Source organism: Oncorhynchus nerka, linkage group LG8 (genome assembly GCF_034236695.1).
Source record: "Oncorhynchus nerka isolate Pitt River linkage group LG8, Oner_Uvic_2.0, whole genome shotgun sequence".
Classification (NCBI taxonomy): Eukaryota; Metazoa; Chordata; class Actinopteri; order Salmoniformes; family Salmonidae; genus Oncorhynchus; species Oncorhynchus nerka.
This window is the reverse complement of record NC_088403.1, coordinates 53786333-53857238: the sequence shown is the minus strand read 5'-3', so window position 1 is coordinate 53857238 and position 70906 is coordinate 53786333. Positions and strand designations below refer to the sequence as shown.

Below are 70906 nucleotides of genomic sequence, written 5' to 3'. Positions count from 1 at the left end.
TGATGAAGTTATTAATTACACTTTGGATGGTGTATCAATACACCCAGTCACTACAAAGATACAGGTGTCCTTCCTAACTCAGTTGCCGGAGATGAAGGAAACCGCTCAGGGATTTCACCAAGAAATGATTATGGGAGAAAAATGGGAGAAAAATGAGATCAACAACATTGTAGTTACGTCACAATATTAACCTAATTGACAGAGTGAAAAGAAGGAAGCCCGTACAGAATAAAACATTCCAAAACATGCATCATGTTTTAACAAGGCACTAAAGTAACAGTGCAAAACATTTGGCAAAGCAATTCACTTTTTGTCCTGAATACAAAGTGTTATTGGATTTGCCCCAAACATACAACGCATTACTGAGAACCAGTATCCATATGTTCAAGCATAAAGGTGACTGCATCATGTTATGGGTATGCTTGTAATGGTTAAGGACTGGGGAGTTTTAAATATAAAAAATAAATGGGATGGAGCTAAGCACAGGCAAAATCCTAGAGGAAAACCTGGTTCAGTCTGCTTTCCACCAGACACTGGGAGATGAATTCACCTTTTTGCAGGACAATAATCTAAAACACAAGCCCAAATCTACTCTGGAGTTGCTTACCAAGAAAACAGTGAATGTTCCCGAGTGGCTGAGTTACAGTTTTGACTTAAATCTGCATGAAAATCTATGGCAAGAACTGAAAATGGTTGTCAAGCAATGATCAATAACTAATTTGACAGAGCTTAAAGAATTCAGAAAATAATCAAATGGGCAAATGTTGCAGAATCAAGGTGTGGAAAGCTCTAAGAGACTTACTCAGAAAGACTCACAAGCTGTAACCACTGCCAAAGGTGATTCTAACATGTATTGACTCAGGGGGTTGAATACTTATCTAAGCAAAATATTACGGTTTTATTATTATTTTCTATTTTATATATATTTTTATTTTTAACAAATGGTATAATTTCTCCCCCACTTTGACAGAGTATTTTGTGTAGATCGTTGACAAAAAAAAGACAATTAAATACATTTTAATCCTACAACAAAATGTGGAAAAAGTCGAGGGGTGTGATACTTTCTGAAGGCACTGTACATGGTGAACAGCAGGGGACTCGGCACTGAGCCCTGAGGGACATAGTGAGGATACAGATCATCACAAAAGGTCCTTGTTAGACGCCAAAGTAGGTTGGTGATTCTGTAAGCAATGGTTGATGTAGTGTTAACAAATTTTTTTTTTAAATACATCTATGGTTCAAGACAGTTGTTGGTAGAACTCCTACTGGTGATGTGCGATGCATTGACGGATACTTCAAGTGTAAACAAAAAACATGTACTTTGCATTAATGCAACATTAACATTCCCCTTATACTATATATGATGCATCCTATATGATGAAGAAAGTATGAAGTATACAAATCATACAAATCAACATACAAATCAACACAATACCAACCAGGAAATTAAACTTAAAGACAATATTGTTATAAAAATAAAGTATTCAGTGTCCACTACCATTTACGAACAATCAAGGAAATTACAAATATGATAGACAATTGACAGCAGCTGTACTCACAATTAACATGAAAACAATAAGATACTAACATAAACAGTGTTCTGAGACTCCGTTAACCTAATGAGTCCCACCATAACGCTGGGGCGTTTCGGACTTCTAGACCCTTTTAAACATAGTGTGTTTGAGCTACAGACTTCTGGGGTTCACCATTGGTTTAATCCATTTCTTCTGCATCCGTAGATCCCATTAGTCTGTGTGATTAACAGGGGCTGACTAGAGCTGTGTTGTGAGACAAGGGCGGATCCCGAGGGGGCTCGGACCGGTTCTTTATGCAAAAATGAGTCCAAATGGTTTGAGCTATAAAAACTATTGAAAGCTGCCTATGAAAAGCCAAAACGTTTACGAACACGCATGTGTAAATTATTTTGCTCCGAGTTGCCCACATGCTACACAAGTCGTTAGAAGCTAAGGGGTTCTTCTACATAGAAGATCATAGGAAATACCAGGACATAGTGTCTATACTACTGTAACAAGCTCATAGTTGCTATCAAACTCCAAAGAGTTGTCACTGACGAGTTGGATATTAATTTCCCAGTGGGTAAACAATTTCTGCACTTAACAGCGTTCATATGAATTCATTTTTATCAGCTTTTTGCTTTGGCTGACTTTTTTTGTTGGTTTTTGACAATTGTCAATAAAACTCATGAATGCAACTATTTATGTCAAATTGTTTTGTGTTCTACTTGTAGCCCTGATAACATAAGGGCTGTACATGCAGATACATTTAAATCACATTTTTGCTGGGTTCTCGAGACTGGGTTAATTAAGTCACACTAGGTACAGAAAACTCAAAGTTAGTATCATACATTCAAATGATCAAAAGTAATCGACTCAACAGTCATTAAAACATGTACATAAAAACAAAATAAAACTTGAGTAAAAAAATGAAGTGGAATGTGTACAAAGAAATACACAGAGGTACAGTATATCAGTGCATATTTAGTAGTAGGAGGAGGATTTAAGAACAATGTTACAACAAAGTGTACAACAGCAAATAAACAGAAATACAACTATTTGCTATACCCTGAAATTAATGTCGATACGGTTCATTGTGACATTTTTAGTCTTAGTCTGTGGTCATTGGTAAGGTTAAATCATTTGGCTTTAGGCAGTGTGGAGGTTTGAAAAAGCAACAAGCAAAAATGTTTTTAAAATGGATGAACAAAGACTGTGATGTTTGTCTAATTGATGGTAATGAAAGTGGGAGATAAAGACACGGTTACCACTGTTGATGCAAAATACGTCATGGTTGGTTGTTAAAGCCCTGTAGCTCGATACGTAATTAGCTATCTATCAATCGATTTTGTAAGTTACAGTATGTGAATAGTGCACACATTTGTACTTTTCTATTTATTTGTACAATATAATAAATAAAATATACACCATTTAGCAGACACCTAATCCAAAGCGACTATGTGTGCATACATTTTACGTAAGGGTGTCCCGGGAATTGTACCCACTATCCTGGCATTGCAAGTGCCATGCTCTACCAACTGAACTACAGAAACAAACAGTGCAACTGAGTTGCGACGGCTAAGAAAGTCAACTACCAACTTTGACAGTAAGATATTTGGGTAACGCTTTACTTGAACCCTGTCATAAGGCCTGCATAATACTATCATAAGGCCTGCGTAACAGTCATAAGGCCAGCGTTACACGGTCATAAGGCTGACATTATAGATATTATCAGGCTAGTTTATGGCAAAATGATACATGACAGACAGTCATGTTGCAAGCAAAGGTCTCCTTCATTGCCGGTCTCTACCATATATCTGTGGCATGGGCACAACGTTGGGTTTTAGAAGTGGGGGGGACATTATTATTATTATTATATATATATTTTTTAATCAAGTCTGATAAACACTCCAAACAACCAACCCGACCGCTCGGAGGCATCGCACGGTCCTAAAACCCACCTTTCCCTCGTTTTGTATCACATTCCAATTATAAAATGGGGGGGGGGGGGCAAAAATGCAACTTCAGAATGTGTCGGGGGGGTGATATGTCCCCCCCGTCCCCGTCCCCAGTGGAAGTTGCAACCCTGATCTGTGGTACACTAAAACTTGTGTTTCAGTGCATAATATATTAATAGTAGAACCATATTATAACTTTATTTAGCCAGGTGAGTAAATTCTCCTTCAAACCCTTCATAAAAAGGGTTATGGAGCAATTATCAAAGATGCGACACATAATGAGTTTCATGGCAACTTTAAGTTTGCCTTCTGTACTAGGCATTATAACATTGTTCAAATCAGGTGTTACTAGTGGCATTTGTTTTTGGTAGGAGCATCATAACACATTCTTTAAAAAATATGGGTAAAAAAGTCAAACAAAGGAACTCTTTTACAATATCATTATGGAATGCAGCTCAATCATGGAAATACTCTTTCTTATAGCAATCCACAAACCAATATGTCCACCACTTGATATCAACTTCTAACCTAAATAATTACTTGTATAGCCTTCTGTAAAAAGGCAAGTATACAAACCACTTGGGAGACGGACTAAAAATTTCATTTTGTTATCTTGAAAACAACAGGCCACAGCCCACCAGACAACAGCAGAAACACTGTTGATTTATGACACATGAATGGACCATGAGTCCCAAGAAGGCGACACAAATTATAAATATTTTTCAATTGGCTGTCTATTGGCTATTGAGTTAGAGTTAGCATTTAGTGTCGTTTGAAGGTCTACATGGCCCTACAATCAACTTGTAGTTCTTATTGATTTCCCTTCTGTCAAAGTTCCCTTTAAAAAGAAATGTCCCCTTAAAGTGGTTCCCTCAATGTGACAACAGAGCACAATGGAGCCCCTAGTAAGTATATAAGGGAGGGCATTAGGTTGCATTTGGTCAAATGTCTTTCGACTGTCGAGGAGCTTGTGACTCAGTTCAAGCACTTTCAATGTGATTCCTATAGGAAAAGACGAAAAGGTATGCACTGGCCAACCAATACTACTAATCAGTTTAGGTGGCACAAAACAGGGAGGTGAAGGCAGGTGGGGGGCGCTGAGTGTGCATAGTGTATTCTCTGTCGGAGATGGCAGCCTGCCGTCTGGACTGAAGTGGGACAGAGCTCCACTTATCTACACGTGACTGCGGAAGTGGTGGGGAAAGGTCAGTGGTTGCCTGCTCCTCAACGGGACGAACCACAGGATTTTCCAGGTAGTGCCAAACACCTCGGCCAGAGTCCGCTGCCAGGATTTCTTTGACCCACCACCAGACCGGACTCTGTGAAAGAGAAAATAATGTGCACAAGCGTGCGCACAGATCTCAAGTCTGAATGGGCCCAAAATGGAAAAACAGAGGTACCAACACTGAATCTTGTGGAACACCAAATTCAACTTAATGGTACTGCAATGACTTGTCAACTAGCTGGACAAATTGTGTCCAATCAGATAAGTAAAATCGGAACCTGAAGAGGCTGTCCACAGAGCCCGGCAAATTATTTTCTTGTCCCTTGTATCAAAGGCAGCACAAAGGAACAAACCTATGCTACTTACATTTCATTTGAGAAGTGAGACATTTTCTCAATGGTGGTGGTGTCCTGTTAGGCGGTAACACAAGAGGAACATAGTTTAAACATTGATAGATTTCACATCCTTGAGTAGGGTGGCTAAGAGCGTTGGGCCAGTGACCAAAAGGTTGCTGATTCAAATCCCAGAGCCGACTAGGTGAAAAATCTGCCGATGTGCCCTTGAACAAGGAACTTAACACTAATTGCTCCTGTAAGTTGCTCTGGATAAGAGTGTCCGCTAAATTACTAAAATGTAGTTTGCATGATCACAGACTGTCCTGGAATATATATTTGCATGTGTACTAATTAGCCAGGTAAATCTCCTCAAATGGACTCCTTACACACAAAGCGCGACACCAAACGGATAACACACCACATGCTAATTAGGAGACATTAATGCACCCGCCCACCCGTGCTGTGAGGCCCAGGTTTCCAAATTAAGTTGTTTTCTGAAAAGGATATTTCTACGTGTTTAATCAACAAGAAAATAGCCTAACTAGCACATGACTATCCATAGTTATTGTCAATTGTTAACATGCTGTTATCATCTTAACATATTCCTGAAAGGTTGTTTTTCTATGTGAACAACAAACAACTGATCAACATCCTGCAATTCCCTTCCTTACCCTAGGATTTGTTGTCTGAAAATAACCTATGGCTTCTGGTGGCATGCACCCATACATTGAGACCTGGACGTGTAGGGATTTGGCCAATCACCAAATCTGTTACTAAGCTTGTTCATGGGTCTGTGCAACAAGACAAGTACGAAACTAACTAGGCCTTCCAGGCCCCAATCCCTTAATGTCATCAAGTAGAAAAAGTCTGTGTGGCTACGAGAAGGACCCACGTTTACCCAGAGGGACAGTAATAGAAATAAAGACTTAGCAATCCAGATAAGACGGTTTTACGCAGCTGGGCTCACATGTAAGCTGTTTAAGTCTATTACACCTTGGTGCTGGTGCATTACATCCTGTCAATCCACTCACAGAGGTTAAAGGTGAGGGCTCATCTGGTAAAGAGTCATGACAGTCAAGGACACGGTAAAGTTCACAAACACATCCTAATATTCCCACTACTCCAGTAACAATAGCTAAGAATCTGGATTGAGTAGCATACCCAGGGAATGGAATTGAGGCAGATTGGCATACATCGGAATTAGAAAAGAACTAGGTTGCATGAAATTGGCAGTGTAAACAGTGCATAACATGCTACTTTGATACATAACAAATACGTTGATAATTACTTGACTACAATTTTCTGACCACAATCTCTAACAAGAGACAGTAGGAAGAGTAGCTGCTGCTTCTGCAAAAGCTAATGGAGATCCAAATAAACAGGAGAGAGATTTGACTCACTGTCAGGATGCCAGCCATCTGAGTATAGAAGAGGCTGCTCATGCCTCCGATCATCACCAGACCCATGATCGCAGACACTCGTATCAGGGCGAGCTCATGACGTGCCATGAATGCCTCCTGTGAGAGTACAACCAGAAGAAGCCAAAGTCAACTTCACAGCACCATGTACATACTCCAATATTCCTTTCACACATTCAGCATACTGCCTATCTACACCTCCTACTCTGCATGTAAAGACATGGGCTTACAAACCTTGGAGTCTCATCTCTGCACATTCTTTGCTCAGAAGCTTGCAAAAGGCCATTTCTGTTGCATATCTACCCGATCCAGTCAAACGGGACCTTCCCTACTCTCACTGACACATATTACTACAGCCCTGCCTGTCCTACTTTGTGAGACTGCTCAATGCTGCTTAACTGTGAAAAAGGTTTTATGAAATCTGAAATACCAGTAAATATGTTTTATTTATTTGCCTACATATTATTTATTTGCCTACGTAGGCCTGTGTATGCTGCAATTCAGCTTTTAGCTGCAAATGTGTACATGTACATCTCTATTAAAATGTTCATCATCAAGGCATAGAAGGGAGAGTGGTTTTAGGGGTCTGGCAGGCAGTTATCTGTAAGAGCTTGATTACACACTTTCCAAGGAAATATGGAAAATCTTGAATTGAATTAGAAAGTCATCCAAATCGTTGATGATGAAATTCTTCCTTGTGATTGCTATTACAAAAAAAATAATAATCATGAAACCAAGCTGTCACGTAATGTTCTTTCTAGTTTAGCGTTAAAGCGCTCACTTTTCATTCTTGACTTTACCTGGTCCAATGTGGTCAAAGGCTGGAAGTAATAGTACTGGCAGAAGTCTAGAGCCAGGGTGAACAAACTGAGGACCTGTGTGTAAAAACAGAGCTGCAAGAAGAGCCAGTGGTTGTCCTCCCCTACACAATTATTGATCCTGCCAGGAGACAAGAGGGAGAAAAATACATTTTACAGGACTGCTCAAATGCCTAGGTTACAAGCTAGGCAAATATCAAACACATTTTCCCAAGAAGATAAACAGATATGTAGGCCTAAACCATTCAATTAACTGTCTATCAATTTTTAAAATATGTGGCAATCCTGGGGGTGCTGCTAGAGAAGAGGTGTAGCGCTAACTACTGTGCAGTTGTCCCCCTCTCTTGGCCGGTTCAGTGAAAGACACCCTGACAATATCCCCGCCATCTCTTTAAATGCAACAGAAAATTCTAAATGTCCCACCCAGAACGAGCTGTCTTGTTTAGCTGAATGTCCTATGGGAGTGATAGAAGTTTCTGAAGCCTTACCATGGACAGTGGTGGTCCATTCTACGTACACAATGGCCACAACGACTGCAGTGGTGGGACCTTTTTGGTCTCCTCGTGTTGCACTTGGTACACATTTCCCACTGCTCTCGCTCTGAAACAAAGTAACCATGTCAAAATCTATAATTTTGCCATGACCCAGGCAACAAACCTCATATCAGTGGACCTTTTCCCGAGTATACAAAACAGTAAGGACGCCTTCCTAATATTGAGTTACACCCCCCGTCCCCAGATGTCCTTTGGGTGGTGGGCCATTCTTGATACACACAGGAAACCCAGCAGCTTTGCAGTCCTAAAACATAAAGTTATTGCACCTACTACCATACCCCATTCAAAGACACAATCATTTGCCTTGCCAATTCACCCTTTCAATGGCACACACACAATCCATGTCTCAATTGCCTCAAGCCTTTAAAATCCTTCTTTAACCTGTCTTCTCCCCTTCATCTACACTGATTGAGGAGGACATCAATGAGGGATCATCACTTTCACCTGGCCATGTGTCATGGACAGAGAAGGTGTCCCCAATGTTTTGTACACTCAGTTTATATTATATATCAGTATTTGTGACAGAGGCTGTGGAATGTCAAATTACCTGAGTGAGGGATTTGGGGGTCGGGTGGGAGTCGGCCAGGATCGGCTGTAGAAGCTCTAAAAAGTGCACCCATACAGAGGGCTGATGCAAAGTAGTAACCTAGGAGGAGAGGTACAGGATGACTACAGCAGACAAAGTCATTGATGAAGCAGACCTAACTAAACACCTGGTCTGTGGGATTAATACTCACTGACAACCAAGGCCCAAGGGATATTCCCCTCATAGAAATGGGGCAGTAGCACCAACTTGGGGACGAAGAAGGAGTTGTAGAGCCAGATGGCGAAAACCATACTGGTGCAGAACCAGCCCATGGGGTCCATCACAAAGTGCAGCCGAAGCTTCATGGCTCCTGTCACTTTGGGACACAGATGGACAATGTGTCATAACCTCCCTGGAAGAAAAGATAGCTAAATTAGAGCTTATGATCAGAGTTAATCAATAGGTTAGGTTGCACCTGTTAAGGCTGTTCTCAATAACCATTGAGTTTACAGGCAATTCTCTCACTTTCTCATACACTTTTTCTGACTTTTATCTGAGGTGTGTACAGGAGTTATTATGGTAGGGTACACCCCCCCACAACACGTCTCATTAGATACAAACACCCACAACTACACAAGTTAAACATTCTGATTGTACCTTACATACTGACACTTTAGTAACTAGCTACATATTTTCTAAAAGTATATCATGTCAAGCAGACAGGTAGATACTAGAATGTAGAAACATTAAACATGTTGGCCTATCTACTGTACCTTAGCTAGCTACTCAGACAGGTAGCTAACGCGTTAGCTAGCTAACTAGCTGGGCTTGGTTTTCTAGAAATTTAACTTGATTTGTAAATAACTAACGTCAGACCTGGTGATAACTAGTTAGCATAGCATAAACCGCTCAAAATATAGATATCACATTACTTTAGTTACTCCACCTACCTATCAAACTGGGGATGTGTATTTCTAAACTTCAGAGGGATACCCACTTACAGTCGCTCTTTTTCCATGAGCACAACAGTTCAGTTCTTTAGTGGCTACTTCCGTGGAGGTGCAGCAACACTGTGATGAATGATATGCCGTCAAAAATAGGAGTTCTGCTGCCACCTATTGGATTTGCGTTCGAACTTTTTGGGTGATTTCTTTTTTGCCAGCCCACAAAACATTATTCTGGCAGTGTTATTTCTATTCGTAAAAATTATATTCAAACGTCAAAAGCAGAAAAAATATATAATTTCATAATCAAAATGTAATTGACCCATCATGCAATCTGAGGTCAAGGTTCGTTTTGCATTGCTACTTCCGCCTTACTTGCCGGCCGCTTCTTGTTGTCAAGAAACGTCACTTCTCAGCTCAGAAATTACATTGTGATATCGGGGATAAAATGGCATCACCTAACTCATATAAACTAAGCTGCTCTATACCTGGTCATGAAATGGATGTGAGAGGTCTTTCAGCTGCTTTTTTCCCTGACGGAGCCTTTGTGTCTGTTTCCCGAGACCGAACCGGACGAGTCTGGGTACCAAACTCAAGGTAACGCGAGCTAGCTTAGCTCAACAGACAATAATGTGGTTCTCACCATTTTAATGTCGTAAAGATAATCAGTTAGGAACCCTAGCCACACACATCGATGCCCCTCTCAATTCAACATAAGCATTATGTAAAGGCAAACCAATAAGTCGCTGCTATTGTATCGACGCTAGCTAGCAAAATTAGCGTTGTCATTCTCTTAGCAAGTATTATGCAGTGTTTTTTCCACATCGGATAGTCCCCCATTCATTACACGCCAACTGTAGGTGACACAAGGTTTCTTACACTTGAAGGACGAGATTTATCGCTAGACCTTATGGCTATTCTTAGCTAGCTAGTTAGCTAACGTTATTAACGTTTCCTTTATAGCTAGCAACGCTTTTCTATAGCTAGTTAATAATTAGAAATAGCCAGAGCCTGTTCAGAATTTGACACCGCCCTGTTCTGCGTTGTAAATGTAATACAATTTAATTTCATATAACATGTTTTTTCTCTCTTCAGCCCAGACAGGGGGTTCACAGAAATGCATTGCATGACAGGTCATCAAAATTTTGTATCCTGTGTATGCATCATCGCTCCAAGTGACACATATCCTCGGGGACTCATAGCCACTGGTGGAAATGACCACAACATATGTGTTTTCACACTGGACCAACCACAACCATTATTCACCCTCAAGGGACACAAAAACACAGGTAGAGTTGATAAACAGTTAATGCATTATTGTGCAACACCTAATTGAACGTGATTACTTTACTTCAAATACCAACTTGGTCTGATGACACTTTTGTTGTGAATAGCTAGAAATGATCCATGATATGTATGTCCACAGTGTGCACTCTGTCCTCTGGAAAGTTTGGAACCCTACTGAGTGGCTCATGGGACACCACAGCAAAAGTCTGGCTCAACGAGAAGTGCATGATGACCTTACAGGTAAAGTGTATGAGACATGTTCAGTAGGGCTCAATTTAGCGAAAACATTTTGCGACATAAAATGAAAATCTGTGTTCTTAATGAATAAGTTTCGCAACATTTTCTCTGTACTGAACACAACCTAGGTGAGTGAATATGGCTAGATGTGCTCTTTTGTATTCCAGGGGCACACAGCAGCAGTGTGGGCAGTGGTCATATTACCTGAACAAGGCCTCATGCTGTCAGGATCAGCTGACAAGACCATCAAGCTGTGGAAGGCTGGGCATTGTGAGAAGACATTTACAGGTGAGAGATTAATGCACCCACAAACCACCGTTCCCTCCATAAATGTGGTGGCAGTACTGAGGCCAGACATCACTGAATGCGTTCGTCTGTCCCAGGTCACGAGGACTGTGTCAGAGGGCTAGCGGTGGTCAGCGACCTGGAGTTCTTTTCCTGCAGCAATGACACCAGTATCAGGAGATGGCTGGTGACTGGGGAATGTGTGCAGGTATACTACAGCCATACCAACTACATCTATAGCCTGGCCGTCTTCCCCAATGGACAAGGTACAGTATGGACGACTGATCCCAGACAATCTACCTGTGCCCTGTTTTTAGAACCACTATGCCCTAGGAATGTGTGACAGTCTGTTTTTAGAACCACTATGCCCTAGGAATGTGTGACAGTCTGTTTGTAGAACCACTATGCCCTAGGAAAGTGTGAGTCTGTTTGTAGAACCACTATGCCCTAGGAAAGTGTGACAGTCTGTTTGTGCTTCAAATCAAATTTTATTTGTCACATGCGGTGAATACAACCTTACAGTGAAATGCTTGCTTACAAGCCTTTACCCAACAATGCAGTTTTAAGAAAAATAAGTGTGAAAAATAAGTTAAAAAAATAGATAAGTTGACAATTGTTAGGGCCTTCCTCTGACACCGCCGGGTATAGAGGTCTGGGATGGCAGGAAGCTTGGCCCCAGTGATGTACTGGGCCGTACGCACTACCCTCTGTAGTGCCTTGCTGTCAGAGGCTAAGCAGTTGACATACAAGGCAGTGATGAAGTCAATCAGAATGCTCTCGGTGCAGCTGTAGAACTTTTTTGAGGATCTGAGGATCCATTCCAAATCTTTTCAGTCTCCTGAGGGGGGAATAGGCTTTGTCATGCCCTCTTCACGACTGTCTTGGTGTGTTTGGACCATGATAGTTTGTTGGTGATGTGGACAACAAGGAACTTGAAGCTCTCAACCTGCTCCACTACAGCCTGTTGATGAGAATGGGGGCATGCTCGGTCCTTCTTTTCCTGTAGTCCACAATCATTTCCATTGTCTTGATCACGTTGATGGAGAGGTTGTTATCCTGGCACTACACGGCCAGGTCTCTGACCTCCTCCCTATAGACTGTCTCATCGTTGTCAGTGATCAGGCCTACCACTGTTGTGTCGTCGGCAATCTTGATGATGGTGTTGGAGTCGTGCCTGGCCATGTGGTCATGGGTGAACAGGGAGTACAGGAGGGCACTGAGGACGCACCCTTGAGGGGCCCCCGTATTGAGGATCAGCATGGCAGATATTAAAAACTTTTTTTTTTTTTATCCGTAAGGGGTGTGTTGTTACCTACCCTTACCACCTAGGGACGGCCCTTCAGAAATTCCAGGATCCAGTTTCAGAGGGAGGTGTTGAGTCCCAGGGTCCTTAGCTTAGTGATGAGTTTTGAGGGCACTATGGTGTTGAACACTGAGCTGTAGTCAATGAACAGCATTTTCACGTAGGTGTTCTTTTTGTCCAGGTGGGAAAGGGCAGTGTGGAGTGCAATAAAGATGGCATTATCTGTGGATCTGTTGTGGCGGTTTGGGATAATGGGATAATGGTGTTGTTGTGAGCCATGACCAGCTTTTCAAAGCACTTCATGGCTGCAGACGTGAGTGCTACGGGTTGGTAGTCATTCAGGCCGGTTATCTTAGTGTTCTTGGGCACAGGGACTATGGTGGTCTGCTTGAAACATGTTGGCAATACAGACTCAGTCAGGGACAGGTTGAAAATGTCAGTGAAGACACTTGCCAGTTGTTCAGCAGATGCTCGGAGTACACATCCTGGTAATCTGTCTGGTCCTGCAGCCTGGTGAATGTTGACCTGTTTTTAAAGGTCTTACTCACATCGGCTACGGAGAGCATGATCACACAGTCGTCCGGAACAGCTGATGCTCTCATGCATGCTTCAGTGTTGCTTGCCTCGAAGCGAGCATAGAAGTAATTTAGCTCGTCTGGTAGGCTCGTGTCACTGGGCAGCTCGCGGCTGTGCTTCCCTTTGTAGTCTGATAGTTTGCAAGCCCTGCCACATCCGACGAGCATCTGAGCCGGTGTAGTACAATTCAATCTTAGTCCTGTATAGATGCTTTGCCTGTTTGATGGTTAGTCTGAGGGCATAGTGGGATTTCTTAAAAGCGTCCGGGTTAGAGTTCTGCTCCTTGAAAGCTGCAGCTCTGCCCTTTAGCTCAGTGTGGATGTTGCCTGTAATCCATGGCTTCTGGTTGGGGTATGTACTTAAGGTCCCTGTGGGGACGACGTCATCGATGCACCTATTGATGAAGCCAGTGACTTATGTGGTGTACTGCCATCGGAAGAATCCCGGAACATATTCCAGTCTGTGCCAGCAAAACAGTCCTGTAGCTTAGCATCTGTGCCATCTGACCACTTCTTTATTGACCGGGTCACTGGTCCGCCCTGTTTTAGTTTTTGCTTGTAAGCAGGAATCAGGAGGATATAATTATGGTCAAATTTGCCAAATGGAGGGCTTAGGGTGAGCTTTGTATGCATCTCTGTGTATGGAGTGAAGGTGGTCTAGAGTTTTTTTTTCCCCCTTCTGGTTGCACATTTTAATATGCTGGTAAAAATTTGGTCAAATGGATTTAAGTTTCCCTGCATTAAAGTCCCCGGTTACTAGGAGCGCCGCCTCTGGATGAGCGTTTTCCTGTTTGCTTATAGCCTTATACAGCTCATTGAGTGCATATTTAGTGCCAGCACTCTTTTGGTAAATGGTGTGGTCTACAGCTTATCATGAGATACTCTACCTCAGGCGAGCAAAACCTTGAGACTTCCTTCATTTTAGATTTCGTGCACCAGCTGTTGTTTACAAATATACACAGACCGCCACCCCTTGTCTTACCAGAGGCAGCTGTTCTATCTTGCCGATTTAGCATAATTTAGCTGTATTTTATCCATGTTATCGTTCAGCCACGACTTGGTGAGACATAAGATATTACAGTTTTTAATGTCCCGTTGGCAGGATATTCGTGATCGTAGTTCAACTATTTTGTTATCCAATGATTGTACGTTGGCTAATAGGACTGATGGTCTCTTTGTCATGTGAATGACAGGGATGTCATAAGAGACAGTGGCAGAAACATGTACAAAATAAGTTACAAATAATGGGAAAAAACACGCACAATTGGTCAGCCATCTCCACCGGCACCATTATGTTTTCATAGTAGAAAAGATAACTCCTGCACACACGATATTGCCTCTGCACATTTACTTTGTTGAAGTTTCCGTCAGACATTTTTCAAGACAATCTGTTGGTGCTCTCCTCCCCTCTCAGATTTTGTGAGCACAGGAGAGGACCGGACCTTGAGGATATGGAAGCAGGGCGAGTGCCAACAGACCATCCGTCTCCCAGCCCAGTCAGTGTGGTGCTGCTGTATCCTGCCCAACGGGGATATAGCTGTGGGAGCCAGGTAAACCCCACTGTTAATCCACTGTCCAACCATTTCTATCTCACTGTCAAAGGACATGAGATATAGCAGTATAATACATGAAAACAACTGCATCACCTCTATTAGAGATAGATATACAGTACCAGTCAAAAGTCTGGACACACCTACTCATTCCAGGGTTTTTGTTTATTTTTACTATTTTCTACTTTGTAGAACAGTAGTGAAGACATCAAAACTATGAAATAACACATGTGGAATCATGTAGCAACCAAAAAAATGTTAAACAAATATTTATATTTGAGTTTCTTCAAAGTAGGCGCCTTGATGACAGCTTTGCACACTGTCGTGGTATTATACAAAAATAACATTCTGATGAGAAGTAACTTACAAACATAGGATGAATATAAAACATCTTACCTATGTTACCAACTAATTCTGATTATTCCCCAACAACACGCTTGGCATTCTCTCAACCAGCTTCATGAGGTAGTCACCTGGAATGCATTTCAATTAACAGGTGTGCCTTGTTAAAAGTTAATTTGTGGAATTTGTTTCCTTAATGCAGTTGAGCCAATCAGTTGTGTTGTGACAAGGTAGTGGTGGTATACAGAAGATGGCCCTATTTGCTAAAAGACCAAGTCTATATTATGGCAAGAACAGCTCATATAAGCAAAGAGAAATGACAGTCCATCATTACTTTAAGACATGAAGGTCAGTCAATATGGAAAATTCAAGTGCAGTTGCAAAAACCATCAAGCACTATGATGAAACTGGCTCATGAGGACCGCCACAGGAAAGGAAGACCCAGTTACCTCTGCGGCAGAGGATAAGTTCATTAGAGTTACCAGCTTCAGAAATTGCAGCAGGGTATAACTGCTTCACAGAATTAAAGTAACAGACACATCTCAACATCAACTGTTCAGAGGAGACTGCGTGAATCAGGCCTTCATGGTAGTATTGCTGCAAAGAAACCACTACTAAAGGACACCAATAATAAGAAGAGACTTGCTTGGGCCAAGAAACATGAGCAATGGACATTAGACCAGTGGAAAACTGTCCTTTGGTCCAAATTTTTTGTGTCTTTGTGAGATGCAGTGTAGGTCAACGAATTATCACAGCATGTGTAGTTCCCACTGTGAAGCATGGAGGAGGACGTGTGGAGGTGCTTGGCTGGTGACACTGATTTATTTAGAATTCAAGGCACACTTAGCCAGCATGGCTACCACAGCATTCTGCAGCAATACGCCATCCCATCTGGTTTGCGCTTAGTGGGACTATAATTTGTTTTTCAACAGGACAATGACCCAACACACCTCCAGGCTGTGTAAGGGCTATTTGACCAAGAAGGAGAGTGATGGAGTGCTGCATCAGATTACCTGGCCTCCGCAATCACCCGACCTCAACCCAACCCGTTACAGCCTTATTCTAAAATTGATTAAATAAAACATTTTCCTCATCAATCTACACACAATACCCCATAATGACATGGCAAAAACAGGTTTATAGAAATACCTTATTTACATAAGTATTCAGACCCTTTGCTATGAGACTCAGAATTGAGCTCTGGTGCATCCTGTTTTCATTGATCATCCTTGAGATGTTTCGATATCTTGGTTGGAGTCCACCTGTGGTAAATTAAATTGATTCGACATGATTTGTAAAGGCACACACCTGTCTATATAAGGTCCCACAGTTGACAATGCATGTAAGATGCATAAACCGAGCCATGAGGTCGAAGGAATTGTCAGTAGAGCTCTGAGACAGGATTGTGTAGAGGCATAGCCCTGGGGAAGGGTACCAAAATATTTCTGCAGCATTTAAGGTCACCACAAACAGTGGCCTCATCCTTCTTAAATGGAAGAAGTTTGGAACCACCAAGACTCTTCCTAGAGCTGGCCGCCCGGCCAAACTGAGAAATCGGGGAGAAGTGCCTTGGTCAGGGAGGTGATAAAGAACCCGATGGTCACTCTGACAGAGCTCCAGAGTTCCTCTGTGGAGATGGGAGAACCTTCCAGAAGGACAACCATCTCTGCAGTACTCCACCAATCAGGCCTTTATGGTAGAGTGGCCAGACGGAAGCTACTCCTCAGCGAAAGGCACATGACAGCCCGCTTGGAGCCCGCTAAAGGACTCTGACCATGAGAAACTAGATTCTCTTGTCTGATGAAACCAAGATTGAACTCTTTGGCCTGGCACCATCCCTACGGTGAAGCATGGTGATGGCAGCATCATGCTGTGTGGATGTTTTCCAGCGGCAGGGACTGGAAGAGACTCGTCAGAATCGAACTAAAGATGAACTGAGCAAAGTACAGAGATCCTTTATGAAAACCTGCTCCAGGTTCACATCCCAGCAGGACAACAATCCTAAGCACACAGCCAAGATGACGCATGAGTGGCTTCGGGACAAGTGTCCTTGAGGTCCCCAGCCAGAACACCGACTTGAACCCAATCTAAAATCTCTGAAGAGACCTGAAAATAGCTGTGCAGCAACGCACCACAACCAACCTGACAGAGCTTGAGAGGATCTGCAGCAGAGAGGAATGGTAGAAACTCTCCAAATACAGGTGTGCCAAGCTTGTAGCGTCATACCCAAGAAGACTCTAGGCTGTAATCGCTGCTAAAGGTGTTTCAACAAAGTACTGAGTAAAGGATCTGAATACTTATGTCAATGTGATATTTCCGTTTTTTTATATATATATAAATTACCCAACATTTCTAAAAACGTGCTTTTGCTTTGTCATTATGGGGTATTGTGTGTAGATTGATGGGGGGGGGGGACTGTTGAATCCATTTTAGAATAAGGCTGTAATGTTACAAAATGTGGAAAAAGTCAAGGGGTCTGAATACTTTCTGAATTCACTGTATATTATTATTAATTAGTCAGTGAGTAGTTCAAAGTAAATTAAGAGAAACAGTTAGATGGAAAGAGTGAGGAGAGAGCAATGTTGCTGCTGTTACCTTGCTTTTGTGTCACCGATTTGTGTTATTCGCCACAGTGACGGTCTCATCAGAGTGTTCACTGAGGTGGAAGACCGCATGGCCAGCCCTCAGGACCTCCAAGCTTTCGAGGATGAGCTCTCCAAGACCACCATCGACCCCAAGACCGGGGACCTGGGGGACATCAAGATGGAGGATCTTCCAGGCAGGGATCACCTTGATGAGCCTGGTAATTATATTACGTACATATTCCATTATATTAATCCATTTCATTACACTATATATGTATTGATATCTATATATTCAATTAACAGAAAACTATTAGGACATTACATGCCCAACATCACTGTTTGGCTGTTATTATTTTTTTGCATCTACAGCCCCTGATCACTGACATCTTTCATGAATGATAAACGTATTTTACCAATCACCAATCTTTAGTAGAACTGAAACTATAAACCACAGAAGCACATGAAAAGTGGAGTAATTCAGAAACCCCCCTTGTTGTATTGGAGTGTGTAAAGTATGCACACTCATTAAGATGTGTGTCTGTCTCCCAGGGAATCGGGAAGGACAGACGCGGCTGATCAAAGAGGGACAGAAGGTGGAGGCGTACCAGTGGAGCGTGGCCGACAGCCGCTGGATGAAGATAGGAGATGTGGTGGGAGGGTCCAACCAGCAGACCTCCAAGAAAGTCAACTATGAGGGGAAGGTGCGGTCACGAAATTCTGTCAGCCGGGGATTGTCAAGCAAATAACTGTCGGTCTCACGGTAATTGACCGTTAAATTAACATGAACACATATCCTGGCTTCCCCACTGATGCAGACCTTTGGAACATCTACATTTTAAAAAAGTGTAATAAATCCATTTAATATAGCGAACACCTTTACAATAAATTAATTCTTTATTTTAGACAGGCCTAAAGAAGTATGATATGAAGAAATTGTAGTCTTTCAGAAGAACAGAATAGCATACTGTGAGTTGTTCTTATGTTAGGTCATGATCTGACAATGCCAAAGTTCATTTAGGAGACGATATTTGCATTCAATTCCATGGCATTTGTTTATATTATTTTATAGTATGAAGAATACAATTGAACCAAGTTGAATAAAATAGAAAGGATATTTTCTCCAAACGATTTGAGGGAGTGCAAACATGCAGCTATTCTGTGTTGAGTGGTTAACAAAGAAATAGGTACTCCTATATGCTTCATTTAGAGTTGTTCTACAAATGTTGGTTATGATGCGACACTGATGATTTGAAAAAAGTTGTTTGAAAGGTATGGGTTCTTTGTTTTTTGTGCAGGCTGTACACACTTCATCAGTCTCTCATTCAGCATTTGACAAGCACTTGATAATGACTCAAATTTCACGGCGGCATCCCCTTTTGTGTGGCCGTAAAGCACCCTAAAAAAATCTGGAGTGCTGTGTTGTGCCCTTCTCCCTGAGTGCTGGGCGCTCCGAAGCACCTCACACTCATATTGCTTTCCATCACATGATCAGGTCTTTCTCACAGGCTACAAGTGAAGACGGACACATCGGGGACGCAACTGTGCACGTCCTTCCGAGGTGCATATTGAAGATATTGGAAGAACTGTCCACTTTTACATTTCGTCAGCCAACAAGATGAGTAGGGTTAGGCCTAACAAACAGCAAAAGCACTAGCCTATGTAAATGTACTGTCCCCCATAGTACAGTCGTGGCCAAAAGTTTTGAGAATGACATAAATATGAATTTTCACAGTCTGCTACCTCAGTTTTTACGATGGCAATTTGCATATACTCCAGAATGTTATGAAGAGTGATCAGATGAATTGCAATTAATTGCCTTCTTTACCATGCAAATTAACTGAATCCCCCAAAAAACATTTCCACTGCATTTCAGCCCTGCCACAAAAGGAACAGCTGACATCATGATTCTCTCGTTAACACAGGTGTGAGTGTTGACGAGGACAAGGCTGGAGATCACTCTGTCATGCTGATTGAGTTTGAATAACAGACTGGAAGCTTCAAAAGGAGGGTGGTGCTTGGAATCATTGTTCTTCCTATGTCAACCATGGTTACCTGCAAGGAAACACGTGCCGTCATCATTGCTTTGCACAAAAAGGGCTTCACAGGCAAGGATATTGCTGCCACTAAGATTGTACCTAAATTAACCATTTTATCGGATCATCAAAAACTTCAAGGAGAGCGGTTCAATTGTTGTGAAGAAGGCTTCAGGGCACCTAAGAAAGTCCAGCAAGCGCCAGGACCGTCTCCTAAAGTTGATTCAGCTGCGGGATCAGGGCACCACCAGTAAAGAGCTTGCTCAGGAATGGCAGCAGGCAGGTGTGAGTGCATCTCCACGCACAGTGAGACGAAGACTTTTGGAGGATGGCCTGGTGTCACGAAGGGCAGCAAATAAGCCACTTCTCTCCAGGAAAAACAACAGGTACAGGGATTGGACTGCTGAGGACTGGGGTAAAGTCATTTTCTCTAATGAATCCCCTTTCCGATTGTTTAGGGCATCCGGAAAAAAGCTTGTCTGGGGAAGATAAGGTGAGCAGCCATGAATAAAGAATGGTACCAACACATCCGCCGAGAGCAACTTCTCCCAACCATCCAGGAACAGTTTGGTGACAAACAATGCATTTTCCAGCATGTTGGAGCACCTTGCCATAAGGCAAAAGTAATAACTAAGTGGCTCGGGGAACAAAACATCTATATTTTGGGTCCATGGTCAGGAAACTCCCCAGACCTTAATACCATTGAGAACATGAGGTCAATCCTCAAGAGGCGGGTGGACAAACAAAAACCCACACATTCTGACAAACTTCAAGCATTGATTATGCAAAAATGGGCTGCCAGCAGTCAGGATGTGGCCCAGAAGTTAATTGACAGCATGCCAGGGCGGATTGCAGAGGTCTTGAAAAAGAAGGGTCAACACTGCAAATATTGACTCTATGCATCAACTTCATGTAATTGTCAATAAAAGCCTTTGACACTTGTGAAATGCTTGTAATTATACTTCAGTATTCCATAGTAACATCTGACAAAAATATCTAAGAACACTGAAGCAGTAAACTTTGGAAATTAATATTTGTGTCATTCTCAAAACTTTTGGCCACGACTGTACATAAATTGACATTCTATTCTGCGCAATAAATAAATATTCAGAACATAGTCTGAGACAGTTGTGCAATGTGATGGATCCCAAATTAATACAGGACTAGCATCCCCAATTTTTTTTACGCAGTGTGTCAAACGCAACAGATCAGAACGTTTAGCTTTAAATTTTGATAAACTATTAGGCTATTTGTTCACATTATAAGTACAGCAATGCGCACATGGCAGTAGGCTAAAAGTGTGAATGTTACATTCGCGAGAGAACACCATTATGAAAAGTTACCACAAATGTGATTATGCATGTAATGCTTTTATTATAAAGGTGCATTTTTATGGTGAAAATTATCTTCCTCAAACTTGAAACTCACGAGCTGCGAATGTATGCCAGTTAGGCTCTACAACCGTTATAAAGCAGATGAATGTGCTTAATTTTAAAAAGTTATTTGGCCACTTTAGGTGTGATACTAACCTTATCCAAACAAAAAGGTCAGAGGGGCTACGCTACATGAGGTGTGCGACTATGATTAGAAAAAGTCGCAAAAAAAAGGCATTGTTTCTTGCCTTAAGCTGGGCTTCATAAGTGATAATATATCATTCACAAGTGATAGGCTAATATTGTCACCCATCAGAGTATTCTTGATTTAATCTTGTCATTACATATACTAAATAAAATATTTGTTTTGATTTAGAATGTACCTTGATCATGCACCTGTCTCGAAACGGGCAGCGGGAAAAACTACGTCACCTATGCACTTAAATAGTGAATGGAGGACGCTTGTCCCATGGTTCATTTTCATGCCAGCCAGGTAGGCTATACTCCTGTTGTTAAGAGAAGCAATGTACTTAATATTAGGAAAGTTGAGAAATAAATATAGTAGGCCTAGTCTATAGAAAGCTGATGGGATCCTCCTCTTTTTAAGAGGCCATCACTATGTTTTCTCACTCAATTGCGTGGCCTATGGAAATGTTGCATTACATGAGCTTCTCATGAAGTGTTTGATTAGATTTTCAATTACATTTGCATTGATGTCAGTGTTATTAGAGGGACAATAGAGTGCTGAGTACCAGGCAGTTAGCAAGTTTGATAGGCTACTAATGACCATCAGCAGCGTTAGAGCTTGGAGAAGCCTAATTACTGTGACTTCCTTCATGACTTGTGAACGTCATAATGGCGGTAATAAGGTCGCCGCAACAGCCATAGGTGCACCCCAACGTTAGGTCAATGATGATAACAATAGATAGACCGATAGAGAGAGACTTTGTCCTCAGAGGAAAATTGTGTGCTGACTACAAGACAACTCTGGTGAACAGGGTACAGACGCAAGGCAAATTATTCACAAGTGCATTTGATCTTCACTGAGGCGAGCTGTCAGACAGTGAATCACTCAACCCATCTTCTGAATGATTTTCCAGGAGTACGACTTTGTCTTCACCATCGACATCAACGAGGGTGGCCCGTCCATGAAGCTGCCCTACAACGTGACGGACGACCCCTGGCTGACGGCTCACAACTTCCTGCAGAAGAACGAACTCAGCCCCATGTTCCTGGACCAGGTGGCCAACTTCATCATTGAGAACACCAAAGGACACACCTTGGGAGCCGCCCCACCCAGCGCTGCCGACCCATTCACTGGTAAAGCCACTGGATCAACGAGCGCCATAGGCTACACTTAGGGCAATGTTTTCTTCTAAAGAAAACTTGCAGTGGACCAAGTTCACATAATGTTTAAAATAGACCAGCCTAGCCCAGTAATATCAATCCATTCACTGGTGAAGCCATTGAGCCATCTTCACTCTATAGGCCATGCCTGGGGCAGCATATTTGTCTTTGATGGGCAATTCCACTGTAACAGAGTGACTCAGAATTTTCACTTTAAAATGTATGTCAAACAAAAACCAGTGATTGCAAAGTTAAACGAACCACAAAAGTCTTTGCACAAGGATGACTTTCTATAAAGGTTCACTGAAAATGTCACAAACGCATTGACTTGAAGAACAGTGCAGACGCAAAGTCCGGTAACAGAATGACGGCACCAGCAGCACAAACCGTCATTCCGTCAACTGCACTCTTCCTCAAGTAAATGTGTTTTTGTAAAATGTTCTTTGGAAATTGCTAAGTCATCCTTGTGCAAAGAGTTGTATTGTTTGTTTAAATTTGCAATCATTGTTTTTTGTTTTTTTGACATTTGAATGTGAAAAATCTCAGCATCACTCTGTTACAGTGGAATTGCCTCTAACAAACATTGTGCAACGTTACTGTAAACAATTGGAATAGACGAGATCACAGCAAGTAAATACAAAATGTGTTTGGAATACCAGACTCACTGTATATTTACCCTGCTTTTGACATGTTCACCATCAGGCTCAGGCCGATACATCCCTGTAGCTGCTGACAATAGAGCAGGTTTTGGGGCTGACCCCTTCACAGGTAAATAAAAACAAATGTCCTTTTCTTGTAGATTTCAGTTTGTAGAGCACATGTTGTTCTAATGTATTATATGGCATTTTCATTCTATGGCTATGCTAATACATTATTACGGCGCTTTCCCCAGGCACTGGGCGATACATCCCAGGATCGGGGACTCCCACAGGGGCGCCGGTGGGCGCGGCAGACCCCTTCACAGGTAAGTCACTATAGCAATGCCTCGGGTTCAATCAAAGGTTGCATTGACACACGATCCTGTTTTTTTTAATTTTCAATCATATAATTAAAAGACAACCCAATAACACTGCTAAAGCAGATGAAATCTAGTCTCTAGTATTTTGTTTGTTTGAGGTGTAACATTTGCCTGTCTTCTTCTCTTCCCAGGTGGGGGTGCCTACTCCTCAGCTGCCTCGAGGCAGACCTCCACCAACATCTACTTCCCCAAAACGGACGGGGTGACCTTCGAGCAGGCCAACGCCACACAGATAATGGGTAAGTAAACACTGACCAAAACATGATCCGTTTGTATTTTATTCCATATTTTCCTACCAGCAGAAATAATCTCTATTTATTCAGCGTACAAAACTGATCAACCAGCACTGTGGCTGAACTGAAACAATGTGCATAGCTATATGAAAACCTCACTACAGAAAATACATCCCGGATGTTAGTGTCCTAACATACTCAATTGCCTCTCTCTATGTTAATGTTGCCCTTTGCCCTTCCACCACCAGCCAAGCTGAGGGAGCTGAACGGTGGGGCCCCTGGTGAATACAGGCTGTCTGAGGAGGTGCTGGGGAGCCTGGAGAAGCTGCTGGTATCTGTATGTGACCCCTGTGCCTCAGAGCAGCCCACCACCGAGCAGATCAGCCTTCTCTGGAAGACCTCTCACTGGCCAGAAGGTAGGCTAACAAACATTATGGGTTTTGTATTTATTAAGGATCCCCATTTAGTTACTGCTAAGGCAGCAGCTACTCTTCAAATCAAAGTTTATTTGTCACGTGTGCCGAATACAAGTGTAGACCTTACAGTGAAATGCTTACTTACAGGCTCTAACCAATAGTGCAAAAAAGGTATTAGGTGAACAATGGGTAAGTAAAGAAATAAAACAACAGTAAAAAGACAGGCTATATACAGTAGCGAGTCTACATACAGACACCGGTTAGTCAGGCTGTTGAGGTAGTATGTACATGCAGATATGGTTAAAGTGACTATGCATACAGTGGGGCAAAAAAGTATTTAGTCAGCCACCAATTGTGCAAGTTCTCCCACTTAAAAAGATGAGAGGCTTGTAATTTTCATCATAGGTACACTTCAACTATGACAGACAAAATGAGGGGAAAAAATCCAGAAAATCACATTGTAGGATTATTAATGAATTTATTTGCAAATTATGGTGAAAAATAAGTATTTGGTCACCTACAAACAAGCAATATTTCTGGCTCTCACAGACCTGTAACTTCTTCTTTAAGAGGTTCCTCTGTCCTCCACTCGTTACCTGTATTAATGGCAACTGTTTGAACTTGTTATCAGTATAAAAGACACCTGTCCACAACCTCAAACAGTCACACTCCAAACTCCACTATGGCCAAGACCAAAGAGCTGTCAAAGGACACCAGAAACAAAATTGTAGACCTGCACCAGGCTGGGAAGACTGAATCTGCAATAGGTAAGCAGCTTGGTTTGAAGAAATCAACTGTGGGAGCAATTATTAGGAAATAGAAGACATACAAGACCACTGATAATCTCCCTCGATCTGGGGCTCCATGCAAGATCTCACCTCGTGGGGTCAAAATTATCACAAGAACGGTGAGCAAAAATCCCAGAACCACACGGGGGGACCTAGTGAATGACCTGCAGAGAGCTGAGACCAATTTTTTTTTTTTAATTTTGTCTGTCATAGTTGAAGTGTACCTATGATGAATATTACAGGCTTCTCTCATCTTTTTAAGTGGGAGAACTTGCACAATTGGTGGCTGACTAAATACTTTTTTGCCCCACTGTATGATAAACAGAGAGTAGCATGAGTGTAAAAGAGGGGTTGGGGGGGCCACACAATGCAAATAGTCCTGGTAGCCATTCGATTACCTGTTCAGGAGTCTTATGGCTTGGGGCTAAAAACTGTTGGGAAGCCTTTTTGTCCTAGACTTGGCACTCCGGTATCGCTTGCCATGTGGTAGTAGAGAGAACAGTCTATGGACTGGGGTGGCTGGGGTCTTTGATAATTTTTAGGGCCTTCCTCTGACACCGCCTGGTGTAGAGGTCCTGGATGGCAGGCAGCTTGGTCCCAGTGATGTACTGGCCGTACGCACTACCCTCTGTAGTGCCTTGCGGTCGGAGGCCGAGCAATTGCCGTACCAGGCAGGCTCTCGATGTTGCAGCTGTAGAACCTTTTGAGGATCTCCGGACCCATGCCAAATCTTTTTGTTTCCTGAGGGGGAATAGGCTTTGCCGTGCCCTCTTCACAACTGTCTTGGTGTGTTTGGACCATTCTAGTTTGTTGTTGATGTGGACACCAAGGAACTTGAAGCTCTCAACCTGCTCCACTACAGCTCCGTCTATGACAAAGGGGGCGTGCTCGGTCCTCCTTTTCCTGTAGTCCACAATCATCTCCTTAGTCTTTGTTACGTTGAGGGATAGGTTGTTATTCTGGCACCACCCGGCCAGGTCTCTGACTTCCTCCCTATAGGCTGTCTCGTCGGTGATCAGGCCTACCACTGTAGTGTCGTCTGCAAACTTAATGATGGTGTTGGAGTCATGCCTGGCTGTGTAATGTAATGCCTGGGGTCCAGCAACATTAAGGCAGTTATATACAATTTAAAATATTACATGATATTACATTTCATAACACTTTTCACAACACGTTGTGTTCTCTCAGGCCACTACTCTACTATCACATATCTACAATACAAAATCCACGTGTGTGTAGAGTGCCTGTTCTACCTACATGTACATATTACCTCAATTACCTCGACTAACTGGTGCCCCTGCACATTGACTCTGTACCGGTACCCCCTGTATATAGCCTCCACATTGACTCTGTACTAGTACCCCCTGTATATAGCCTCCACATTGACTCTGTACCGGTACCCCCTGTATATAGCCTCCACATTGACTCTGTACCGGTACCCCCTGTATATAGCCTCCACATTGACTCTGTACCGGTACCCCCTGTATATAGCCTCCACATTGACTCTGTACCGGTACCCCCTGTATATAGCCTCCCATTGACTCTGTTACCCCCTGTATATAGCCTCCACATTAACTCTGTACCGGTACCCCCTGTATATAGCCTCCACATTGACTCTGTACTAGTACCCCTGTATATAGCCTCCACATTGACTCTGTACCGGTACCCCCTGTATATAGCCTCCACATTAACTCTGTACCTAGTACCCCTGTATATAGCCTCCACATTGACTCTGTACCGGTACCCCCTGTATATAGCCTCCACATTGACTCTGTACCGGTACCCCCTGTATATAGCCTCCACATTGACTCTGTACGGTACCCCCTGTATATAGCCTCCACATTGACTCTGTACCGGTACCCCCTGTATATAGCCTCCACATTGACTCTGTACCAGTATATAGCCTCCACATTGACCCCTGTATATAGCCTCCACATTGACTCTGTACCGGTACCCCCTGTATATAGCCTCCACATTGACTTGACTCTGGTACCCCCTGTATATAGCCTCCACATTGACTACCCCCTGTATATAGCCTCCACATTGACTCTGTACCGGTACCCCCTGTATATAGCCTCCACATTGACTCTGTACCGGTACCCCCTGTATATAGCCTCCACATTGACTCTGTACCGGTACCCCCTGTATATAGCCTCCACATTGACTCTGTACCGGTACCCCCTGTATATAGCCTCCACATTGACTCTGTACCGGTACCCCCTGTATATAGCCTCCACATTGACTCTGTACCGGTACCCCCTGTATATAGCCTCCACATTGACTCTGTACCGGTACCCCCTGTATATAGCCTCCACATTGACTCTGTACCGTACCCCCTGTATATAGCCTCCCATTGACTCTGTGTATATAGCCTCCACATTGACTCTGTACCGGTACCCCCTGTATATAGCCTCCACATTGACTCTGTACCGGTACCCCCTGTATATAGCCTCCACATTGACTCTGTACCGGTACCCCCTGTATATAGCCTCCACATTGACTCTGTACCGGTACCCCCTGTATATAGCCTCCACATTGACTCTGTACCGGTACCCCCTGTATATAGCCTCCACATTGACTCTGTACCGGTACCCCCTGTATATAGCCTCCACATTGACTCTGTACCGGTACCCCCTGTATATAGCCTCCACATTGACTCTGTACCGGTACCCCTGTATATAGCCTCCACATTGACTCTGTACCGGTACCCCCTGTATATAGCCTCCACATTGACTCTGTACCGGTACCCCCTGTATATAGCCTCCACATTGACTCTGTATATAGCCTCCACATTGACTCTGTACCGGTACCCCCTGTATATAGCCTCCACATTGACTCTGTACCCCCTGTATATAGCCTCCACATTGACTCTGTACCGGTACCCCCTGTATATAGCCTCCACATTGACTCTGTACCGGTACCCCCTGTATATAGCCTCCACATTGACTCTGTACCGGTACCCCCTGTATATAGCCTCCACATTGACTCTGTACCGGTACCCCCTGTATATAGCCTCCACATTGACTCTGTACCCCCTGTATATAGCCTCCACATTGACCCGGTACCCCCTGTATATAGCCTCCACATTGACTCTGTACCGGTACCCCCTGTATATAGCCTCCACATTGACTCTGTACCGGTACCCCCTGTATATAGCCTCCACATTGACTCTGTACCGGTACCCCCTGTATATAGCCTCCACATTGACTCTGTACCGGTACCCCCTGTATATAGCCTCCACATTGACTCTGTACTGGTACCCCCTGTATATAGCCTCCACATTGACTCCCGGTACCCCCTGTATATAGCCTCCACATTGACTCTGTACCGGTACCCCCTGTATATAGCCTCCACATTGACTCTGTACCGGTACCCCCTGTATATAGCCTCCACATTGACTCTGACTCTGTACCGGTACCCCCTGTATATAGCCTCCACATTGACTCTGTACCGGTACCCCCTGTATATAGCCTCCACATTGACTCTGTACCGGTACCCCCTGTATATAGCCTCCACATTGACTCTGTACCGGTACCCCCTGTATATAGTCTCCACATTGACTCTGTACCGGTACCCCCTGTATATAGCCTCCACATTGGCTCTGTATATAGCCTCCACATTGGTACCCCCCTGTATATAGCCTCCACATTGACTCTGTACTGGTATCCCCTGTATATAGCCTCCACATTGACTCTGTACTGGTATCCCCTGTATATAGCCTCCACATTGACTCTGTACTGGTACCCCCTGTATATAGCCTCCACATTGACTCTGTACTGGTATCCCCTGTATATAGCCTCCACATTGACTCTGTACCGGTACTACCTGTATATAGCCTCCACATTGACTCTGTACTGGTACCCCCTGTATATAGCCTCCACATTGACTCTGTACCGGTACCCCCTGTATATAGCCTCCACATTGACTCTGTACTGGTACCCCCTGTATATAGCCTCCACATTGACTCTGTACTGGTACCCCCTGTATATAGCCTCCACATTGACTCTGTACTGGTATCCCCTGTATATAGCCTCTACATTGTTATTTTACTGCTGCTGTTTAATTATTTGTTACTTTTATTTTAAATTTTTACTTTTCAATTTTTCTTAACTTCTTAAGGCATTGTTGGTTAAGTAAGCATTTCACTGTATTTGGCGCATGTGACAAATAACATTAGATTTGTTTTATCGTGTGTGTGTTTGTGTGTTTGTCTCTTCACAGTCCCCGCTGTTCCATAAGATGTATTTTTATATTTTATTTAAATCTGATTCTACTGCTTGCATCAGTTACCTGGTGTGGGATAGAGTTCCATGTAGTCATGGCTCCATGTAGTACTGTGCACCTCCCATAGTCTGTTCTGGACTTGGGATGGTGGCATGTCTTGTGGGGTATGCATGGGTGTCTGAGCTGTTTGCTAGTAGTTTAAACTGGCACCTCGGTGCATTCATGTCAAAACTTCTTTAAAAAAACAAGAAGTGATGAAGTCAAATCTCTCCTTCACTTTGAGCCATGAGAGAGTTCCATTCATGTTATTAATGTTAGCTCTCCGTGTACAATTAAGGGCCAGGCGTGCTGCCCTGTTCTGAGCCAATTGTAATTTTCAGAGGTGCCTCTTTGTGACACCTGACCACACAACTGAACAGTAGTCCAGGTGTGACAAACCTATGGCCTGGAAGACCAGCGCTTTATTATAGACAGACTTCTCCCCATCTTAGCTGCTGTTGTTTCAACATGTTTTGACCATGACAGTTTACAATCCAGGGTTACTTCAAGCAGTTTAGTCATCTCAACTTGCTCAATTTCCACATAATTTATAATAAGATTTAGTTGAGGTTCAGGGTTTAGTGAATGATTGTGCCCCAAATACAATGCTTTTAGTTGTTGTAATATTTAGGAATAACTTATTCCTTGTCACCCAATCGGAAACTAACTACAGATCTTTGTTAACTGATGCAGTGACATCACTCTCTGTAGGAGCTGACGTGTATCGTGTTGAGTCATCCGCATACATAGACACTCTGTCTTTAGTCAGCCAGTGGCATGTCATTAGTAAAGTTTGAAAAAATTAAGGGGCCTAGACAGCTGCCCTGGGAAATTCCTGATTGTACCTGGATTATGTTGTAGAAGCTTCCATTAAAGAACACCCTTTGTGTTCTGTTAGACAGGTAACTCTTTATCCACAATAAAGCAGGGGGTGTAAAGCCGCAACACATACGTTTTTTTTTTCATCAGCAGACTATGATCGATAAGGTCAAAAGCCGCACTGAAGTCTAATAAAACAGCTCCCACAATCTTTTTATCATCAATTTCTCTCAGCCAATCATCAGTAATTTGTGTAAGTGCCGTGCTTGTTGAATGTCCTTCCCTATAAGCGTGCTGAAAGTCTGTTGTCAATTTGTTTATAGTAAAATAGCATTGTATCTGGTCAAACACCATATTTTTCAAACGTTTCCAAAGGGTTGGTAACAGGCTGATCAGCTATTTGAGCCTATAAAGGGGGCTCTACTATTGTTAGGGTAGCGGAATTACTTCTGCTTCTCCAAGCCTGAGGGCACAAATTGTTTTACTATAGCCTTGGGCAGGACTAAGGTTTATCTCACTAGACTGGAGTTCTGATAAGCATTTTATTGTTTGGCTTCAGTTTCAGTGTTTTCAAGAATAAAAAGCCCTATCAGCCTTTTCAGGCATGTGAAACTATTGCACATTCCAGTATTTAAACATATGGTGATATGTCCCTTGTGAGCCTACTATCACTTCATTGACCTGTAATCATCTCTTCTCTCTCCTGTCCTCCAGACATCGTCTTCCCCGTCCTGGACATCCTGAGGCTGGCGGTGCGCCACCCACAGGTCAACGAGAGCCTGTGCGGCGGCGACGCGGACAATGGCGTTGCGCTCTGCAACCACCTGCTGAGCCTGATGAAGCCGCAGGCCCGGCCAGCCAATCAAATGCTGGCGCTGCGGACGCTCTGCAACTGCTTTAGTGGCTGGCGTGGCCGAGCCCTCCTATTGGCCCAACGGGAGGCTGTCCTGTCGCATGCTGCCGACCTGTGCTCCGTGTGCAACAAAAACATTCACATCGCCCTGGCCACTCTCGTCCTCAACTACGCCGGCTCCCTCCACGGCCAGCCTGACCTGGAAGCCAAGGCCCAGTGTCTGTCGGTGGCCAGTGCGGCGCTGGAGTCGGTGCAGGACAAGGAGGCGGTGTTTAGGCTCCTAGTGGCCCTGGGGACCACAGTGGCCTCCGACCAGACGGCCCAGGATCTGGCCAAGTCCCTGGGGGTCACGTCACAGATCGCCAAGTACACCTCCGTCACCGACCCGGCCAAGGTTGGCGAGTGCTGCCAGCTGGTTTTAAAAGAACTGCAGTGATCTGATCTCATTTTCTGTGTTTTAATCCGCACCAGTATCCCCTTTCCCCTTACATTATTACTAGTCTCTGTTCAAGTGTTTTATTGATTTCTGACTGGTGGACTGTTGGATTGCATGTGCTGCAATAAAAAGATGTACAAATTGAATATTTCATTCAGCCTTTATTAATGATGGAGTTGGTGAGAAAGTAGGATTGAAATAGAAATGCCTGCGTTTACACATGCAGCCCAATCCTGATCTTTTGATCAATCAGATCAGCTCTCAAAAAGATCTGACTTGATTGGTCAATAGACCAATTAGTGGGAAAAATCCGAATTGGGCTGGGATCAGGCTAGTTTATCACCCATCTGCTACATTACCTGAGTTAGACACAGTTGAATCATTAGATGAATACTAAAAGGTCATTGATCTTAAAGGAATAGTTCACTCAAATTACAAAATGACATTTGGTTTCTTACCCTGTCTGTAGACTGCTTACGGGGAACGGAAAGCAATATGGAATTTGGGTGAACTATCCCTTTAAGTTTAGAAAGTCATGTAACATCAAGCAAAAGCAAGTTTTCACCTGGCATCGTGATCCGAGACTCAAATGCATCAATCGCAGATCAGATCACAGGTGAAAGCATGCAATGAATGTCCACTCTGCAACAATGAAGTAAGTGGCATGTTGTCCCCAGTGCTACCCTCTTGGTAAACTATTTACCCAGCTAAATACTGTAACTGTAAACAGTGGAATCTCAACTATGAGCTGCATGGGATAGCAGCTGTCTTATGGGCTCCTAAACAATTCTGCTATGTTTTTTTTTTGAGCTGGTCTTAACTTTTTCTTTTGTGCATAATGTTTCCTCCATCATTTCCTATGACTGGAAACCGCTTCTGGACATCAGAACAGCGATCACTACCCTCTATTTGGAAGAAAATGTGTACTAAAATGAGTTGGCAGCTCTGGACGTTCTGCTTACTCTGGACCATGCCCTAATCCCGGGAATCGAAAGAGGAAGTGGCGGAGAAACAGGCAGGTGAGCCGGCCCCATGACAAGACTTCGTCGGTGAGTAAATAGACTGCCATTGCCGTCTGTCCTACTAGCAAACGTGCAGTCACTGGAGAACAAACCGTGACTATCCTATCAATGGGACCTAATATCCTATGTTTTTCAGAGTTGTGGCTAAACGAGGACATGGATATAAAGTACCAGTCAAAAGTTTGGACACTTACTCATTCAAGGGTTTTTCTTTATTTTTACTATTCTACATTGTAGAATAATAGTGAAGACATCCAGACTATGAAATAATGTACTAACCAAAGTGTTAAACAAATCAAAATATATTTTATATTTTTCAAAGTAGCCACTCTTTGCCTTTGACAGTTTTGCACACTCTTGGCATTCTCTCAACCAGCTTCACCTGGAATCCTTTTCCAACAGTCTTGAAGTTCCCACATATACTGATCCTTTGTTGGCTGCTTTTCCTTCACTCTGCGGTACAACTCTTCCCAAACCATCTCAATTGGGTTGAGGTCGGGTGAATTGTGGAGGCAAGGTCATCTGGTGCAGCACTCTCCTTTGTCAAATAGCCCTTACACAGCCTGGAGGTGTGTTGGGTCATCGTCCTGTTGAAAATCAAATGATAGTTCCACTAAGCGCTAATCAGATGGGATGGAGTATCGCTGCAGAATGCTGTGGTAGCCATGCTGGTTAAGTGTGACTTGATTTCTAAATAAATCATAGACAGCACCCCCACACCATGCTTCACGGTGGGAACAACACATGCAGAGATCATCCGTTCACCTACACTGCGTCTCACAAAGACAGAACGTTGTCCATTGCTCGTTTCTTAGCACAAACAAGTCTCTTCTGGTGTTCTTTAGTAGAAGTTTCTTTGCAGCAATTCCACCATTAAAAGGCCTGATTCACGAAGTCTACTCTGATCAGTTGATGTTGAGATATGTTTGTTACTTGAACTCTGTGAAGCATTTATTTGGGCTGAAATTTCTGAGGATGGTAACTAATGAACCGCAGAGGTAACTGGGTCTTCCTTTCCTGTGACGATCCTCATGAGAGACAGTTTCATCATAGCGTTTGATGGTTTTTGCGCCTGCACTTGAAGAAACCTTCATGTCTTAAAGTAATTATGGACTGTCGTTTCCTTTTGCTTATTTGAGTTGTTCTTGTCATAATATGGACTTGGTCTTTTACCAAATTGGGCTATCTTCTGTATACCACCCCTACCTTATCACTTAACAACTGATTGGCTCAAACGTATTAAGAAGGAAAGTATTCTACAAATGAACTTTTAACAAAGTACACATGTTAATTGAAATGCATTCCAGGTGACTACCTCATGAAGCTGGTTGAGAGAATGCCAAGAGTGTGTAAAGCTGTCATCGAGGCAAAGGAAGGCTACTTTGAAGAATCTCAAATATATTTTAATTTGTTTAACAATTGTTTGGTTAGTACATGATTCCAAATGTCATTTCATAGTTTTGATGTCTTCACTATTATTCTACCATGTAGAAAATAGTAAAAATAAAGAAAAACCCTTGAATGAGTTGTTGTGTCCAAACATTTGACTGATACTGAACATCTCACTGGTTTTTCTATGCATCGTGTGGTGTGTGCTTTGTCCTCTACTGTAATCCCTATTCACCCACGACAGGAATGATCACCGACAATTGTGAGACAGCCTACAGTGCATTCGGAAAGAGTTCAGATCCCTTGACATTTTCCACATTTTGTTGCATTACAGCCTTATTCTAAAATTGATTAAATAGTTGTGTCCCTCCAATCTACATACATTACCCCATAATGACAAAGCAAAAACAGGTTTTTAGAATTTTGGGGTAAAATACAGAAATATTACATTTACATAATTATTCAGACCCTTTACTCAGTGCTTTGTTGAAGCACCTTTCTTTGGCAGCGATTACAGCCTCGAGTCTTCTTGGATATGACGCTACAAGCTTGGCACACCTGTATTTGGGGAGTTTCTCACTTTCTTCTCTGCAGATCCTCTCAAGCTCTGTCAGGTTGGATGGGAAGCGTCTCTGCATTGCTATTTTCAGGTCTCTCCTGAGATGTTTATTGGGTTCAAATCCGGGCTCTGGCTGGGCCACTAAAGGACATTCAGAGACTTGTCCCGAAGCCACTCCTGTGTTGTCTTGACTGTATGCTTAGGGTCGTTGTTCTGTTGGAAGGTGAACCTGCTCTGGAGCAGACATTGGACATTGCTGCCAACCTGGTGGGCTACGTCCACAACAACAGAGCCACTGCACTGCTGGAGACACCACAGTAATGGCAACACCTCTTCCAATCTATACAATTACTCTCTTTGGGGTCAATTCTAAGTTGATTTATGCACACCTAAATATCCTGTGCAATCACTTTTTGTATTACATTTACAGTGTTCATTCAGTGCCAAAAAATGGATATACCTGCTTTTCAAAATATACAACCAAAAAAATTATCAAATGCATTAAACAATGCAAGCTAGGTGCAATAATACCCTAGGTTCACACCCACAACCTTACCTAATATACAGGTATATTTAGTATCTATTGTTTATGAATGATAAGGTCTATTGCCTTACCCAGGTCTTTAACGGGTTTGTAGTCAGCAGCGGCAAGGCCACCCGTAACGGCACCCTGGAGATCTCTGTGGAGACCACCGGCCGCATCCTGCCCTTTCTGGCGTGCAACGGCGGCCTAAGTGTCCCCCAGGATTCCTCCATGGCAGTGACCCCCGACGCCCTCGCCCTATGGGATTCCCAATCACAGCGGATTGTGATACAGACCGGGATCGAACCAGGGTCTGTAGTGACGCCTCTAGCATGGTGATGCAGTGCCTTAGATCGCTGCACCACTCGGGAGCCCAGAGGTCAGGCCGGCTCCTATGCTGCAACGTGGTCTCCTGGAAGCCTTGGGCTTCCACTAATGAGGTAATCAACCTAAGATGGATAGTGGAGGCTGGTGGGAGGAGCGGGCTCACTGTAATGGCTGGAATGGAATCAATGGAACAATATGAAACATATGGAAACCACGTCTGACTACATTCCATTTACTGTACTCTATTTCAGCCGTTACAATGAGCCTATCCTCCTATAGCCACTCCCACCAGCCTCCATTGACCCATATAATTTACCCAATTGTGTTGTGAATATCATACGTAGACTACTAACCCTGTCCAATTTTTTAGAGTACCAGACACACGTGCGGAATTGGGATTTTCTTCCCCAGCATGATTGTGCGCATGCTGTTTGTGTCTGGTCGCTAATCAACACAAAAAGCAAAATAATTTTGAAAACATAGACTTAAAAACAAATGATCGCATCGACACAGTCCGCAAACTGGCTACACAAAGCTTGAGTAGGCTACCGCAAAGGGAATCTGAACTCTGTTCGCTAGAGGAGGCGGGTGTTTCAGCCTATGTAAAGGTGCCTATTGGATTTCTTTGCAGCGCATACATCATTTCAGATTTTCGAAATTGATAACATCTACAGAAGCATTGCCTCTATAGCTAATTCCGGACACTAATTTATTCTTCATCGCACGTCTTCTAAACTCCCGACTCCATTTAATGCCAAGATGTTTATTTTTGATTATACTTTTATAAAGCTTTTTGTGACGTGGATCATAATTACAGTTTCAGGTTGCGTGGAAAATACAACTATAATGGGACGCAGAATTAAACGTATATCAAACTCGCACAAATGCGACCAGTTATTTTTCGTATTTGTATTTCATTTCTTTCACTAGCAAATGCGAGTGAACTGTTGGCACTTTATTGTCCATCCTGTTAACGTTACTTTGAAACAATTAGTGTTTACCTTTCCACAAGACACCGAGTCGAAAAGGGATTTGTCAATGTGTTTACGTACAGCTGACAGTCGGCAAACTCAGCATCACAACAAACAGGAGGGGCAGACACGTCGAATAATGACGTATTAATCTCCATGTGTGTTGCAGCCCGAAAATAGGGTTGTTAGATTCACTCTGTGGATTTTTTTTTACATATATAAAAATCGGGCTCTTAATTTCTGCGTACGTGGACAGATAACTGAGTGGTTGGTACACAAAATACCAACAAAATGTTGGCAGGTCTGCTGCTTTATTTAGCAAGATAGGCCACATGACTCACGGTCTGTAGGAGCGAACCTTTTCGTGAACGGGGTGTTGTACCTAATGTCAACCTGCTCATAACCACTATTCCAGTGCTTTAAAGGGATAGTACTCTCAAATTACATGAGTTTATTTACCCTTCAATGTTCAGTAGCTTTAGAGATGTATAGTGCCGTTCACCTGTGTACCATTATACTAATTATTATTATAGAGAGCTGTAACCGCTGCAATGGATGGATACCTCGTGTACATTCGACCTCACTGTCTCAGTGGTAGCATGGCTGTATTAAAATGTACGTCCATGATGGTAGCAAGGCATAACTGGGTTTGAGGAATACAGAAGTTCCGTATAAAAATACAAGTTATATTTTATGAATAACAAAACAATATGGTGCTAACTTTAATACAGCCTTGTGTGGGTTAGGGTTACTAAAATTACATTGTGATATTTGCACAATTTTAGCCAGTTATTGTACCTTCAAATTCCAGTTAAATGTAATTGTGTGTGCAATTCTTAATGTTATATTCCAAATCCAGTGGTCTTCATTGCATTTCTTTAAATACATTTTCAAGAATAGGCTACAGTATGCTAGTAATGCACAATTATTGACAACAGTGCTGCATTTGAGTTATGTAGAAGTTAAAGTTTATTAGAGGCAAAAGAACCGCACACCTGTTTAGGCGAGGTGCTGGCTAACGGAGAATATACTTTGATGAAGACAGCTTGTCTGTCGAAACCGTGGTTATTCAATTCTTGCATCTGAGGTCCTAATGTGCAGCTCTCTTTTTTCCAAAACATTCCTGTCTAAAGTCATAAATGAATGTGTATTAAATTTGACAAATGTAGTCTTACTCTGCCCCTGAGCCATTTCATAACATGATGGTGGATATGTCCAGTTATTTGCGGAAAGAAAAACAGGAAGGACGAAGACTACCACTAGCCCGGGTGTGGCCTTGTAGCAGACTCCTTCTGCTAACCTTGGGGAAAAAATATACATTTTATCCATACCACAAACAAGTACCTTCTGAAAAGAATCTCAAAGTAGGACTTCATTCTTATTGATAGAAACTATTTGGTCCATTAAACCCCAAGTGCTTAGAGAAAATATGAATTCTTGCTTCAGCTAAGAAACTTCATGATTATATTCATTTGATTTACTAGTTTCAGTCACACCGGCAACTGGGAATTAAGTCCAGCCACACTCACCAATAGGTTGCACAATTCTGGTTGGTGGATTCTAACAGATTTCTGGAAACGTACTAAAATGTTGCAACCCTACTCACCAACAGTAGTAAGTACCCACTGTGACAATCATATAAGTCCTATTGCCAACATCAACAGGTTAAGAAAGAAAAGTGGATTTGTGAAACAAACTAGACTGAAATTATTGATCTAGTAAAAACAGGCTGGATTTAAGAGACGAGGCATAAACACAATATACTGTTCCTCTCATAAAAGGCGAGGGTTAATGTCAACTTCACCATTTAAGGCAATTCAACTTAGGTACTCTAATTGCATTCTAATAAACTATGCTGGTCTCTTTCATAATACAAAGACAACACCCTCGTTGTCAGGAGTCGAAGCCAACCTATTACAGTGTCTGGGGTTAACACCTTATTCCCTATACAGTGCACACATTTTGGTCACAAGTAGTGAACTATGAAGGGAATAGGGCTCCATTTCATAAGCAGCTTATGTCTGCTTCACCACAGCAGCAGTTTATAATAAGACATGAAATCAACAAATACAACCCTGGTCGGAACAGATGACCATGACTGGCAGCTTTGAACCAATGATGGTAACAACTGGACAAGACAGCCAACTAGGTTTGTGTGCATGGCTAGCTAATGTTAGCATGGACGGTGGGAGGGATGAGGGTGGGTGAACCACTGGTTTGGCAACAAAGAGGTAGGGTGGTTACATCATACGAGACCTGGGTTAAAAAAGTATTTGTTTTCTTTCAAACACTTTAGCTGGGCTTGATTAAGAAAGCACAGACTATTTGAACCCAGGTGTACATCATACCAGTGTTAAATGTGTTGTGGGGTACTTTGACTCATTCCATCATTCCGACCTGCAATGGATCAAGTATGGAACCAATTAATGCACTAAAAACACATAAGATTATGTAAACCAAATGTTAAAATCGAACAGAAACAGAGAGGGAGACTCAGCACGTTCTGTATCGCCATCTACACGGAGGATTTTACGTGTTCAGTGTGACTTGGTCCCAAGGCGTGCTCTCTAGTTCTCAGACATCTTGCGGATCATGTAGTTCAGGATGCCTCCGTTGTGGAAGTACGTCAGCTCCACGTCCGTGTCAAACCTCATCCTCACCTGGAATGTTTTGCCCGTGTCGAGCTGTGACGAAAGGGAAAAAGAGCGGTAGGATATTAGGATTAACTGCTGTTGATGCCGTATGTTCCAGGAGTAAGCTACCCAGCTAAGTATACGTTTATTTAACACTACAAAATAATAGTAAAATATGACCACATTACTATATACAAAGTATTGCCACAGAATCACAGTACAGAAAGTGAACAGAAACTACTAAGTTCCATTTGTTAGCTGTGTCATGAAAGGATCTAGAAACTCCTGCAAAATTGACCATATGAATGATTGGTAACCTTTCCTCAGTCCAGTATTTCCCATCCCATTTTATCATCAGCAGGCAGACCAACCTTAATGTCAACAATCATCCTGGGTGTGAGTGGCTCAGGGATGACCACGGTGTAGCGCTCGCGTCCTGTCAGCCCCAGGCTGTCTGCTGTGTCCCCAGCCAGGTACTCCAGAGGAATCACCCCCATTCCCACCAGGTTACTGCGGTGGATTCTCTCATAGCTCTCTGCCAGCACCGCCTTGATTCCCTGGGAGAGGGGCACAGAAGAGGGGTATCATGGGGTTATCCCTGCAGCCCGCCCTCCGAGAAACTCTTAATTATACATGACTGCCATGGCATCATCCAAGTGGGGGCTTCATTTTGGTAGTAGTGAAGGAGTAGCTAGCTACCTACTTACTACAGAGTCCATGGACTGCAATGGCTTAGCGAAAACTTCATCTGACTAAGTTATACTATGGAGAAGCCAGAAACAGTGAGACACCTTGATGAGACCGCGCTTCCTGCCTGCCTCTGACTTTCTCTCCCAGCTTGACCACCTCCCTCAGATGACCACTCAAGCCATGAACTTTCTAATGACTGTCCATCTCATGTTTTGCTAAATGACTTGTGCTTTGAAGTTCTTTGAAAAGCACTATACAAGTTGAATAAATTATTATCTAATTGTGTCTTTCTCATGGTGCCACCTGGTGTTTATGGCTTCTGTGTACATTGTCCCATAATGTGAAATAACAAATCCACACAGCTCACCAGAATCTTATCTTGGCTAATGGAAAGTATCATACAGGCAATGGCATTCAAATCTGTTTTTTCCATACATTCTTCTAATCTACAACATCATACATTATCAAAAGGTAATGTAAAAAAAAGATAACATATCAAAACACAGTTATGATAAGAGGAGAGACAGACCAGGAGGAAGGGACCTTTAGCGGCCCAGTCTCTCGAGCTGCCCGATCCGTACTCCTTCCCAGCCAGGATCATAAGGGGGAGGCCAGCCTGCTGGTAGCGCTCAGCAGCATCAAACACATCCAGCTGTAGAGAAACAGACAACCCAAGAATACACTGAATATTTACACATTGATTCAAGTGGACAACCAGAGTACATATAACAGCCATACAACAAGGAAACTGCAATATGCGGTCAAAATACAAGAACAAACTCTAAACATACATGTATTGTAAGTTATTACATAAGCAACATTTTTTTTAACTCATCTGATAATGTAATATCTTTATACATAATCTGGTGACTAAAATTATCCGGAGAATTATTACATTACAGAGATTATTATTGCAAATTATTACAGGGCCTTACCGTTTCATCAGAAGGTAAGTGCAGGGTGCGCGGAGCCTGCTTGTTCAGGAACTTGTTGAAGAGACGGATGTTGGCGAACGTGCCCCGGGCCATCACAGCATCGTTGCCACGCCGCGATCCGTACGAGTTGAAGTCACGTGGGTTTAAACTGCCAGGGCAAAGGATAAGAGAAAGATTAAACCTTTGACCCTTCATATAACTTCACTCTATCATAAACATACTAAAAAAACCAGCGTTAAATTTCACACTATCATGCGGACCAGAAATGTATACTCTGCTGGTTGGGATATTTTCATTCCGCATGATCCTTTCCAGCACGGTTCCAGCCATGGGGGGTGTATTACCAGGCAAGTGCAGTACAGTTCAGCTCAGTAGTATAAAAAAAGACTATTAGTAATGTGAAATAGTGACTGCTTCCCATCTCTCACCCTCTGCTGGTCAGGTACCGTGCTGCAGGACTGGTTCGGGCGATGTTCCCAGCAGGAGAGATGTGGTCTGTGGTCACAGAGTCACCGAAGTTCAGCAGCACGTAGGCGTTAGTTATGGACTTGGGGGTCTGTAGTTCCTTGGTCTGAATGAATCACCGAAAGGTTAAGGGGATAGTTCCGCAGAATTGCATGAATGACAATGACTTTATAATATTAGCAGTTGGTAAAAGTGTCTAGTTGTGTATTGCAGTCTCTTCTTGTCCATAGGCTACCTGGAAACAAATATATAAATATGTACTTTCTCTGAAATATCCCTTTAACGTAATCTGAAATCCAAGGGGAAAGAACTCCGACATTACGACAGCATTAGGTTAGTGTGTTGTACCAGTCCATCGAAGAAGGGTGGGGACTTGATGTAGGTGGACTTGGGGTCCCAGGTGTACAGCTTGTCTGAGGGGGCGTTGAGGGCGTTCCAGCGTTCATTCACTTTCTGACAGGGCGGAACAAGGTAGAACAGTCCCATATCAAAACTACAAAGACAACAACTTTTTACACTAATGTACTAACCAAAACCTTGAAAAAGTAACCTATTGACACACATTTTTACACTTTATGGCCTTCTAGAGGCTGAAATGTTGAGGTATTACTTAACCCCCCCCCACTAATCAACTTGTCTACACAATGAAACCAGGGGGGAAAAAATCATATAAAATTAATATCCAAAGAGTTGAGTTTACCTCAATCTTCTCATAAACCTCTTTGAACATAGCAGGAATGACAAACTGTCTCTCCACAGCCTGGATCTCCTCCCGTGTGGGCCAGATGTCCCTGAGGAAAACCTCCTTCCCTTTGTTGTTCAGAGCTACACCATGAAACCAGAGGTGGCAAAAGAAAAACAACAGAAACCAGTATCAGCACCGACAGCCCAATCTGTTTAAACATCTTGAGAGCTCCAGGAACAGTATATGTGTGAACCAGTGAAGGCTGGTGTCACCTTAAAATTGGAGGATTTGGCTCATTGTAATGGGTGGAATTGAATGAATGGAACCACTCAATTAATTTAATTCCACCCATTACAGCCTCCACTGGTGTGAATGCTATATAGAAAAACTACAGAACCATTGACAATTCACACCGTTGGTTTGAGGACACTCACCAATGGGCTCTGTATCAAAGTCAATCCTCACGGTTCCGGCGATAGCGTAGGCAATGACCAGCGGGGGAGAGGCCAGGTAATTGGCTCGTGTGTTGGGGTGGACACGCCCCTCAAAGTTCCTGTTACCTGATAGGATCCCAGCAGCTACTAGATCTCCCTGAAGGTAGAGGAACATGTGAGGAGCTGTAGCCATTGACCATGCAGGGTTGTGTTCATTAGGCACCCAAAAGAAAACGGACTGAAACGGGGGGATTAAATGGACCACCCCCCCCAAAAAATTGTGTTTTCCATTGCATGCGCTAATGAACACAGCCCAGGTGTGGGTGTAAAATGTTCAAAGTTAGTAGTTACCTGAGTAATGGCCTCCACCACAGGCTCTGGGAGGGGCCCACTGTTACCTATACATGTCATGCAGCCATAACCCACCACTTCAAACCTGACGGGGGGAAAATAACATATACCGACAAAAAGGAAATTATAAACTGGGTGGTTCGAGCCCTGAATGCTGATTGGCTGAAAGCCATGGTATATCATGGGTATGATAATAGAAAAAAAAGTATCATGTTGGTAAGCAGTTTATAATAGCAATAAGGCACCTCAGCAGTTTGTGGTATATGGCCAATATACCACAGAGCTGCACATAAGAACAGCCCTTAGCCGTGGTGTACTGGCCATATACCACAACTCCTCGGGCCTTATTGCTTAAATACGTCACACACTGTCATCCTGAAATGGAGGATAAAGAAGCTAGGAAAGACTTTTGAGCTGAACCCCTCATTCTCCAGACAATTAGTCTTCAGGAAGGAGTGCCTTACCCGAGCTGGAAGAGGTAGTCCATGACGCCACTCTCCTTTAGGTAGTAGGTGACCACTCCGCTGCCGGGCGACAGGCTGGTCTTGATGTAGGGCTTCATGCTCAGACCAGCCTCGATGGCCTTCTTCGCCAGGAGACCTGAAAAGCAACGCAGAGCCAATTCAACCTTATTGACTAAGCAACTTCCCAGATATGAATCCAATTACAGCTGCTGATAGCTGGGGTGTGTTCATTGGGGCAAGTAACGGAAAACGTTGGAAACGTTTTTAGCAGCAGAAAACAAAAGGATAACATTTATTTTTGGAGTCCAGGTAGTCCCTCTGTTCCATCAATTTAGTCTGCTTGGTGTCTAACAAACACAACACAGACAGCGCAGGGTATGAGGTATGGAGCGAGGGATACGTACCAGCCCCCAGCATAACAGAGGGGTTGCTGGTGTTGGTACAGCTGGTGATGGCAGCAATGACCACTGAGCCGTGGGAGAGGCTGTACTCCTTGTCATTGTATTGGAATGGAACCTTCACGTGGTGAAGCTCCGGAGTCACCTGGAAACCCTTGAAGCCTTGCTGCAATGGCACAAGTCCACAGAGTTAGAAAAGCTAGTGGGCTCACCTTTAGAACCTATAGGTTTTCTAACTCTGTGCACACCTCATACACACATGCAAATATAAAAAGGGAAGGACTTGAGATAACAGGATGCTATTAGCATGTAGATACCAAAAAAGTCAGTGTTAAGCAGGTGTCGTCATTACCTTAGCTGCCAGGCATGCCTCAAAGTCAGTCTTCATGTCCGACACAGCCACCCTGTCCTGAGGCCTCTTGGGACCACTGCAGCACGGAACCACGGTGCTCAGGTCCAGCTCATGCACCTGCATAAGATGGAGAGCGGAGGCGGCACAGAGGGAAAATCACAATGAGACCGAAAGCAAAAGGAGGAGATTAAAAGGGAGACTTGCCAATCATTTCACAGATACATGCCAATCATACACTTGTCAAATCATTTTCAAAACAGAATGACTTCCAAAAGTCCCCATAGCTAGTCTAGCATGCCTGACAATCTTTAATCAAATACATCCAGAAACTACAAGTCCTAATTTCTAAATGACTAAAGGTGTTTGAAAAGGATCCACTGTGGAACAGAGTACCTGGGTAAAGTCAGGGTCCTGGGAGGAGTTGCTGTAGTCTCTGAACATGGCTACTGCTTTCAGATACCTGGTGATGTAATCCAGCTTCTCAGCATCTCTCCCTGGGCAGAGTGAGCAGGGGAAAGAGGAATGAGGAAAGAAAATGAAGAATCCAGACATGAAGTAAATTAGACTTTGCCAGTTACATCTACAGTTCCCTCAGGTTTTTAATACTACTATTATCAGCCCCGTTTTACATTTAAAATGTATTCAGAAAGGTTTTTGCCATTACAAAAGGAGAAAAATTACTCCGCTAAGTAGGTGGTGTAACATTCAAAGGCTGTTTGAAAGTTTGCAATTAAAAAAAAAGAGGCCAATGTAATATCTGTATTGCTTTCCATCGGAATCAGAAACATTGTAAATATAGACAAGTGCTGCTCATGTGCATTGGTGTGGATATCTCACCTGTCTGCTCCAGGTACTGAAGACTGATGTGGTCTACAGGGAAAAAAGCTGCAGTAGCGCCGTACTCTGGGCACATGTTGGCGATGGTGGCTCGATCAGCTATGGATAGCTGTGCCACACCTGGCCCGAAGAACTCCACAAACTTCCCCACGACGCCGACCTGGCGCAGGTGCTGTGGGTACAGAGGGGGAGAATGGGACACTCAGACAAACAGTGTTTCTATGTGACATACACTGGTGAAATGAAATTGCTGCCACTGTTTATCTACAACTAATCTATTCAATACAACTTTATTTATCCCCTTATCAAATCAACACAATTCTCCAAACCAATAGCATTGATAGGGCTACTTTGCTGAATCATTTCATGCCTTGAGCTGCATTGAATAGACAGATTTGTCCAAAAGAGATGTCCATTGATAAAACAGTGGCAGTCGTGGAACCGCGTAACCAGTTACCTTAGTGACGGTGAGGACGATGTCGGTTGAGGTGATGAACTTGTTGGGGGTGCCCTGTAACCTGTAGCCGATGACTTCGGGGAGCACCATGCTGATTGGCTGGCCCAGCATGACGGCCTCCGCCTCGATCCCGCCCACACCTACAACAAACATGTACGACAGGATTTATTCCAGCTCTGGGCACATTCCAGTAGCATGGCTAGATAGCTCAACTACATTTTGGGGTTTGGTTTATTGGTAGCTAAGTACTGTCCACTTGGAACAAAACAAAAAAAACTCCAGTAATTTGTAAATGCAGTAATTTTGTAATTTGGGTGAACTATCCCTTTTAACACCATTAGTAAAGATTTGAGTCAATCCCATGTATCTTTTTAACAGTGTACATAATCCAATCTAGTAATTACCCCAGCCCAGCACGCCCAGGCCGTCAATCATGGTGGTGTGGGAGTCGGTGCCCACCAGACTGTCAGGGTAGTAGTAGCCGTTCTGGTCAAACACCACCCTGGCCAGGTACTCCAGGTTGACCTGGTGCACTATCCCCGAACCGGGGGGAATGATACGCATGTTCTGGAATGCTTTGGAGCCCCACTGTGGAACGGGAGCGGGGATCAAGATCAATAGTTTATGGAGGCTTGTGGGTTTTATACATGATATTGTTATTGCTATGATTGAAAGAGGGCCATGTGTGTTGTAAATTGTGTGGCCTTTATGAAAGGCTTATGAGTTAAACTACAGGTTTGAATGGTGGACAAAGGGTTTGGATACCTTTAAGAACTCAAATCGCTCTCTGTTTCTGTCAAACTCCAAGTCCTGGTTTTTCTGGAGGCTGTCAGACCTGGAAAAAGAAAAATATCAATTGACTCAATCTGAATTTCTTAAAAACACATAATCAGTACTCATAAAAGTAAAACATCTAGGAAAGGAGTTGAGGAGTATTTCAGCAATCAAGATATGCAACTTTCAGAATACAGAAATCTGGCCCGCTGGATGAGTTTTGAATCATATGATGCAAAATGCATCATTGGGGCCTGATTTCTGGATTTTGAAAGTTACAGTACATATCTTGAAAACTTGATTGCTGACATGCTAAACATTTTGGAACTATATCAACAATTGACTACTGAAACAAATACCAAAATAAAACTCTAGCCAAAAGCTTTCTTTTAAGTTCCAGGTGAAAATTACACAAATGTCATAATGTACATCTCCTAATATGTTTACTTGAAAGTAGAATGAGCACAAAATTACAAATCTGTAAGAAACAGTGTATCAGCGTTGGGAATTGGGAATATTTTGCTTTATAGGTTTACACCTCTCGGGACAAAATAGCAGTTAATATTTGCAACAATGTCAGCTTGGAGACTCACCTACATTGTGACCATGCTGTCATTATTTCAGCGTTATGCAACATTATGATGACTGGTGGTCAACAGAAGTGTTGAAATCTACAGGCTCCACTAAGTCTCTTAAGAGCAAAGTCCAACAAACAAGCTCACCCTACAGAACATTCCACTCTGTGCTTACACATCAGCCTGTGTTTGCTTCATAAATATGTAATAAAAGGTGTAATAAATCCTCCAGCAATTAGCCTGTGTAGCAGTATTTCACTGAAATGACCAGTATTCATAAACTTCTAATTCACAACAATTCCTCCTGAATGGAAATTCACTTAATGTTCAGCCCTACTTTAATTGACACCCCCCACACACACACACACACACACACAAATCTGACCCCCCACACTTACTTCCTGTTGAAGTCCACCTGGATGGAATGATCAATGACAAGGTCCGCTGGACATACTGGGTTGATCTTCTCTGGATCTCCACCCAGCTTCTTCACAGCGTCGCGCATTGCAGCAAAGTCCACTACTGCAGGCACTCCACTGCAAGGAGAAAGAGACAGGCCACAAGTTATAATATAAATCCATTCACTATTCAAAGCAACCCCTTTAAAAAGGGAAAGAAAAGCCACCTCAATTTGGATACCTGCCCATCAGCTTTTCCCAGTTTACAATACAGATAGTACCATGGCATATTTTACCATTAAAGATTTCTCATGAGCACACCTGCAGAATTGATACACCATCTGGTCTAACTCACGTGAAATCCTGCAGGATGACCCTGGCAGGTTTGAATGGCACCTCTACGCTTTGAGTCTGGGTCTGCTTCCAGTTCAGGATGCTCTCCACGTCTGACCCCTTCACCAGGAACCCATCACAGTTCCTCACAGCCGACTCAAGCAGCACACGGATGGAGAATGGCAGGCGGTCTTGTAGGAGGTGGGAAGCATTTCATATTAACCATCAAGTTTGAAGTTCAAAAATAGTGACAGTGCAATTAACTGAAATGTAATTCATGAATCAGAATAAATCTAGTTTGAGCATTTACTCAAATTAACTAAATGTCAGTACATTTCCAGAATTTAGCCTAGTACACCAACCATGCTCACCACCAATTGCCAAAGGGGTTATGGTACTTTGAGATCCTACCATATCTGGGGTCTCCAAGCTTTGAGAGGTTGTAGAACTTGTGGTCGGGGATGTTTGGGTCCAGAGCCTCAACTATGTGTGCAAAAGGATTACTCATGGCTGTAGACTTTCTCCCTCTCTCACACATACACCTGGGGTTACCTGGAGGAAACAATTTAAGGTTCAGTGTCAAAAACAGTGGCAACTTCTTATGGATTGACATTAAGGGTTGCCCTATTGCCCAGGACAAGTGACCTGAGCAGTCACAAAAGTTGAGCCTGCTCCCGTGGTTGCCCCATTGCTCAGGTACTTTGTAATTTTAAAAATATATATATTTTTTTAAAAAATTAAAAACTTATAACAACCAAATGCAAAGAATTCCAGTCTTCTGGAATTTTCTGGTTCCTCTCCTGTGTGTAGGTGAAAATCGCTACTTACTGCTTTTTTATCTTTTTACGGGAGAACCTGTTAGGTCAAGGAAGTTTCAGCACGGACAGACAGGGAAGTACGATTCCAGCTAAATGCTGGGTATAACAGACCTGTGAATTAGCCTAGTACGGTGTTCCAAAACACAATATTTCTGGAATACTACTATCCTCTGCTGCATATTAAATTAGGCTAATCACTCAACAAGTGGAAAAAACTTGAGCATTGTTCAAACTGTGGTTTGAACTAATTCACTACCAATCCCCATCTAACATCCTTTTTATACTCAGGAAAATGCAACCAAATAGCCTACAAATCGTGCTTGATAGGAATAGGCTAGAAGTATTAGCATAAGCCTATTGCCTAAAAATGAAGATTCTCTGCCAAGGTTGAACAGACAGTGAAATCTGCAAACAACATCAGCCTCTATGAATGTGTAATCAGAAGTCAAACAGAGTATTTGTGATGTAAGGGTACCCAAGGTTAATACGTGTCCCCATATTTATCTGTGTCAAAGGGGATACCTCTGATAAGAAAGTGCATCTTTGTAGCACCCTTGTGACTTTGAGGACAAATGGAATTGAAGGGAGCGTTAAAAAAATAACAGTCAACTCATGATGACCTAAGATTGCCTTGTGCCGCAATGTACTCTCGCAACTTTCCAAGTACTGCCCTGTTACAGTATCCATTAGCAAATAACCAGATTTTGAAATATAACTACATTCTCCAGAACTCCCGGGGCATACATTTTCTCAAGTAAGCGTATGTTAAAATGTTCGTGTGAATGTTAAAGTTGTTAACTAAATGGTTAGCCCAAGATATATCCTAGTAGTGTCTGGAGCAGGTCATTTTTATTTTATTAGAATGGGAAAAATAATGAGATTCTATTATGGGTTGGATTTTACAGGGGGGGGGTGTTAGGCCTGTTATTCGTTACACGATATCTAAGACAGTCATACTAGCCTGAGAAGTTGATAAAGCTAGCGTTGAGGCAATCAGGAAATAGTATCCGACTAAACTCAACTTCAAGATAGTAGCCTAACCCATTGGGACCAAGATTGGGTCCTGAACTGACAGTCTCCCACACCAGACACTGCTAACAACAACAGGCTTTGTGCGGTTCTAGTGTTAAACATGATAATAGAGAGAGCGAGATGAGACATTTAGGGATTTCTAACAGCGGCTAACTAGAACTATACCTACGCCTGGCTAAATTAGTTAGTTACTGTAGCTAGCTAGTTGACTTAGCTAGCTGGCTAGCGTATCTTGCTAGCTTTGAATAGCCATCAACGTCACCGGTTACTAACCAGTTATGCTGAGTCACAGCACTTGCCCTTAATAACTTTAAATACAGTAAATTTACTTTGAAAGCATGGCGAAGATTACAAATAATTGCAAAAAACAGTCACACATACCACTTCTTCTCTTTACAGTTGAAGCGAAGCTAATGTTTATTTTTTATTTTTTTGTTCTGGTCGCTAGCTTGTCGGACGCGATGACGTATATAAACCTTGAATTGCTAACGCTATGTATTGGCCATTGAGAGGCTTTGAAGGCATGGGTCGGTCATATGACACTCCCTAGTAAGGAGCAGTCCGCCATAGGAACTAATGAATGGAATTCTACAGTATTTCAATTAAATGTTTCAAGGACAAAATGACATGTATTTAAGTATTTTTGTTGTTGTTGTAGTGGGGACAGAAACATTAGTACTCTCTAAAAAATACTTTAAGGGAAATGTTTTATATATTTGTATGTTTAGCTTGCATAATATCATTTAAAATTATGCATTAAAGTGTCTGTAATAGAATAAACGTGTCAAAAACTAATGTAGACATTAATATGTGCATTTCTATATTTTCCTAAATATTTTTTACAACAGTGGGGGAGTTGGCTTCAACACAGCTCCCCCCAACAGTCATCTCGTGTATATATATGAATCATTGGTCCAAAGCTCCAAGACCTAAGTCCACTGATAAGTCCTAGCAGTGAGGGAGTGAGTGACTGACATTTTTTCTTCTTCTTCTGAATGGGTAATAATATGGTTGATAACATCTTCTTCAAATAATGTTGATAGGCAGGTGTTTTTTCTGACCGATCACTGCTTAGAATCCAATACATGTGAATGTGTCAACAAGCCTAAACCCTACTGATTCTTCATTAATGTGTGTAAAAAAAAAAGAAGGCTGTCCTGCTCCCCTCCTCTCTACCTACATTTCCTTCACAGTCCCGTCAGTTTCCCTTGAGTGCCGTTAGTTTGGCTGTTTAGCCTGCCTTAGTTATCCACCACCCATCATAGCCCTGCCATTCCCAACCAATCAGAGCACATGGAAAGGCGCATCTGGACACTGCACCCACCCACTCAGGTCAGTGTTATCGTTGTCCGAAGAAAGAAGAAACACATTTCTGAGGACTATTTGTATTGTGGACAGTAACAAGAATACCTGAAAGTGGTGGGTGCATCAAATCCATTTGGAGTAACACAAGTACTCTTCCACCAAGGTTCACTCCCAGTCAAGATTCATGTTATATGACGAGTGTGTGTGTGTGTGTGTGTGTGTGTGTGTGTGTGTGTGTGTGTGTTGATGAAGAGGAAAAGGAAATAAATCCCTAAAAAGAGAAGCATCGGCATTGTTCTGACTAGACATCCTGTGGAGGGTCAGAACCCAAATCACAGTCAGCATAATTGTATTAGTGGGTGAGGGCATTCACAGCCAACCACTCAGACGGGTGAGGGCACACCAGCCAACCATTTTTATAATGTGCATTAAAAGATTATAGGTCACCTTTATAGCTTGATAGCTATTGTCTGACAGAATTTGTTACCTACACAATACACAATAGATTGTATCATATCACATGGTAGGTCTAACAACCATTTAAAAACACAACAGAACAGTGCTGTGTATCACTTCATCTTGAATGACACAAGATAAAGATTTAAACTAACTTTTTCAAATAGATAATTGGACACTCTGTATGAGGAAACAATCCATTTCTCAACCATGCTTGTCAAGTTAATTCCATGTTGTCACTCTCACTCTCTGAGTTAGGACTTTTCAATGGTCATTTTGAAAGATCGGTCAGTACACTGGTAATTTGATATCTCATAGGCCTAAATAAGCTCTTTTCTTGCCAAAGGGACATATGTAACAGACAAGTAATGACAAAATGACGTTTGAGTGTGACATGGAATGATTTACTTTTGCAAAACATCTTCATTCACCATTTAAATGGAATATCTTCCCTTCATTTCTTTCATGATAAGGGAAATTCCCCATGTCCATAGAAAATCATAACAAAAAGTATCCCATTTTCATTTGAACAAATAACATGCTGACAATATATTTACAACTGGTGCTAGCTTGCTTGAACTAATCATCTATCGCGAGAATGAATGATTTGCTCATCTTGATACGTCTTCAGATCAGTTATATAGGTAGCAGTATTAAGGAGGGTTCAACGATGGAGCTCCTTCCTCCTTTTGCTGCCTTCCCTGGTCCTCTGCATTCTATAGGTCTTCTTAGCCTGCGCTCTCTCTTTCCCCAGAACCTCAGTGTCATCCAGGATCGTCAGGCTTGGGATCTGACTGATCACATACTGCCTGTGTGGGAAGACAAATATGGTATATAGGCTAATATTTGACAGCACTGAAAATTATTTGACAGTGTGTCACGCTGTACATTAGCTTACGACTGATTCAGGTTCTTTGGGGCCTCCCGAGTGGCGCAGCGGTCTAAGGCACTGCATCTCAGTACTAGAGGCGTCACTACAGACCCTGGTTTGATCCCGGGCGGTATCGCAACCGGCCGTGATCGGGCTCTGCACAATTGGCCCAGTGTTGTCCGGGTTAGGGGAGGGTTTGGCTGGGGTAGGCCGTCATTCTAAATAAGAATTTGTTCTTAACTTACTTGCCTAGTTAAATAAAGGTAAAAAAATGTTTAAATGAAGCTGTCATGGATCGGGGACAAAATATATCACAGCCAGATGTCTATCATACAACATCTGATTCCTTCAGGCACCGACTCTGTAACTTATTTAGAGTTATAGAATCATATCCTGCTCCTATTACCGTGTCACAATACATCATTGTCATCTCATTTGTTTTTAAATACACAGGTGAAGCTTTAGTGTATCAGCTGTGTTCACTCAAGCTCACCTGTAGTCTATGTACTGGGGCAGACTCCCTCCATTGAAGTAGCTGGGTGCTGCCTCGTTGTTCATCATGCTGAGGATCCTAAATGAAGTAGAAATATCCAGAGGTCAGACAACGACACTGAAAATGGTCTTTGTGGTATGGTGTCATGTTTTTTGTACATTGTATTACCATACCATTACCATGCTCCACAATGTTGCACCATACTGAACCCCAAAGAAGTTGGCTTTAACAGAAACAAAATGACACCCAAGCAAAAAAACACACACACACACACACACAGTAAAAGCCATTCTTACTTGATGTTGGGAAACTTGCGGCGGATCTCCTCCACGAAGATGGGCAGATTACTGATCTTGTTCTTGTTGATCCACACGGTGGTGACGCTTGGCATGTAGGGGAACTTGACGTGGGACGAATAGATGTTGCAGTCCAGGATCAGAGTGCTGAGCTGCTCCAGTTCACCCAGGAGAGCTGGGCTCCGTTGGCAGCGGAGTGAAGGAGAGATTGCTTGTGTGAATGTGCAGCGTGTACATATCATGTCAGGATTGGGTTCAATTCCATTTAAATTCCAGTCAATTCAGAAAATTAAACAAATTAAAATTCTCCTTACTGAAAAGCATTTGACGAGAACTGGAATTGGAATTTCAGTATACTTCCTAAATTGACTGGAATTTACATGGAACTGACCCCAACCCTGTTGCATGTCTCGTATTTCTTTGTGTCAGAGAGAGATGTGTTTGTGTTGCTTGTATGTATGTCTTCAACAGTGTGGTTTTGCATCTCTGGTGAGTGTATGTACATGACTACAAGTGTGTGTGTGTGTCGACTGCGTGTAATATGTGTGTATGTGTGCATATACTGTCTGTGTACAGGGCCCATAACAGAAGGATACTCCTCCAGCAGGTTGTAGCTGAGGTCCAACACTTCCAGGGTGTGTTGCTGGGCTAGTATGACTTCGTAGGGGATCTCTAGCAAGCCCTGGTAGGCAAAGGAGAGACTTCGAAGCCCCAGCACTGGGCCTGGCTGACCGGGCTGGCTATACTGGCCTGGTGCAGCAGGCAGCCCCTCTGTCTCCATGGCTAAGAAGCCGAGCTACAGCCTCCGAACACCTCACTCCTCGGTGCCAACTAGCCAGATTACCAGGGTATTCAGATACATGGCGCCGTAATCCCTGAAATCCACCCTCAAATCAAAACAAAGGTATAATGGTTTAATTATTGAGAGTACTTACTACCAAAAACAATTTTCTAGGAGTTAAACATAAGAAGCCAAAATGCTCATTCCAGACCCAAATGTTTTCTGAATAGTACAGGTCATATAACTGACTGACAAAAGAGTTATTACTCAGGCAAACCTGGGTTAATATACTATTTGAAATCTTTCAAATACTTTTAGCTTTGCTTCAGCCTGCCAGGAGTGCCATCTGGTTGGGGTTTGCATTTTTGGGAGATTTCTATTGGTTCCATTGCAACAGGCAAGCTCAATCAAGTACAGCTAAAGTATTTGAAATTATTTCAATTAGTATTTAGTCCCTGATCAGCAGGATTGAATGTAAAGCAGCAGCTGCAGTAGCCCTTCAGGACCATCATTGAAGACCTCAACAATTTCCCCTAATTTGTCACCTTTGAGACGTGTTGGTACATCTTGAACTTTGGAATGTTGACATGAGTGAAGAACACCATTGGTCAAAAAAACTACACTAACAGAATCCAAACATGTTCTGGCTAGAGGAATAAAATACAGTACTTCACCATCACCGAGGTGATTCAGTTTTCATTCGGTTCACCTAATGACCTTTATTTGTAGCATGCAGTAGGTCAACAGCAGTGCCTGTTCTCATGTGTTATTATAGTCATTTCATCCTTAGATCCAGGCTGGACACTATGAATGATCCACTGTGTTAGTTAGAAAACCAGACCAAATGCCTGTGCATGTAATTTACTCAGCGGCAGGTAGCCTAGTGATTAAGAGCCTTGTGCCATTAACCAACAAGTTGCTGGTTTGAATACCCAAGCCAACTAGGTGAAAAAAAATCTGTCAATGTGCCCTTGAGCAAGGCACTTAACCCTAATTTCTCCTGTAAATCGCTCTGGATAAGAGTGTCTGGTAATTTTTTGTGCATTTAATGTCAACTGAAGGTAATCAAGGCAGATCCGCCTGGTTCTACAAACATCTATAAATCTTGCCATCGAAAACATCATATAAAAAAAACTATGCTTGTATGGTCAGCAACTCTTAAAAAAAACAATCTACATCGCTCAAGGATAATACGAAGACAGCAGAGCAGTCTCTTAAACTTGTCAGATACCTAGGACCATTAATATTAAACAGGTCAACTTAAAACAGACAAACAACTTAAACAGCATTTAAAAACAAAACATACAGCACATTATAAACATATCTATATACAAATTTTAATCATTAATTTGACCCAACTCACCAATATGTGTAGTGAGGTGGTTCAGGCAGGTCTACCAGCTGAGATGCAGTCTGCTCACTGCACATAAAAGGCACTCATTCATGGGACAGCTCTGGATCACAAGATCGAGATAATCACATTGGCCATTAACCCCCTCCTCTCCACATGTTCTCCCAAAGGCTAAGACCCAGGCCACGTTGCTGATAGAAATAGTAATGAATAGAGCTGACATGATTCCTTGTTCCACCTGTCAGAGAGGCATTTTCGTTCTACATAATTTATTTCTATCTGATATTTCCACAATGTACAGTTATTCCCAAACAAAGTAAAAATCCTTCATATAGCTATTCCTCAAGGTACAAAGCACTCCATTGACAAAGGGTTTAGTAAATGTTGAACAGTTTTATTACACAAAATAAAATGTAAAAAGTCACGAGAAATTCTTCCATCTTTGTTTCCAAACACACATTAAATTAAATTAATCTATCTATCTGTTATAATAGGAAAATAAAAGGCACTTTCTGAAAAGTAACATATTTTCACCACATTGGCACTGGCATGTGTTTGGCCACTGCCATAACACCTATGATGGCTGTTGTCAGGGAGAGTACTTCATATCCCATACTAAACATGATAATACTGCTTTTAGTCTCTTTTCAGAATGGCCTACCTTGCAAAATACTTTTGCAGCACAAATTCTTGCATATGCTCTTCTGCAATTTATCACAATAACCAGACAACACTGAGATGAAATACTTTAGAACACTATAGATACTGCACACTTCCCTTGAAATAAGAAATGTAACATTTAACAGTAATAATTATGGCTAAAATAACACTGAAAATGTAATGATTATGTTACCTATATATGCACGCGCACACACGTTAATAAGATAGGCCAGAGTCTCCCAAACTTGGTGCTGGGGCCCACACTGGGTGCAAGTTTTGGTTTTGCTTTAGTTCTACACAGCTGATTCAAATACTCAGAGCTTGATGATGAGTTGGTTATTTGAATCAGAGGGCAAAAAAACGAAACATGCAACAAGGGTGGTGGGGGGGGGGGGGGGGCCCAGGACCGAGTTTGGGAAACCCTGATATTGGCTATACGCTTACTATACACTGACTATACAAACATTAGGAACACCTTTCTAATATTGAGTTGCACCCTCCCTTTCGCCCTGAGAACAGCCTCAATTCGCCGGGACATGGACTCTACACGGTGTTGAAAGCGTTCCACAGGGATGCTGGTCCATGTTGACTCCAATGATTCCCACAGTTGTGTCAAGTTGACTGGATGTCCTTTGGGCGGTGGACCATTGTTGATACACATGGAAAACTGTTGAGGGTGAAAAACACAGCATCGTTGCAGTTCTTGAAACAAACAAGTGCACCTGGCACCTACTACCATACCCTGTTCAAAGGCACTTTTGACTTGCCAATTCACCCTCTGAATTGCACACATATACAATCCATGCCTCAATTGTCTCAAGGCTTAAAAATCCTTCTTTAACCTCTCTCCACCCCTTCATCTACACTGATTGAAGTGGATTTAACAAGTGACATCAATAAGGGATCATAGCTTTCATCTGGTCAGTCTGTCATGGAAAGAGCAGGTGTTCTTAATGTTCTGTACACTCGGCGTATAAGTCAAATGAGTAAGTATAACAATGCCATGGATACAACTATAAAATCACTGATTCCAGAGACATTGAACAATTCAGTCAATAGGGATCAATTCAATCCTGTCTTCATTTTCTGACAAACTGTGGTATGCATGAAAATGGATTATCGGGAGCTAGCAGCACTGATACTAATGCTAGCTGACTTATGTGACAAAACTGGATACGGAGGGAGAGAGAGACTGCAACTATTAGGGTAAGGTTACCATTATCTATGTAGTTCTTCCCTCTAGATTATCATTGAGTTTTATATAGCTAGGAAATTATCAGGACACTTGATCCCAATATATTCCTATCATTTAACACTTAAAAAATGTAAAAATAGCAATCTCTAAAGATCCATTATCAGAATTATTAGAAAGCTTATTTTAAAGAAATGTGGCAGTGAAAGCTTTCCACAACCCTGTGAGTTTTGCAGACCTTGTTTAAAAAAAAAAAAAGATTCTAAGTATGCTAGTTCATTGGTAAGACTTACAGTACACTGGTTATGTCACTTTGACAGAGTGCTTCTTCTGGACACACAGAAGAGTGACGTAGGGCACCCCAATGAAGGCCCACTTTTCACTGGGCCAGAACTTGACCACGGGGCCCTGCTCTGGGGCCTCAGAGGCTGCGTCGAAGTAGGCAAAGCACACGCACCCAAGGTAGGAAGCCAGGCAGATGAGTATGTGCCTACAGAAACAGAGAGGGGTTCATCAGGGGTCAATCACACAAGTGGGGGCAGATTAAATCAAGTGGCAGGCAGAAAAAGAACCCTGGCATGACACTTTCCATGTAATAGTACTAAAATTGGACATACCATGCACAGTGCAAATAGGGGAAGTTGACAGAGGACCACATATCACAGAAGATCCTGTCACTGATCCAGCAGAGCAATGCCAGTGTCCACCACATCCCAGTGAGCAGACCCAGCTTAAACACACGCAGGTTCTCACACCTACAGACAACAGACACACATTTACAGAGCGTTTCAGAATTGAAATGTTGATTGCAGGCTTGTCCAAACTATGGCCAGATATTTGTTTTTTTAACTGACCCACTGCACAATTTATGACATAAAATTGAATGAAGTGACAATGCTGAATTTGCCCTGACCTCTTGATCTCGGTTATGAGCAAGGCGGTGCAGGGGATGCCCAGGCTCATTAGAGAGATGGCGTTGATGGCAGGTTTGACGAACGCCAGTCCTGTGGTTATTCCTGAGAGGATCCCAATGACCACTTTGAACCTTATCCTGGGGGAGAAAAGAAGTTGAGCTGTCACTCAATATACATAAATAGATCAGAATGGGAATAATCAAACACCCTTTATTTGTTAACTCACTTCACTCGAATGTATGCCGTTTATCAAGCATAACTGTGTGTATCAGTGGCGGTCTGTACCGTTTAAAGATTACCTTAACTGAAGTTAAGGTTATTTTGATAACCAAATGTGATAAAGAAGCATGTTCCTACCCTTAAAACTGCTGAAAAGTCATATTTATGTAAAAAAATAAAAATCGCCTCATCTGACTACTGTGTGCCGCCATCTTGATAACGTGTCATCAATGACATCACTTGAATGGTTCGTCTGACAGGCAGCCCAGATTACAATGCATGTTAGTAGCCTCATTGTCTCGCATTTTAACAATTGTAAAAAATATATGAAAAGATGTGCCTTTTTAGAAGGCTATCCTGTTCGAGACTAGCCAGGTAACATGGCATGAACAATAAATGTACAAAAAATATGTACTGTGCAAGGTGAGCTAGCTATCCAGATAGTCCAAAACCACAGTAAGCTCAACTATCATTGATGAATATTTTGCTAGCTAGCTGAACAGCTTGCTACAGAGCATGATTTTACTATGGGCATTGGCAGCATCATGGCAAGTCTCACAACTAGCTGCAATTTATTTAATAGGAGTGGACACTTAACAAGCCTAGATGTCTGTAGCTAATGCTTTCAGAACAGACACCTAGCTAGCTTGCATTGACTGAATACTCGTTTTTATAACCCAGCGTCTCCTAGGTTTGGCACATCTGATGCCCCTCACTGCAAACCATATTGAAGACCGTTTAATGCATAGTGCACACAATCTGCCTGCCATAGTGACTTTATTATTGTGGGCATTACCATGCAGTTAGCTTATTAACCTTGTTTGCTGTCAGCTAGCTGGCTAACTTTGGCCAACACAGTACGATACCCATGTCAATACTACTGTAATGTTTAACACAGCTAAGTTAGACCTTGATCAAGTAGGCAAGTGGGTTGTTGACTGGACTATACGGGCTTATTCGAAGCTAGCTACCTGCTTTGTTATTGAGGACATCATGAATTTAGCTAGCTTACTAATGTTGCGGTAACAGTAGATCTGACCAAAAAAGGATTCAAAAAAAATTGACAGCTGCACCATACAGGTTTCAAAATAGTTGGGAGAATTTCGATGTACCAATTCCATGGCACATGGTTTATGAATTGATACATAAAATGACTCCGGATTCAAAACGTAAGAGTTTTTCAATTTAAATTACACAAAATTATTGCAACCAATTGAATGTAATATATATATATACACACACAACTATCCCAGCTCTGCAGATTTTGCTGCTAAGAGACTGAATCATTAGATCACTTGTTTTTGTACGGCCCATTTTGGTCACAGGTTCAGGAATAGCTGAAAAAATTCAACATTTACTTGGAGATAACTCTGCAAATAGTCATAGTCTATCGATCAATAATATAATAATACTCTTAGCAAAGGTGTTTATCTTTCATTTACAATCTGTAGAAACTATGAGAATAGGTTGAGAACTTTTCTCAAACATTCCAATAGAAAACTATATGGCAGCTAGAAATCAAAACTGGATGGTCTTCAGAGATCGATGAGAGGGGTTGAGGGTAGCTGAAGGCTGCGCCTAAAAAACAAACAAAAGATAACTAATGTAAAATCTACTGTCCGTAAAATATATGCAGTAGGTATAAACTGGAAGTAGAAGCCTAAGTATTGTTGTCCATTAGTTTAGGGGTGGTAGGGTTGGGGGAAAATTATAAAGAAGGAATATACAGTGCATTTGGAAAGTATTCAGACCCCTTGACTTTTTCAACATTTTGTTATGTTTAGCCTTATTCTAAATTGGATTTAATTGTTTTTCTCCATCATAAATCTACAAACAATACCCCATAAAGACCAAGCAAAAACTGTTTTCTATACATTTTGGAAAATGTATGAACATTTAAACTGGAAATATCTCATTAACATAAGTATTCAGACACTTTACTCAGTACTTTGTTGAAGCACCTTTGGCAGCGATTACAGCCTTGAGTCTTCTTGGGTATGACTCTACAAGCTTGGCATTATTTGGAGAGTTTCTCCCATTCTTCTCTACAGATCCTCTCAAGCTCTGTCAGGTTGGATGGGGAGCATCGCTGTACAGCTATGTTCATGTCTCTCCAGAGATGTTCGATCAGGTTTGCACAGCTATTTTTATGCCTCTCCAGAGATGTTCGATCGGGTTCAAGCCCGGGCTCTGGCTGGGTCACTCAATGACATTCAGAGACTTGTCCCGAAGTCACTTCTGCGTTGTCTTGGCTGTGTGCTTAAGGTCGTTGTCCAGTTGAAAGGTGAACCTTTGCCCCAGGCTGAGATCCTGAGCGCTCTCAATCAGGTTTTCTTCAAGGATCTCGCTGTACTTTGCTCCGTTCATCTTTCCCCCGATCCGGACTTGTCTCCCAATCCCTGCCACTAAAAACAATGCTTCACAATAGGGATGGTGCCAGGTTTCCTCCAGATGTGATGCTTGAGTTCAATCTTAGTTTGCTCTGACATGCACTGTTAACTGTGGGACCTTATATAGACAGGAGTGTGCCTTTCCAAATCATGTCCAGCGTATGTCTGACTACGTACATCTCTGACTCAGACACACATGATTGTTGTGTCGTCATTTCCGGTCACAACTTGTAGACTTGTTTATGTGCTGCTGTGCAGTTTGTTGCTAACGTTTCTTTGCTACCTGCCAACTTTACGTTTTTTCCATTTTAATTACTGTTTTATATTTTCTATTTTTTCCATTGCTCTACTTTTTTCATTCAACTTTTTCACCCTGGACGCCTTATCTGGACATGGTTCTACACGACCTCCACGAGCCAAAGCTAAGTAGTAACATTAACATTATGCCTTCTAATTGCAGTCGCTGTACTCATAATATACAGGAGAACGATCGCCTTATGGCAAGGATAGCCGTGCTGGAAGCCCAGCTTCAGACGCAATCGTTAGGCAAGGGTAATTTAAGTGTAGGAAAGGATGAAACAGCGTCTGAGCCACTGTCATGACGTTGGCCGTTGGTGAGGTTTATGACCCCCCATAAATACCTTTCCCCCTTTTCTCTCTCTACTCTACAGAGTGGCTCTTGGAAAGCCCTTTGTTAACAGAGAGAGAGTCTGGTGACATCAAATGGTGGGGAACGGAATCATATTTCGGTAATTCAACCACTTGAAAATATGCGTTGGTACTTAATGAATATGATGTTAGATCAGTTGGCGTCTGAGACATTATTACTGATGATAGGATGACAAACTGTATCTTGGAAAGTCTACACATTCTAGTTATCAGATGCACATGGAATTGTTGTGCAATTTAAATGTTTAAATATGAAACTATTTGTGAAAAGATTACATTTAATTTTAGCTTCTAAATGAGAGAATTGGTTTTCATAAGTGAACTAGGCTCAACTCAGTGGCCCGCCCATGTGATCAGACATTGGTTGTAAACTATGAAACATGCCCCTCTCTCCTACCACTATATAAGCCCCTGTACAAAAATGTAACTGTGTTCCGAGGACAGGAGGACGACGGTCCTTACGTTAAATGGGCTAAGATAATATGAAATTAGCATCGTGTTCAACATGAAGGTGACGATCGACATGCCAAAAAGATGAATTTCCACTATACCAGCCAGAATATAGCATGAGCTTAAGTATGGCAACTTGGTATGAACTTTGAACTCTTATTCACTCCAGAAGTGATACCTCCTAGCCGTTGAGTTAGCAGCAGCCGCTGTAAACGTGGACTAGGAAAGGACGGACGACATATCGGACAACTCTCCGAGTTGGGCATCTCCGGCGCGGCCCACGCTTGGATTGCGTCCTACCTGACAGGTCGCTCCTACCAGGTGGCGTGGCGAGAATCTGTCTCCTCACCACGCGCTTTCACCACTGGCGTCCCCCAGGGCTCTGTTCTAGGCCCTCTCCTATTCTCGCTATACACCAAGTCACTTGGCTCTGTCATAACCTCACATGGTCTCTCCTATCATTGCTATGCAGACGACACACAATTAATCTTCTCCTTTCCCCCTTCTGATGACCAGGTGGCGAAACGCATCTCTGCATGTCTGGCAGACATATCAGTGTGGATGACGGATCACCACCTCAAGCTGAACCTCGGCAAGACGGAGCTGCTCTTCCTCCCGGGGAAGGACTGCCCATTCCATGATCTCGCCATCACGGTTGACAACTCCATTGTGTCCTCCTCCCAGAGCGCTAAGAACCTTGGCGTGATCCTGGACAACACCCTGTCGTTCTCAACTAACATCAAGGCGGTGGCCCGTTCTTGTAGGTTCATGCTCTACAACATCCGCAGAGTACGACCCTGCCTCACACAGGAAGCAGCGCAGGTCCTAATCCAGGCACTTGTCATCTCCCGTCTGGATTACTGCAACTCGCTGTTGGCTGGGCTCCCAGCCTGTGCCATTAAACCCCTACAACTCATCCAGAACGCCGCAGCCCGTCTGGTGTTCAACCTTCCCAAGTTCTCTCACGTCACCCCGCTCCTCCGCTCTCTCCACTGGCTTCCAGTTGAAGCTCGCATCCGCTACAAGACCATGGTGCTTGCCTACGGAGCTGTGAGGAGAACGGCACCTCAGTACCTCCAGGCTCTGATCAGGCCCTACACCCAAACAAGGGCACTGCGTTCATCCACCTCTGGCCTGCTCGCCTCCCTACCACTGAGGAAGTACAGTTCCCGCTCAGCCCAGTCAAAACTGTTCGCTGCTCTGGCCCCCCAATGGTGGAACAAACTCCCTCACGATGCCAGGACAGCGGAGTCAATCACCACCTTCCGGAGACACCTGAAACCCCACCTCTTTCAGGAATACCTAGGATAGGATAAAGTAATCCTTCTCACCCCCCCTTAAAAGATTTAGATGCACTATTGTAAAGTGGCTGTTCCACTGGATGTCTTAAGGTGAACGCACCAATTTGTAAGTCGCTCTGGATAAGAGCGTCTGCTAAATGACTTAAATGTAAATGTAATATCCAGTCTAACACACAACGACGATACTACAACGTTTCCAGTTTACCACCAGAGACATTCTTCAGAGGACAAGAGATCCCTGCTGGGCAACCCGGCCTTCCATCTACAACCAAACAATTGAAGCGCAGCTCAGAGTAAATATTCCTTGCATTTTCCTTTTCCAAATGGGCGGTTATTTAGAATGCATAAGGTTCTGTATTTACGATAGCATAGCTTCTCCCTTTGTTACTCAGTCTTCCCGCGCTTTCATTCAAGCGCAACCATCTCTCTTTGTGTAACCAGCCGCCATAACAGTTCTGTCCACCAGGGACATTTTCTTGTGTGACAATTAGTATTCAATGTATAATACATTCTGTATGATTATTTAGGTATTTAGTAAATAAATAATTAAACCAAATTTTATATTGCTGATTCAACTTCTTAGCCAGGGTTCGTGAAGATAACCAAGAATTGACAACTTTCAGATGAGACTGAATAAGGTGAGGATTAAATATTGACTGCTATTGCACTACTGTTCCACTGGATGTCATAAGGTGAATGCACCCATTTGTAAGTCGCTCTGGATAAGAGCGTCTGCTAAATGACTTAAATGTAATGTAATGCTATTGATATAAAAGATTACCGGGTCTTTAAGAGTTTATTCGGAAGATAACAGCTCTATAAACATTATTTCGTGGTGCCCCGACTTTCTAGTTAATTACATTTACATGATTAGTTTAATCAGGTAATATTAATTACAGTAGAAATTATTTTATAGAATAGCATATTACTTAATCTGGCATAGCAAAGACACGACACCACCAATAAGTACAGATAGTAGTAAAAATCCCCTCGGAACATAGCTTCATAGTAAATCAGCTAGAAAGATGTGTCGCGTCGAGTAATTGTCTCTGGCCCCCTCCCAGTTAGGGGGAGTGATGAGCTCTACAGCAGAGTCTCACAACTCAATCGCTGGTTGAAAACTGTTTCCGGGCCCCTCCCAAAAGATAGAATATGTAGATAATTGGCCCTCTTTCTGGGAATCACCCACAAACAGGACCAAGCCTGGCCTGCTGAGGAGTGACGGACTCCATCCTAGCTGGAGGGGTGCTCTCATCTTATCTATGAACATAGACAGGGCTCTAACTTCTCTATCTCCAAAATGAGAAGGGTGCAGGCCAGGCAGCAGGCTGTTAGCCAGCCTGCCAGCTTAGTGGAGTCTGCCACTAGCATAGTCAGTGTAGTCAGCTCAGCTATCCCCATTGAGACCATGTCTGTGCTTCGATCTAGGTTGGGCAAAACTAAACATGGCGGTGTTCGCCTTAGCAGTCTCAGTGGAATAAAGACCTCCTCCATTCCTGTCATTATTGAAAGAGATTGTGATCTCTCACATCTCAAAATAGGGCTACTTAATGTTAGATCCCTCACTTCCAAGGCAGTTACAGTCAATGAACTAATCACTGATCATAATCTTGTTGACTGTGTTAAATGAGGCCTCTCCTCCTGGTTACACAATGGCCCAGAATCACAAAACCTTCTTCAAAATAAATTTCTTCTTAACTGCAATTTTTTCCTTAACTATAGATTTATGAAGAAAGTTAATCTTGGAAATGTTGTTAAGCTATTTAGTTTGTTTCTCCTTTAGCAAAAGTTAAGAAGAAATTAGATTCTTGAAATTGTTTTTTTTAGATTTGTTCTTAATTCCAATGCAATTGAACATGTTTAATTCACTCACAAAGTTCATCTGAAAGTTTCAGTATTGATTATTTTAAGCCTAAGAACATGTTTTAGAACCGTAATCTCAGTAGGAAATAGCTAACATGATTGTCGGTTGCCTAGCAACAAACATTTTAAGAAGATTCTGACTAGATATTTGACAAGTTTGTAGGAAAATCATGAAATCTTGAGATACTGTGGAGGAATTGCACTTACAAACTATCTTATCAACTTCTTTTCTTTTTTCTTAAGACTCTTAAGTTTTTGGGTAAGAAGTGTTTTGTGAATCTGGGTCCATATCCCCCACGCATCCCGCAGAGGCGGAAGTATTGCTAACATTTACGATAACAAATTTCGATTTACACTTTTTTTTTTTAAACTGTGTCTTCGTCTTTTGAGCTTCTAGTCATGAAATCTATGCAGCCTACTCACTTTTTAATAGCTACTGTTTATAGGTCTCCTGGGCCGTATACAACGTTCCTCACGGAGTTCCCTGAATTCCTATCTGACCTTGTAGTCATGGCAGATAATATTCAAATTTTCAGTGATTTTAATATTCACATGGAAAAGTCCACAGACCCACTCCAAAAGGCTTTTAGAGCCATCATCGACTTTTGTCCAACATGTCTCCGGACCTACTCACTGCCACAGTCCCATGGAATAAATATTGTGGATCTTAATGTTTTTCCTCATAATCCTGAACTATCGGACCACCATTTTATTACGTTTGCAATCGCAACAAATAATCTGCTCAGACCCCAACCTAGGATCATCAAAAACCGTGCTATAAATTCTCGAACAACCCAAAGATTCCTAGATACCCTTCCAGACTCCCTCAATCTACCCAAGGACGTCGGAGTACAAAAATCGGTTAACCACCTAACTGAGGAACTAAATTTAACCTTGCGTAATACCCGAGATGCAGTCGCAACCCTAAAAACAAAAATAATGTCATAAGAAACTAGCTCCCTGGTATACAGAAAATACCTGAGCCCTGAAGCAAGCTTCCAGAAAATTTGAACGGAAATGGCGCTCCACCAGACTGGAAGTCATCCAACTAGCTTGGAAAGACAGTACCGTGCAGTATTGAAGAGCCCGCACTTTACAAATTACGGACTCCTCTTTAAATCTGTGTATTTCTCCAAAGCTCAGTTGTCCTGAGTCTGCACAACACAGGGCCTATGATCAAGGGAAACACTCAAGTTGCTTAATCCTATATCTCTTGACACATTGATGAAAATACTCTTAGCCTCTAAACCTTCAAGCTGCATACTGGACCCTATTCCAACTAAAGAGCTGCTTCTTGTGCTTGGCCTTCCTATGTTGAATATAATAAACGGCTCCCTATCCACCAGATGTGTACCAAACTCACTGAAAGTGGCAGTAATAAAGCCAAACCTTGACCCAGAAAATATAAAAAACTATCAGCCTATATTGAATCTCCCATTCCTCTCAAAAAAAAATTAAAAGCTGTTGCGCAGTAACTCACTGCCTTACTGAAGACAAACAATGTATACGAAATGCTTCAGTCTGGTTTTAGACTCCACTGAGACTGCACTCGTGAAGGTGGTAAATGACCTTTGAATGGTGTCAGACCAAGGCTCTGCATCTGTCCTTGTGCTCCTAGACCGTAAGTGCTGCTTTTGATATCATCGATTACCACATTCTTTTGGAGATTGGAAACCCAACTTGGTCTATATGGACAAGTTATGGCGTTTTAGATCTTATCTGTCAGAAAGATGCGGTTTTCACTATATATTTTACCTCCTGGTGATGTCACTCGGAAACATAATGTTAACTTTCACTGCTATGTGGACGATACACAGCTGTACATTTCGATGAAACATGGTGAAGCCCCAAAATTGCCCTCCCTGGAAGCCTGTGTTTCAGACATAAGGCAGTGGATGGCGGCAAATGTTTTACTTTTAACCTCGGACAAAGGACAGCTTTTTTCCATCTTTGTAACATTGCAAAAATCAGAAACTTTGTCCAAAAATTATGCAGAAAAATTCATCCATGCTTTTGTCACTTCTAGATAAGACTACTGTAATACTCTAGTTTCCGGCTACCCGGAAAAAAGCACTAAATAAACTTCAGTTTATTTACGGCTGCTAGAATCTTGACTAGAACCAAAATATTTGATCATATTACTCCAGTGCTAGCCTCTTTACACTGGCTTCCTGTTAAGGCTAAGGCAAGGTCTGATTTCAAGGTTTTACTGCTAACCTACAAAGCATTACATGGGCTTGTTCATACCTATCATTCCGATTTGGTCCTGCCGTACATACCTACACATATGCTACGGTCACAAGACGCAGGCCTCCTTACTGTCACTAGAATTTCTAAGCAAACAGATGGAGGCAGGGCTTTCTCCTATAGAGCTAAATTTTTATGGAATGGTCTGCCTATCCATGTGAGAGACGCAGACTCAGTCTCGACCTTTAAGTCTTTACTGAAGGCTCATCTCTTCAGTAGTTGGGATTGGCGCCCCCCTCGGGTTTGTGCCGTGGGGGAGATCTTCACGGGCTATACTCGGCCTTGTCTCAGGGTAGTAGGTTGGTGGTTGAACATATCCCTCTAGTGGTGTGGGGGCTGTGCTTTGGCAAAGTGGGTGGGGTTATATCCTGCCTGTTTGGCCCTGTCCGGGGGTATCGTCGAACAGGGCCACAGTGTCTCCCGACCGCTCGTTTCAGCCACCAGTATTTATGCTGCAATAGTTTGTGTCGGGGGGCTAGGGTCGGTCTGTTATATCTGGAGTATTTCTCCTGTCTAATCTGGTATTCTGTGTGAATTTAAGTATGCTCCCTCTAATTCTCTCTCTCTCTTCCTCTCGGAGGACCTGAGCCCTACGACCATGCCTCAGGACTACCTGGTCTGATGACTCCTTGCTGTCCCCAGTCCATCTGGTCATGCTGCTGCTCCAGTTTCAACCGTTCTGCCTGTGGCTATGGAACCCTGACTGGTTCACTGGACGTGCTGTCCTGTTGCACCCTCTACAATCACTGTGATTATTATTATCTGACCCTGCTGGTCACCTATGAACGTTTGAATATCTTGGCCATGTTCTGTTATAATCTCCACCCGACACAGCCAGAAGAGGACTGGCCACCCCTCAGAGCCTGGGTCCTCTCTAAGTTTCTTCCTAGCTTCTGCCCTTTCTAGAGAGTTTTTCCTAGCCCCCGTGCTTCTACATCTGCATTGCTTGCTGTTTGGGGTTTTAGGCTGGGTTTCTGTACAGCACTTTGTTACATTGGCTGATGCAAAACGGGCTTTATAAATACATTTTATTGATTGATCAATTGAATTTACCAGAGGTGGACTCAAAACAATTTGTAGAAATATCTCAAGGATGATCAATGGAAACAGGATGCACCTGAGCTCAATTTCGAGTCTCATAGCAAAGGGTCTGAATACTTATGTAAATAAGGTACTTCCTCCTCTCACCTTTTTCCTTCATTTGTGAACTTTAGTGCACAACACAACAGCTGTCTGTTGTGAAGAAAAAAAAAAAAAAAAAACTCTCCAAGCCAAACCTTCCTACCATGACCGCTAAACAGCCTACATCGTTGTCACAATATTAGCTAACGTCATAGTCAACATAGCTACTAGAACTAACACATTAGTAAACCCACAATCCAATATGTGTAAAAACACACAGTACAGTGTACAGCAAGCATTTTAGCAGTTACACTTGCGGGCCCCATTGGCAATAAATGAATAAAACCGAAAGCTTACCTTGACTTGGAAGAGTTGCAGTGTTGGATAGCCTTAGCCAGCTAGCTAACATAAATAGCATTCCTCTCTTTTTGAGTAGGCTAAATTAGCTGCATTAGCTAGCTTAATAAGTGAAAGGTAAACTAAAAATAATTTTAAAAATAATCAAAATATAGATAGCTCTCTCTTTCTCTCTCCTGCTTCTCCTTATTTTTTTTGCAGAAATTAAATGTTCAAAACTGTTCCACTACTGTGTTTCGCTTTAAGTCCGCTACTCACCACACGTTATGCACTGCAGTGCTAGCTGTAGCTTATGCTTTCAGTACTAGATTCCTTCTCTGATACCTTGATTGGATGGCTAACATGTCAGTTAATGGGCCGGTAGCAAGTTCAAACCCCCGAGCTGACAAGGTACAAATCTGCCCCTGAACAGGCAGTTAACCCACTGTTCCTAGGCCGTCATTGAAAATAAGAATTTGTTCTTAACTGACTTGCCTAGTTAAATAAAGGTCAAATTTAAAAAATGTAATAATGTTGGAGGACATCCTCCGGAAGTTATCATAATTACTGTGGTAGTCTATGGAAGGGGGCCTTCTAGGTTTTGTATTGAAGTCAATGCACCCAGAGGAGGACAGAAAATAGCTGTCCTGTGCTACCATAGAAGGCTACTACCTTCATCGCTAACCCCCAGTTATTTAGTGACATTTACTATTAGCAACTATTTACTATAGTTCTATCTAAAAAGGATCACTTTTTTAATGTTTCACTGTTTATATTTTTATTAAATTCACTGAGTAAGATGGTCCTCCCCTTCCTCCTCTGAGGAGCCTCCACCGGTGTGTATGTCACTTGCCTGTTTCTGCGGAAGCTCTTGGGCAGGTATCTCTTTGGGAACCACATGCCGATGGCACACATGAGCACCCACAGGATGGCTAGCTCGTCCAGCATCTGGCCCAGGAAGCTAAGGGTGGCATGGAAGTAAGTGGATCCAATGCCTGGGAGAAGAGACAATGTTTACAGAGAGTACGATGTGAGTAGAATACACAATCTGCCATCCATAGGCTTAGGCTAGATGCTGAGGAGATCGTCTATCTAGACATCCTAGTTGCCTCCCACAATGTTCCAGCTTAGGGTTGGGTTTTTCGAGACTACTGAGGAGAGGCAACTCATGTGTAGGATTTGGGAGTGACACCAAAAGATGCATATCTGCTGAACCAGAATCTGGCTTTACAGGAGCCGTTGATATGGCAATACTCCTTTAAGCCCAGGAAGCAGCCATTCAACTTGCCATTCACCAGCTTTTCAAGCATTAAAATGCCTAAATAAGTTTGTTACTCACCAAATATGGAGGTGCCTGGAGTCAATGTTTCTGTTGCTTGTAAATTAATTATTTAGACTTTTTTTGGAAGTACATACAGGCCGTGAAGGCAGTAAATGACGATAGTTGCTCATCGAAACTTTGGTGAGTAATGCAGGTATTTTAACAATATAACGATTAAAAAGTTGGTGAATGGCTTGACGATTAAACAACTCCACAATTTACAATGGAGTTGAGCGGCTACTAGTGTGGCCAGACTGGAGATCCGACATCAAATAGCATTTGGTTTTTATAAAAACTACTGATTTCAGCACCCAAGGAATAGCCAGCAATTACACACATTACATTGTTATGTGTAATTGCGGGCTATTCTTCAGGCGCTGAAATCAGTAGGTTTTTAAAGAAAAACATAATTTTATGTGACTTCGGGCCTCCAGTCCGCCCACACTAGTTGCCACTCAACTCCATAAATCGTGGAGTTGAGTCAGCTAGTGAATGGCATGTTGAATGGCTGCTTCCTGTGCTTAAAAGGAGATTCAACATCTCCTGTAAAGCCAAATTCTGGTTCACATCCCTGCTAAGTTCTGGCAGTGTCATTTAAATGTTAGAGCAGTAGACTTACCAACCACAACCAGCAAAGCCCAGATCAGATATATCCCACTGTTGAAATGTGTAGCATATTGTCGAAACAGACACATCAAAATAGGTGGCAAAATAAAAAACAGTATGTTGCTGATCTGCAATGAAGAACAAAATATAGGGGAGGAAATGGATTATGAGCAGATTGAACAGATCTAATGTCACATTAGACATGACATTAGGCCTGAAGCCCCCCAAAAAGTTAAAATGTTTTCAACCAGGAACATCTTTACCGTATTGTAGAACTCTGCAATTCCAGGATAAATAAGATAATTTCCTTCACACCAATCCACTTCGGAGCTACCTTGACTCCAGAATACAAGATTGCTCATGTTTATAGATAATGTTAGCCAAAACTGCAAAATGACCGCGCTAACTAGCCAGCTATGTCATTTGAGTAGGATGATAAGTTGGATACAAATTTGTAGCTGATAAAAAAAGAATTACTTTGACCGACTTGTCATGTTCGTACCTGATAATGCACGAGGTTGACTTACAAATAACTATTTTTAAAGTAGTTAAACTAACTACCTGTAATGTTTTGAAAGTACACTATTTGGACTATTAGAGCTAACGGAGATATAATCGTATATGTCAACAACAGTGTGTACAGCTGTACGTGTACGTCACACAAATTGAACTTCCGGTTTTTCACCTTCAAAATAAAAGCCCTCTCGATACACTGGGAAAGTAGATCGGTACCACTTTTGATGTTTTGAGTGAAAGTCTGCTGCGTTTGAGTCTCTGGCAGAACCCTCTTATTTATTGTCTTCCGCGGCTGTGACCTCCTGACCCAGACAAAAAAATTTTTTTAACTAAATTTAAAAAATGTAAAAACTTGCACTTGTATTTCCTACTAGCACTGGAAAAATGTACTTACTACGTTTGTGATTCAGTGTGGTTGTCTAAAATATAGGCTACATGGGCCAGAGCTGTCCAGAACGCCGTTGCAGCACGTCTAATTTTTGGGGAATTGTGTAGCTTGTGACATGTAAAAATGCTTAATTTTGGCACTTTAGCAAGTCTACTGAAATTAAACATCTGATTGATTGAATTCTCCATGTTGTCTACAGTAAAAGGCACGTCATTTAATATAACAGGCTTTTCAAATGCAATATTGGTGCACCATTTCTACTTAAAACACCAAAGGGACGCAAAAGGCACTAATTTCCTGGAACGACCAGAGGTGTTGGCTAGAGCGCTCAAGTTACCTGCCATACCAAGAGTTGGGTATCAGGAAGAAGTGATAGTTGATGTCTGTTCCTCATCAGTAGAGTGGATACTATAGTGGAGCTATAGCTTGAAAGAGGAGTTGTTTTTTTAACCACAAAGTACTTTTAGAAGTGCTTTAAGAGAAATGTAAGGTTGTATGGTAGATTTTTGGGGTAAATTGCAGTGAATGTTGCTCTTTCCAAGTCATAGATTATAGCAGTAATAGTGAGAGAGCGAGGTAAGTGACTAGAATAGCCTTATTAATGCAATTGTATGTCTTTATTGGAAAGAAGACTGACATGCAATACTTACATTAACACGTGTTTATATTTCAGGAGATTACATTGTTGTGACTGTAACTTGT

General features: G+C 42.5%; 5 protein-coding genes across 10 annotated transcripts in view; 1 reads left to right on the top strand and 4 right to left on the bottom strand.

Moving 5' to 3' along the window:
• The window catches only part of LOC115133562 (palmitoyltransferase ZDHHC21-like), an 11463-nt gene extending 2061 nt beyond the window's left edge, over nt 1-9402 (bottom strand). Inside the window, exons 1-8 of one of the 3 annotated variants that reach the window (XM_029666940.2) lie at nt 9350-9402; nt 8560-8760; nt 8370-8468; nt 7757-7868; nt 7251-7389; nt 6433-6549; nt 5064-5107; nt 1-4791 (exon numbers count right to left, since the gene is read on the bottom strand). The exon at nt 1-4791 is cut by the window's left edge and continues 2061 nt beyond it. In XM_029666940.2, the coding sequence (XP_029522800.1) occupies nt 4647-4791; nt 5064-5107; nt 6433-6549; nt 7251-7389; nt 7757-7868; nt 8370-8468; nt 8560-8713 (810 nt within the window). In that variant the 5' untranslated portion in view covers nt 8714-8760; nt 9350-9402 and the 3' untranslated portion in view covers nt 1-4646. Of the gene's footprint in view, nt 4792-5063; nt 5108-6432; nt 6550-7250; nt 7390-7756; nt 7869-8369; nt 8469-8559; nt 8761-9298 lie in introns of all 3 variants that reach the window. The other 2 variants (XM_029666939.2, XM_029666941.2) reach the window with 2 other exon arrangements.
• A 266-nt stretch (nt 9403-9668) lies between these two features.
• Nucleotides 9669-31181, top strand: LOC115133561 (phospholipase A-2-activating protein-like). The gene is made up of 14 exons (XM_029666938.1): nt 9669-9889; nt 10388-10581; nt 10719-10819; nt 10984-11104; nt 11200-11367; nt 14394-14529; nt 17505-17674; nt 18006-18157; nt 21963-22182; nt 22912-22977; nt 23102-23173; nt 23359-23466; nt 23709-23876; nt 30461-31181. The coding sequence occupies exons 1-14, from the start codon at nt 9741-9743 to the stop codon at nt 31033-31035; spliced, it is 2400 nt and encodes a 799-aa protein (XP_029522798.1). The 5' UTR covers nt 9669-9740; the 3' UTR covers nt 31036-31181.
• Nucleotides 31182-36777: 5596 nt separating this feature from the next.
• Nucleotides 36778-48943, bottom strand: aco1 (aconitase 1, soluble). 2 transcript variants are annotated; one of them, XM_029666936.2, is made up of 21 exons: nt 48839-48943; nt 47019-47159; nt 46630-46798; nt 46275-46412; nt 45293-45362; nt 44932-45115; nt 44528-44667; nt 44071-44242; nt 43627-43727; nt 43234-43350; nt 42888-43047; nt 42484-42619; nt 42020-42104; nt 41669-41825; nt 41250-41374; nt 40898-41002; nt 40513-40655; nt 40085-40232; nt 39679-39801; nt 38831-39016; nt 36778-38510 (listed from the first exon to the last, which is right to left on the bottom strand). In XM_029666936.2, exons 2-21 carry the CDS (start codon nt 47143-47145, stop codon nt 38394-38396), a joined length of 2703 nt encoding a protein of 900 aa, XP_029522796.1. In that variant the 5' UTR covers nt 47146-47159; nt 48839-48943; the 3' UTR covers nt 36778-38393. The 2 variants fall into 2 exon arrangements, with proteins under 2 accessions (XP_029522796.1, XP_029522797.1); XM_029666937.2 differs by lacking the exon at nt 48839-48943 and adding an exon at nt 47436-47676.
• Nucleotides 48944-50600: 1657 nt separating this feature from the next.
• LOC115133559 (uncharacterized) lies at nt 50601-54125 on the bottom strand. Of its 3 annotated transcripts, XR_010464584.1 has the most exons (6): nt 54023-54125; nt 52475-52765; nt 51879-52058; nt 51583-51660; nt 51117-51307; nt 50938-51027 (listed from the first exon to the last, which is right to left on the bottom strand). XR_010464584.1 is itself a non-coding variant. In XM_029666935.2 (5 exons), exons 2-5 carry the CDS (start codon nt 52657-52659, stop codon nt 50883-50885), a joined length of 588 nt encoding a protein of 195 aa, XP_029522795.2. In that variant the 5' UTR covers nt 52660-52765; nt 54023-54125; the 3' UTR covers nt 50601-50882. The 3 variants fall into 3 exon arrangements, 2 of the variants coding, with proteins under 2 accessions (XP_029522795.2, XP_064877985.1); XM_029666935.2 differs by lacking the exon at nt 51117-51307 and having other exon boundaries at nt 50601-51027; XM_065021913.1 differs by having other exon boundaries at nt 50938-51307.
• A 258-nt stretch (nt 54126-54383) lies between these two features.
• Nucleotides 54384-70000, bottom strand: acer2 (alkaline ceramidase 2). The gene is made up of 7 exons (XM_029666932.2): nt 69564-70000; nt 69314-69428; nt 68227-68368; nt 56776-56913; nt 56480-56617; nt 56156-56352; nt 54384-55337 (listed from the first exon to the last, which is right to left on the bottom strand). The coding sequence occupies exons 1-6, from the start codon at nt 69660-69662 to the stop codon at nt 56166-56168; spliced, it is 819 nt and encodes a 272-aa protein (XP_029522792.1). The 5' UTR covers nt 69663-70000; the 3' UTR covers nt 54384-55337; nt 56156-56165.
• Nucleotides 70001-70906: the final 906 nt, after the last annotated feature.

What these genes read in the sequence shown, in the direction of transcription:
- LOC115133561 (XM_029666938.1), top strand. Translation starts at nt 9,741, where the DNA reads ATGGCATCACCTAACTCATATAAACTAAGCTGCTCTATACCTGGTCAT. An exon ending in TTGTGAGAAGACATTTACAG is followed by an intron (nt 11,105 to 11,199) that starts GTGAGAGATTAA and finishes CGTCTGTCCCAG; the next exon opens with GTCACGAGGACTGTGTCAGA. An exon ending in CAACGCCACACAGATAATGG is followed by an intron (nt 23,467 to 23,708) that starts GTAAGTAAACAC and finishes TTCCACCACCAG; the next exon opens with CCAAGCTGAGGGAGCTGAAC.
- acer2 (XM_029666932.2), bottom strand. Translation starts at nt 69,662, where the DNA reads ATGAGCAATCTTGTATTCTGGAGTCAAGGTAGCTCCGAAGTGGATTGG. An exon ending in TTGCAGAGTTCTACAATACG is followed by an intron (nt 69,429 to 69,563) that starts GTAAAGATGTTC and finishes TCTTCATTGCAG; the next exon opens with ATCAGCAACATACTGTTTTT. An exon ending in AAGAGCTTCCGCAGAAACAG is followed by an intron (nt 56,914 to 68,226) that starts GCAAGTGACATA and finishes TTTCTCCCCCAG; the next exon opens with GATAAGGTTCAAAGTGGTCA.
- aco1 (XM_029666936.2), bottom strand. Translation starts at nt 47,145, where the DNA reads ATGTGTGAGAGAGGGAGAAAGTCTACAGCCATGAGTAATCCTTTTGCA. An exon ending in AGGACCCTGACTTTACCCAG is followed by an intron (nt 43,351 to 43,626) that starts GTACTCTGTTCC and finishes CATCTTATGCAG; the next exon opens with GTGCATGAGCTGGACCTGAG. An exon ending in TGGTGGAGGCCATTACTCAG is followed by an intron (nt 41,826 to 42,019) that starts GTAACTACTAAC and finishes CTCTACCTTCAG; the next exon opens with GGAGATCTAGTAGCTGCTGG.
- LOC115133559 (XM_029666935.2), bottom strand. Translation starts at nt 52,659, where the DNA reads ATGGAGACAGAGGGGCTGCCTGCTGCACCAGGCCAGTATAGCCAGCCC. An exon ending in AGCTACAACCTGCTGGAGGA is followed by an intron (nt 52,059 to 52,474) that starts GTATCCTTCTGT and finishes CTGCCAACGGAG; the next exon opens with CCCAGCTCTCCTGGGTGAAC. An exon ending in CCCCAGTACATAGACTACAG is followed by an intron (nt 51,028 to 51,582) that starts GTGAGCTTGAGT and finishes CTTCCCACACAG; the next exon opens with GCAGTATGTGATCAGTCAGA.